General features: G+C 36.8%; 2 protein-coding genes across 2 annotated transcripts; one reads left to right on the top strand and one right to left on the bottom strand.

Moving 5' to 3' along the window:
• Positions 1 to 1484: 1484 nt before the first annotated feature.
• Positions 1485 to 35751, top strand: LOC149817810 (UPF0496 protein At1g20180-like). Its single transcript, XM_089986092.1, has 3 exons — positions 1485 to 1590; positions 9797 to 9922; positions 34628 to 35751. The coding sequence occupies exons 1-3, from the start codon at positions 1485 to 1487 to the stop codon at positions 35749 to 35751; spliced, it is 1356 nt and encodes a 451-aa protein (XP_089842218.1).
• A 25681-nt stretch (positions 35752 to 61432) lies between these two features.
• On the bottom strand, positions 61433 to 69226 carry LOC149817811 (uncharacterized). Its single transcript, XM_089986093.1, has 6 exons — positions 69097 to 69226; positions 68850 to 68860; positions 62562 to 63269; positions 61925 to 62227; positions 61614 to 61790; positions 61433 to 61525 (listed from the first exon to the last, which is right to left on the bottom strand). Exons 1-6 carry the CDS (start codon positions 69224 to 69226, stop codon positions 61433 to 61435), a joined length of 1422 nt encoding a protein of 473 aa, XP_089842219.1.
• Between the last annotated feature and the right edge of the window lie 2863 nt (positions 69227 to 72089).

Raw genomic sequence — 72089 nt, forward strand, 5'->3', positions numbered from 1 at the left:
TACTATAAGAAGATAAAACCAAAACCCTTCTCAAGCTGGCCCCCAGACATCAGCGTGTAGAAATTCTAGAGGCGACGAGATAGAAGAGCAAGATTTACCAAACAGGAGTTTATGAACTTTGCCAATAAGACAACTCCCACACTCTTTTATTTTGATATTCTTATTAACAGAACTATATTGTTTAGAATTAAAATAAGAAACAATCTTTTTATTTGCATAACTGAGGTGTTTGTGCCATATATCAAAGGATGTTGCTTTACCTGCATATGTTGCCACCTATATTGGACCATCAACTTTAATTGGATACAGTCTCGCACAGGATTTTGGTCTTCGTAGTTAAATCTTGCATGTCTGTAGGTCCTTAACACGAAGTTCAAAAGGAATGAATTCAAAAGTGCAATTATTATCTTCAATAAACTGGCCCACAGATAACAAGTTCTTCGAGATAGTAGGAACATGAAGAACATTGTTGAGATCAAAAGTAAAACCATGGGCGTTTAGAGTAAGATTACGAACATGTGACATAGGAAGCACCTTACCATTGTCAACCATGATCTGCTCACTCCCTTGATATTGCGACTTTTAAGAAAATTGATTATCTTCCATGGTGAAATGATTCGTAGCACTGGTGTTAGGATACCAAAAATTATTCATGTTTTGCTGGAGCGACAGTCGAAAAGGCTTGAGGAATATCTCATCACGTTTTGGCTACATGGCCACATTTTCCATAGAATTGGCAAATAATAACTCCGCGGCCACCCTGTGTTTGGGGTGCAGTGTTGTTGTTAGACATGTTTCTCCCTTGTCCTTTGCCACGATCGCGATAGTAACCACGCCCACGACATTTGCCTCTGAACGTAGAGAAGGCAATTTGCTGTTGTTCTTGAGTTTCAGAAGGTTTGGCGTGAGTAAGAAGCACACATCGTTCTTTATTAATGAACAGAGCATACAGATCTATGAAGGTATATGTGGTAGAGTTGGTAGTAATAGAAGTTGAGGCTTTCATATTCAAGGGAAAGCCATTTAAGGTTATTTATACCAGCTCATTGTCTCTTACAGGATGAGTGGCAAGGGAGTTGGCTAAAAATTTAATACGGTCCAGATAAGACAACATTTCCATGTTTTCTTTTTTAATAAAGGTGAGGTCTTTCTTCAAAAGCATGAGTCTCAAAGGAGATTGAGACCCATATGCTTTTTTCAAGAAAAGTCAGGCTTCCTGAACCGTTTCAGTTCTTATGATTTGCCCAAGGACCACTTCAGAGACCGTAGCTTTAATCCAACTGAGAGCCAACTAATCAGAACGAATCCGAATAGGGTAATTCATATTTTCAATCTTACCTCCATCTTCAGTAGAAAAGGGATCTGGTTGTGGGCAGGATCCATCAATAAACTTAAGGAGATCCTGACTAATCATGACAGATTCAAATTGTGATCTTTATAGCAAGTAATTGACTCGGTTCAATTTTATTGAGACTAAGCTGATGATGGCGTTCCATTGGGTCATAGAGGATGAAAGGGATGATGAGGCTGCCATGGATGACTCATTGGAAAAGAAAGGCTCTGATACTATGAAAGAATTGCAAGAGGATTGTGAACCTCAAATTTCTCAAAACCTTTTCCAGAGAGTTCAAGTAATCTATTTATAGAACAAAATTACCAGAGACATGTACACAATAGCTTACTATAATCTTGAATTATCGTTTTACCAGAAAAAATTAATCACTGATTATCATGTTCTGATAGATCTTATCAAAATCGATAGCAACCGTATGTTGGACTCTTCTGCTGACGAAACTTTATCAGACTGGTAGCAGCCGTATGATGGGCTCTTTAGTGTTATACTGTATCATGGATTCTGGAAGTCACATTTGATTTATCTAGAGGTAAGTCACAGGGATTTGAGAGTCTGCAATCTCTTGAAATTGCATTTGGGTTATCGAAATCCTGATTCTTATCATCTAGTTGAAAATTGGCATGTAATTAGAAGGCTCCTGGTAAGATCCTACAGTTCCTGCAACAGGTTGGTTGCATGTGTCTGGGTTTCGGCTGCACTGATTTGCTCTCTCCTCCTATTTCAAACATAGAAAGCATTCTTCTCCATTCAATCCAAGGAAAACGATGCTTTTTTTTTTTTATGACGAAGGAACCCTCACCGAGAACCAATGGTCCTGCCTTCTTGTGAGGTAAAACTCTGGGTTGAGGACACGACCACTCAGCCTTAAGTACCCTAACAGTGATAAAGCAACAGCAACCGCCATGTGCCGGTGGGATTTGATCAAGAAAAAGATGGTTTCGATTGGGCATGTCAGACATGTTCACGTTGCCACTAATATTTCAAACAAGCCACAAAATAGACAAAAGTTGTTAAGTTGAAAGGAAATATTTCTACAGGTAATCCATGAAAGGACCGGCAATCCAAACACCATCATTTTTTTCCTTAGTGTTTTTCGGCCGTTCATTTTTGGTGCAATACTGTCAGTGCAAATAGGTATCGCCAAAAAATTGATACAATACTAACCTGAATCAGATCATTTTTAATAAATGTCAAAAAAACTTAAAATTAATTTTTTAATAGTTTTAAAAGGTGTCACGTTTTGATTGACAAAAAAATAATTTTTTAATTGTTTTTAGCCGATTCAGAACGATTCACTTGAGAAGATAAGTATTTTGACAACATTGCTGTGGTAGTTGAAAACATAGTGACAAAAAATAAAAACGGCAAAATATCGGCAGTAAAAAACTTGGAAGATTTTTTTAATTTTTTTATAAATCTCACATTTTTTGGCAAAATCTCGGCAATAAAAAATATTTTCATGAGAAAATATAAATAAAATACATTTAAAAATAAAAAATTTGGGGTTTTTCACAATAAATATCTGTTAAAAATGTAAATCTCGTGATATTTGTCACACTTTGAAAATCTCATGATTAATTGTCATTTTAAACTTTCAAGCAATTTCTTGCCATATTATCGCAAGATTTTTATAAATCTCACGATACTTGTCACAGAGGTTGAAAATCCGTAATAAAATAGACAGTGATATGTTGATGGGACCTGTTCTCACATAAAGAACGTTATTATGTCTGGTTGTGAGTAGGGGTGTCCATTCTTGGTCAGGTTTACCCGGACCACACCCTATAGGTTAAAACCCGGGTTTGGACCCAAAGGTTCAATTAATACATGAACCTGTGTATAGTTTGTGAAATTTTATACCAGACCCAGGCTCGACCCGAGTTTCGATTAAGTCCCACAATTTTTCAATGTAAAAATGATAAAAATATTATTTTACCGAGTATGGTTCATGTAGTTCTTATCGGATCTGAGTACAGTTTCTCTTATAGTAGACCCGATTAGATCCGAGTCTAGACCCGATACCATACCCGATAATCTGGTCCAAGTTCGGTTCCACCTAAGTCAGAACCAAACCCGACCCCTTGACATCCCTAGTTGTGAGGCTGGGATGGATCCAGATGATGTGGATACACTAAGACAACCAACCTTTTTTTTCTTAGTAAGGCAAGCTGGGGTTAGGCTGACCTCTACCAGTTATACAATTATACCATTGGTTTTTGAACCTGCAACATCCCAGCACTTCTAGCTGCTCTTACCAGACAAGCGGTTTCATACACCTTACGACAAATAAAGAGATCCACAGACAAAATGAACAAGTCTCAAACACGAAAAAGATGAAAAATACTGCCGGAAGTTATTGAGATGGGATCAGGTCAGACTTCATGCACAATTGAATGCCGTTGATCTCAAGATGAATGACATTCAAACCTTTTCTTTTTCTTTTTTAAAACTCAAGTTGAGGTAGACTCTTAGAATTGAGAAGATTTTTTGCTATACATTTTTTCCATTAGAGAACCTATCAGGGGGTGGTTGGACACCCTCTTTATATAACTTAGCTTGTAATTTAGCTATAGAATTTGAATTACAAAAAATGGTTTACAGATTCTGAGGCGATCAAAACTATTCCACAGGTTCCTAACCTCACTTGGGATGGCCCATTTAGGATGTCTGCCTTCAAGATAACTGATGATGCCGGCTGTTAGATCAGTCCTGCCCGATTCCAGAAGCACTTTGGACCCTGGTTTGATCGCAGAATGTCTGGCCATCCTCGTCATTCCTTGAATAAAACAGGATTAGGTCAACCTGTACCAATGAGATGCCCATCACTTGGATGATCCCCACTCTTTATCCTGACGTTCTTGGTGTTTTTGAACGAACATCTAAATGGTTTAAAATGAACGGCTGACAATTAGCCTTGTCCAGTGTTTGATGGACGTGTTCATTTTTAAGATGAATGACATCCTAGACGCCCTTGAGGGTGTTACCATCTGAGTTGTCTGATCCTTTCTTGCCGTTATTCTGCTCTTCAAAACATGATATTAATTTTGAAAATGGATCAGATTTTCTAATGCATTAAAAACGATGTTTCACAAATTTGGTATCATATATCCACGCCAATGCTATCAGTGTGTTTCACTTTCTTTCTCTCTGTGCATGCGCTAGCACACAAATGCACTTTTTTTGTTCGATAGAGAAAGCTGATGGTTGAGCTTTAAAACAAAACTCTATATAACCTTAAGATTATTCTCGATGATAATAATATAATTGACATAAGCAAGTAAAATGATAATCATATTTTTTTTTACGATAAACAAGCATCGATGGATCAACAATACTACAATAAAACTCGTATCCTAATAAAAAGATACTAAGTTTATCAAACCATACTTGTTACGGGAGAAAAGTTTTCCAAAAATATGTGACTTCAACCTGTTGCAACTAATTGTGCCTTTAAACAATATAAAGTTTTAGCATAATTAAGTTTTGCTTTGTAGACCCATTTTGACCCCACAATATTTAACATAGGATATTTTGAAACAAGTTCTCAAGTATTATTAGCTTTTAAATCTCTCATCTCTTCATCCATAGCTGCTTTCTATCCTGGGTAAGCAAGCATAACCTTTATGCATTTTGGTTCTTTGTGAATACGATCTTTTTGTTCATGAATCATAGCATATTTCAGGTTTGACTTAAAGATATCTTGCATGTCTCATGCCACCATAGATCTATTTTGACCTTTGTCTTCATCTTGATTTCTAGAGTCATGTTCTTCGTTATGTGAATTGCTTGCATTAGTATGTCTCATGCATGTATTATGTTCAATCTGCATATTTTGAACAACACATTGTTGTTTATCCCTCATATTTCGTTGTAGCTGCATCATTGTCATTCTCAGTTTGCACGATTTCAAGAGATGCTTGTTGTCCTCCTTCATTTTTAGCACACTTTCCAGTACAGTAATATTTTTAATAATATTTTGTTGTTCATCCCTTGCACAAACATTTTCTTGTCTAACATCATTTATATAAGAAATATCATTATCAACATAATGTATTCTATAATCACCACTATTATTTTTCGCACAAATATTCTTATGAGAAAAAATATTTTTGCTAACTGCTTCCCAATTAGAGAAGGTGGCTGATTCAACTTCCACATTATTATTCTTAAATAAAAGTGTAGGGATTTATAAAAGGTAACATTTTCTCATAAAGAACATGACGTGAAAAATAGATTTTTCCAATAGGAGGATAGACACAGTTATAGCCTTTATGACTCATATTATAACCAAGAAACACACTGGGCAATTAATGACTTAGGATCAAATTTAGGTTTACTTTGATCTCGTAAAAATGAAAAACAATGACAACAAAAATCCTTAAGTATGAATAATCAAGATTTTTTTTGTAAAGCTTAAAATAAATTAAGAGATTTCATGTCAAAGATATATGTCGATGGTAGGCTATTGATTAAAAATACTCTAGTAGAGAAAACATCTACTCTTAATCTCTTAGGAATATTAGCATGAATCATCATTGTCAAGCCAAGTTCGGTAATGTTTCTATATTTTTTTTTTGGAGATCTCGTTTTGCTTTGGGATATAAGGACATGACACTTGATGTTTTATTCCTGAATTATTCAAAAATTAAAAAAAAAATCACTTGAATATTCTCCACCTTCATCACTTTTGAAAAATGTTTAAAAGCTTTAAAAAAATTAGATCTCCTTTTTGAAGGGTAAAACCACGTTAAATGTATGTGATCATCTATGAAGATAATACAAAACTTAAATTTTTTCTTTGCAAGATAGGAGTGAGTTCCTATAAATCAAAATGAATCTTGTAAAAAGGTTCACCTGAAATCTTGCTAGAAGAAATAAAAGGCAATCTACACACCTTCCCCATCTGACTAGCACAAATCAAATCTTTATTGTGACTAACAACCTTAATTAAATTGTTCTTATGCAAGAAGTCAATAGTTTTTTTTATTGTGAGTGGCCCAATCTAGCATGCCACTTATTTGCAGAATTTTTTCTAAATCGATTTAAAAAAAAAAGCAATTAATCCTTGATCCAAGTTATATAAGTCTCCTCTTCTAGCGCTTGTGGATACTGTCTTGCTTGTCTTCCTCTCCTTTATCACACAACAGAAAGATGAGTATTCAAAAATATATGAAAAAATCATATATTATTTGGCTAACCGATAACAAGTTTTTTTTTATATCTGGTACATATAAAACATTTTTTAAATATATAAGAAAGGGCTTTGTCTCAATTTTGGCTTTGCCAATATGAGAGATATGAAGTCGTTCTGCATTCCCAACCATAATAAAATCTTTTCCAAAATATAGTTTTAAGTTAGATAGTTTACCTTCATCACTAGTCATGTGAAAAGAAACTCCTATGTCAAGAAACCATTTTGAATTTTGCAAGTCAGCAATTGTCATAACGACTAAGGCTTGAGGAATATCTTTAACTTTGAATGAGTGATTGAAACGATTATAACAATTGAGGGCCAAATTATTATGTTTATTGCAGTTCTGACACACTACTACCTTGGTTTTTTCTTTGTTTCAATTTTGACTGACATTGTATTCCCGATTTTGAGTGTGTCCAGAGTTTTGAGCTTGACTAATATTTTGCTCTTTTTTGTTACAATTTTTTCCTTTATAGAACCCATGACCCCTTGAATTGATGCATTCACTCATTTCCTCTCTTTTTGTATTAGCCACGCCCACCCAAGTAGGCCACTTGATCAGTGTTGTTAAGGTTATTTCTTGCCTCAAAACTTTAAAGCAAAGGTATTATATCTTTGTAGGGAGGAATAAGTGGTTTTAACATAATAGTGACAGAAGATTCGTAACCATGGCCTAACCCTTGCAAAAGTGAAAAGGTTTTAACCCCGTCCTCAACAAGTTTTCCAATAACAGTGAGGTCATCACAGACTCCTTTAAATTTTCTCATATATTCAGTTAAGTTATTGGATCCTTTCTTGATCGTGGTTAATTATTGCATGAGATAGAATTCTCTTTCTTGAGAATCTTAGGCAAAAGTCTCAATAAGAGATGCCCAGATCTCTTTAGAAGTCTCTACACCAACAACCTAGCTAAGGACATTCTCAAATAGAATTCCTATTATCCAACCTTTTAAAAACTTATCAGATTTTTTTAGGCTTATACACAACTATGCACAACATCAGTGTCACTAATGTATTGGTGAATATCTGGAATGTGTAGAGAAATGAGGGTAACAAAAATTTCCGCAGAAGCAATATAGGATCTAACAAAGGCACAATTAAATCACAATATAAGGGTTTACATGGTTCAGTCAACACGACCTACATTCACGGGGCACAGAGAGAATAATTCACTATAATAAGAGTAGAGAGTACAATATAGAGAGTACAATGTCCAATAGCTTGCCTAAAGCTAAAGAGAATAACAACAAAGGAATCACAGAAAGAGAGAGATACAAGATTACCTCTCAGGTGAACAACCTAAGTCAAAACCCACACCATAACCAACACCTCTCTCTGAGGATCAATGCATGGTGACAAACCTTCTTTCTTCCTCTTCTTTTGTTCACTCTCTCTCTCTCTCTCTCTCTTACTTCTCTCTCTGCACGTTGCACACAACCACTCTACTCACAACACTCTGCTCTACTCACCCCATCACACATCCTCTGCACCCCTATTTATAGATGGCATAGAGCCTTCTAGACTCATTCTAGAAACTGAAGGGGTTTTGGCCCTTCAACTTCCTCTGCATTAATGGAAAGTAGTGGGTGGCTATTCCACTTCCCCACATCATTAATGAGGGATAGGGCTGGACCTAACAATCTTTCTCTCCAGCCCAAGGGGATACTCTAATTCAACTAATCAACTGGAGTCAATGTCGGTCAGTTGCCAACATGTATTTTGTTTCTCCATCGATAAGGCCTTTGTCAGCATATCTGCACCATTATCATTTATGGAGATCTTTGCAAGATGAAGTAAATTTTTCTTAAACACATCTCGGATCCAATGGTACATGATATTTATATGCTTTGACTTTGAGTGAAAACTCAGATTCTTGGTGAGATGAATGGCACTCTAACTGTCATAGTACACCAAGTACTTGTCTTGCTCTAAACCCAACTCCTTCAAGAATCTTTTCACCCATAGCATCTTTTTGCAAGCTTCTATAAGAGCAATGCACTTTGCCTCAGTAGTAGACAAAGCAATACACCTTTGCAATTCTAACTGTCATGATGTAGCTCCCCCTGCAAAAGTGAGTACAAAACCTGATGTGGACTTCCTTGTATCAATATCTCCAGCCATATTTGCATCTATGTAACCTGTCAAGATAGGTGGTCCACCCCCAAAGCTTAAAAAAACTTTGAAGCTCCTTCTGAGATATCTAAAGATCCACTTTATTGCTGCCCAATGTTTTTTTCCTGGATTTACAAGAAATCTGCTAGTAACACCTACTACATCTGCGATGTTTGGTCTTGTACATACCATTGCGTACATCAAGCTTCTGACTGCTGAAGAATAAGGAACTTTCTTCATTTTCTCCTTCTCCTCATCACTTGATGGTCTTTGCTTTGAGTTCAACTTAAAGTAACCTGCAAAAGGAGAACCAACTGGCTTTGTATTGTTCATACTGAACTTGTCTAATACCTTCTCGATGTACTTCTCTTGTGATAACCATATCTTCTTGGTTTTTCTATCACGAGAGATCTGCATGCCCAATATTTTCTTTGTTGACCCCATGTCCTTCATTGCAAAGGTCTTACTCAGTTCCTTCTTGAGCCTGTCAATTATAGACATATCTTTTCCAAGGATAAGCATATCATCAACATATAACAAGATAATAACAAAATTCTTACTGAACCATTTTATGTAGACATAATGATCTAAAGTCGATCTATTGTATCCATTTTCAGCCATAAATGAATCAAATTTCTTGTACCACTGTCTTGGAGCTTGCTTCAACCCATACAAGTTCTTTTTCAACCTGCAAACAAGATTTTTTTTACCTTTGACTTTGAAGCCTTCTGGTTGCTCTATGTATATCTCCTCCTCCAAATCACCATGGAGGAAAGCAGTCTTTACATCTAGCTGCTCAATCTTCAAGTCCAGGCTAGCAGCAATACCTAGAGCAAAACAAATAGAAGATATTTTAATAACAAGAGAGAAAATCTCTTCAAAGTGAATACCTTGCTTTTGACCAAAGCCTTTCACAACCAATCTGGCTTTGTACTTTGGTTGAGAACATTATTCTTGAGTCTTTAACTTAAAAATCCACTTGTTCTTCAAGGTCTTTCTGCCTTCTGGTAGTTCCATCAAGTCATAAGTGTGGTTCTTATGCAATGCATTCATCTCATCATGCATAGCTATTAGCCACTGCTCTTTCTGCTCACACTCTTGTGCTTCCTGGTAACTCTCTGGTTCACTTGCATCAGTAAGCATCACATACTCATATGGAGAATACCTTCTGGAAGGTTGTGACTCTCTAGAAGATCTTCTTAGCAGGGGTTCTGGAGGAGGTTGTTCTTCAATTACTTCTTCCTACTCAACATGGCCTACAGGTAAATCAACATCAATCTCTCCATCATCTTCCTGCACTGCTCTTCCTTCAACTTGTGCCACTGGAGGAATAATTGGATCCAAGTGGATAGATCCACCTGCAGAAGTCTAAATTGGCACCTCTTTCTTGATATCTTCAAGTGTTTGGTCTTTAAAGAATACCACATCTTTAGATCTAAATACCTTCTGCTTCTCTGGATCTCATAGCCTGTAGCCGAATTCAGCATCACCATATCCCAGAAAAATGCATTTTCTTATCTTATCATTAAGCTTGAACCTCTTCTCCTTGGGGATATGTGTAAATGTTCTATATCCAAATACCCTCAGGTGCTTGTAGGACACATCCTTTCCTGACCATACCCTATCTGCAACATTATTTGCTAAGGCATGAGCAAGAGACAAGTTGATCACATCAACTGTTGTCCTTAAAGCCTCACCCCAGAATTTTTTTGGTAGCTTGGACTACCCAAGCATACACCTGATTCTTTCTGCAATTGTATGGTTCATCCTTTCTGCAACTGCATTGTGCTGAGGGGTACCTGGAACTGTCAACTCATGACAAATTCCATGAATTTTATAATATTCATGGAATGGATTTGTGTACTCGCCACCATTATCTGACCTGATGCATTTCAGTTATTTTCTTGTTTCTCTCTCAACCATAGCATGGAATTGCTTGAATATATCAAGAACCTGATTCTTGGTTTTCAAAGGGTATGACCAAACTTTCCTAGATAAATCATTTATAAAAGTTACAAAATAAAGTGCACCATTGAAAGTTTTCACATCAGTAAAACCATTAACATTTTTTATTCTGAGAGGACCACAAACATCAGTATAAACTCGCTCTAGAATGTAAGATTTTCTATGAAAGGCATTTCTAACAAAAGATACTCTATGTTGCTTACCAGCTAAGCAATAAACACACAGGTTTAGATGTGTGCCTTTTAACTCTGGAAGTTGCTCCTCCTTAGCAAGAATCTGCAAGCAATTCTCACTCATGTGGCCTAATCGACTGTGCCACAAATCAATAGAAGAGTCCCTAGTTGTATTCAAATGTTCCTTGTATACCTTGCCTTGCATCTTATAAAGAGTATAACACCTCTTTTCTCTGGCCTGAACCAATGACCCACTGTTGAGTTTTCACTGTCCTTAGCTGAAAACACTGCTTCTGCCCTCTTCATCAAGCTTTCCTACTGAAAGCAAATTCAACCTTAAGTTTGGAACATGTCTGACATCCTTCAGCACCAACATGTACCCAAGGCTGGTCTGGAGATGAATATCTCTAATCCCTACAATTTCGGATGTTCCTGTGTTTTTCATTCGGACAACACCAAAATTATCAGTCATGTATGTACTGAAATACTCTCTCCGTGATGTGGCATGGTACGAGGCTCCTGTGTCTATGACCCAATCCGTATCCTGGCACACACAGATACATGAATCATTAGTAGTAGACAAAATCACAAGCTCACCTTCAACTGTGGTTGTGGTATCTTCTTTGGTTTCTGCTCTCTTTTTCTTTTTTCTGATTTTTTTTTTTGCTCTTTGCACTGATTCTGAAAGTGTCATTTTTTTTCACTATTGTAGCAAGTGATGTCCTTCCTTGATCTAGACTTGCTCCTATATCCGCGGTCATTTTTTTTTGTCCTTTGACCGACCCCTGCCTTTGGATGAATTCACCATTAATCCTTCACCAGAATCCTTATTTGGTGATGGTCTTCTCTTAATTTCATTTGAAATAAGTGTACCTGTAACCTCTTCCATATCCAATATTTCTTTTTCATAAATTATGGTTGTCACAATATGCTCATAGGACAGGGACAATGAGGTTAGTAACAATAAAGCTTTATCCTCATCTTCAAGTTTAACATCCAAACTAAACAGACCAGCAATAATTTTATTAGACACACTGAGATGGTCAAGAATGTGAGTACCTTCCTTTATACGAAGACTATAAAGTTGTTTCTTAAGGTGTAACTTATTGGACAAGTTATTGGTCATATAGAGGCTCTTTAGCCGCAATCACAATTCTGTCGATGTCCTCTCTTCCATCACGTTACACATGACTTCAGTTGATAGATACAACTCAATCACACCAGCGGCCCTCAAGTCAAGATCATCTCATTCATCATCGGTCATGGTCTCTGGCTTATTCGCCTTCCCGAAAAGGGCCTTGTGCAACCCTTGCTGTGCAAGTAGAGCCTTCACCATTCTTTGCCATAAAGAGAAGTTTTGTTTGTCATCAAACCTCTCCACCTCAAACTTGAAGCTAACTGACTTAGAAGACATGATTTTCTACGAACCAGCTCTGATACCATTTGTAGAGAAATGAGGGTAACAAAATTCGCATGGAAGCAATATAGGATCTAACAAAGGCATAATCAAATCACAACAGAAGGATTTACGTGGTTTGATCAATACGACCTACATCCATGGAGCACGGAGAGAATAATTTACTATAATAAGAGTAGAGAGTACAATGTAGAGAGTACAACATCCAATAGTTTGCCCAAAGCTAAAGAGAATAACAACAAAGGAATCACAGGAAGAGAAGGATACAAGATTACATCTCGGGTACACAACCCGAGTCAAAACCCACATCACAACCAACACCTCTCTCTAAGGATCAATGCGTGGTGACGAACCTTCTTTCTTCCTCTTCCTCTCTCAACTCTCTCTCTCTCTCTTACGTCTTTTCTCTCTGCATGCTGCACACAACTACTCTGCTCTACTCACCCCAACATACAACCTCTGCACCCCTATTTATAGATGGCATAGGAGCCTTCTAGACTCATTCCAGAAACTGAAGGGGTTTTGGCCCTTCAACTTTCTTTGCATTAATGAAAAGTAGTGGGTGACTATTCCACTTCCCCACATCATTAATGAGGGATAGGGATGGACCCAACAACATGAATGTCTCATTAGTGAGAAAGACCCGTAACTTTCTATCAGGGCCAACATTTGCATCTTTCGTAACAAAAAATTTGAGTGATTGAGTTTGATGGATACGAAGGTGAACACATTCATGGTCATAGGATAAGGATAAGATAATGTAGCATTACCTGCACGGGTCTATCCACTAGAGTTTAGTTTTGTAGAATCCATTGATGCCATGATGGATTACCACTGAAACAAGGCAAAGGCAACAGATCTCATGAATCATGAGGCCATAAAGAGAATCAATGCAAGAAAGGGAGAGAGAACAACAAGAAAAGAACTTATGTGTTTCGCTTCAATAATTGAACCTACATGCATGGAATAAAGAGCTCTACATGTTCTTTATTCAAAAGAAAGAAAAATATATAAGATACAATAGAGAGATGTTGAGAGAGGAGTGAAGAAAAGGAGAGGATCATTCTACAAGTAACAAAGGGATAAGAAGGAAAAATAAAAAGAAAGAAACAAAAGGAAAAATATTTTGAAATTTTTTAAAGAAGGCTTAGTTGACTTTTCTTTCTTGCTTCTTTCTTCTTTCCATATGCTGGTCATCCTCTTCACCTGTCCTCTTTTCATTTATTCTTACCATAGATTCAGTATTTCTTTGATTCTTACTTGCCATTGCTTGAGTCCTTTTTGGCTTGTGTTCTTAACATGGCTGATTTTGCATAGTTTGCTTGATTCCTTAACATAATTGATTTCAAATCCTCCTTGCTTTCCAAGTCATCCTTACCCAAGTCGTCCCTTGCTTGATTTCTTACCATTCTAATATCCAAAACCTCCTTATCTTGTATTTTAACACAGAGCTCAGCATTAAAATGGAAACATGTTTTCCTAAGCTGTGTAAACTTTTTCATATCTCTTAAATGTATCTTTTAAGACAATTTTTCTAGCAAGCTTCGGTTCATGCAAAATGATGGTGAGAAAAACAGGAAGTTGGAAACAATTTGTGCACCTAATGTCTTTCATAATGCTAGTGTCAGTAATGATGGCCTTAGTGTAGAATATTGTAGTGTGAAAAGGTATCTGCCTATTGTATGCTTTCATAGAGGTCTTAGCATAGGTGCTTATGATCTTGATCAAGTAAAGAAATTGGACTATTCAAAGCAGAAAACTTTCCTATATATGTGATGGGATCAACATGGTTTCTTCCTCTTCAATTCCAACTCTTTTGAATTTGGTATCCCAACTGGGTTACTGGTGCATGTCTGTGGATATGCTTAGATTATGTTGTTTCTTGTTGGTGTCATCATGTCTAAGGTATTGATTATCTTTTGGAATTGGTAATAACTTGCGGAATTAATGTGTACAGGATAGGCAGAAGAACGAATTTGTTTTACTAGAAGATGCCAAAAGGTGTTATGTTGTAAGCCGTGCTTAAATCTCACGACATTCACCATATTGGGTACACATTTATGCATCAAGAATATTGGGTTCTATGGTTGTTGGGATTGGATATCATGATATTTGTATAAAAAAGAAGAGGACGTGTAATCGTAAAAACTAGATCCAATTCTGCCTCTGGTGGTTCCATGTGTTACCAGATTGGAGAACTGAATCTTTATGTTTACTTTTCTTGCTCCATGGATCTTTTGATTGAATTCAAGCATATTCTTGCATTTATTGCAAATGGAGCTCCCGTTTGCCTAAAAAGGAAAGAAAAAGTGAAATTGTTCCTAATCAAGTGCTCAATCGTTTCCCATTTTCCTATCAGAAAAAAAAGTGCGCAATTGTTCTTACCATCTCATATGCATGCTACATTCTTCCCATCATCATCACACGGCCTGATCCATGAATTTTAGGCTTGCATTGACTCTTTTATTTCAGTGATCATTTGTATTAAATGCTAGATCCTTTGGTCATTTCATACTCTTCTGTCTGCTTTAATTCTTATTTGGCCATTCATTTCTATTAAATGATGTATCCCTTGTGTCACTTCATGCTTCTATTTCAACTTTCACTGAAACGGTAGGATGAAAGATTGGAACATGCCCTTTTACACGTAAAGAACACCAAAAAATTGGATTTGGTCCTGATTCAGGCACAAATCCGACAGAATGCATCAATTTATATTGAGAGAGAGAGAGAGAGAGATTACATCTTTATTTATTTTACAGTCTCGAAAAGAACCCACCTGCTGGTCTTCAGGTACATTCCACAAAAAGGGTGAGGTGATTCATTCATTTTCTTTCCAAATCTATAATTTTCATTAAGAAGGAAAACCGATGTGCAAATGGGGGTGGGGATACGGCTGCTAGCCTGGGAGTGCTATGAACGAGTACAATATGAAGAGGACGTGACACCAGTGAGATTCAGTTTCTCCCCTTGATAAAAGCTAAGTCTGTCTTGGTCCTACAAGCAAAACCTTTATTATATTCATTTATGTGAACAAGCGTGCACATCTAATTGGTCTGCATGCACTTGTGGCAGGATCTTGTGATGAGGGCATCATGCTTTTTTTCTCTTCCTCTCATTCCTCCATTCTTTGAAAAAGGAGGGAAGCTAGGGCTTGAACTGTCTGTGGGGCCTCTGAGAGTTTTGCTAGATACCCTTTCACTGTTACTCCATCATGCATTCCTTATGGTTTTATTATATGAGTCGCAGTATGATCAGGGTGCAGAATGTGGGCCATGAAGGGCCAGAGCCAGAGGGGTTGCTTTTCTGGCATTCCCTTTGCCTCTGCTTTTTGGGGTCTGTTTGTGAAGATGATGTAGGCTTTTGGGGTGAAATGAGCTTCTCTTGAAGCTGGTGTTTGCAAGCTTTCATGGGCTCCCTTCAGAATTTTCCAAAGATGTAGTACCTTAAAGACTTTGATCCTTACCTGTTATGGTTTGTTTCTCTGTGCTCTCAATCCAGCTTTCTTTTTTCTGTTGTAATAGAAACTTCAGTATGGATGTCAAGTGTTCTGTACCTTGTGATTTTGTTTCTTTATGCTTTCTGTTTTGTGGCATCAAGCTAAGGATTATCACGTGTTTATTACATTTGATTATCACGTGTTTATTACATTTGCAGAGATATGATTATTAACTTGTTACTGTTACTTGAGAGAGAGAGAGAGAGAGAGAGAGAGAGAGAGTTGCTCTTAGCCATTCTAGAGTTCGTGTGTATCTTTTGAGCAGCAAGAACAGGCTAGCAGACTTGTCCAGGACATAACCTAAATCTTCAAAATAAAATTGAAATCCGTTTTAGTTTTCTTTTGGATGATCAAGCTGGGGGATTAAAGCCCCCCTCCTTTCCAGTGGACAAGCCCTACTGGTGATTATACAACCACCCATACCAGTGGGGTTCGAACTTGCAACGTCCCATCACATGGTGACCTTTGCACAAACAGTTCCTAGCAAACAGATGGAAGCCCCCGCTTGAGAAGCCCCTTTGTTACTATACAAGATGTTTGAGTGCTAGTTTGAAGACCCTCCAATATCAAGTGTTTGTTGTGCACTGATTGTTATGTTCTAGAAGCATGTTTAAAGGGCACAGAAGGTATTTTCTCAGCTGTTCTTTGCCTCCTCTAGAAGTAGATGTTCATACACATTAGTTCCCAAGAAGGTTTTAAGAAGGATGAGGGGATCAGATAACACTTCCATGTCTGGTAGAAACATAGATTCTGAAAAAGAAAAAGAAATATTGACATAAGATGACCTGATATCAAGGCTTGTATTTCTAGGATATGGTTAGAGCCATGTAACAAAGATCAGTGATATTTTGAAAATGTCACAAATTTATCACCATGTTTTCTTACAAAGCATTGCAGATTTTGAAAATATGTTCTAAACCTTTTATGTCCTTATTTCTTATATTTTCAGAAAAGTGACACTTTAATTTATCAGGAGACTGAAAAAGAAGAGCCCAATAATAATATTTATGACAATGGAGAAGTGGATTATTCCTTATGAAAAGAAAATTAGTGAATAAGCATTGTTTATGTCTTTATTTGACAGAAAACTACATTAAATCTAGAGACCACTTGTGTGTGTGTGTTTTGTAGTCAACCTGTGCGGGCTAAAGGTAATAGCTGCTGATAAAAGCACCGTATGTGCAACCAAAGATTTTCTTCCTAACAGATGCATAATGTTTAATAAGTAGATGAAAACTTAGTCTAATCAAGTTTGGAAGACACCATTGAGGAAACGATGCATGGCTGCTATCTTAGACAAGCTAGTCGTGGCCAGGTAAGTCTTTCTTCTTATAAATGACTTCATACTTTCACAAGGCACAAGGTGTTCGCTGTGCCTTGATTTGAAATGCTTTATCTTTCTCCACAAAAAATGTAAAGCTCGATTTGCCAACTTTATCTGCCTTGTCAGACAAACCTTTAAGGATCATGAGTTCATGATTTTGTGATCATGAAGCCTAACGTTTTCAAGCATGCCTGTTTGCTTCTCAGTGACTTCTAAGTATGATATCTTGATCCTTAAGCTAAACCATGCATTATTAACCCCATCAAATCCCTTGAGCTGCACCTTGAACTCTGCGTAGAGCTCGATTCTTGACTATGAGACTCTGACATACCAATGTGAATATTTCAAGAGCTGCTCTGCTTAACCTGTATTTAAGTATAGGGACGATAAACGGTGACAGGTTCCTGCCTTTATTCACGTTAACTTAGATTTTGGTGATGTATATTCCTCATCCACATTCATAACTCCTGTCAAGACCGTTCTGTATATTAATTGGCACAGAAATCCATACAAGAATCCAAGTCCATGATATCCAAATGGGAACGATTTAATTTTTTGGTACAAAGAATTGTGGCCTCAAAAATAAAAAAAAAATCATGTTGATACAAATGTTTAGAGCATTGATGTCAGTATCGAATCGGCCTATTCGTATCCTATATGCTCAAAATCCATTCACGATGAGCTGATTCGGCTTTTTTTAATATTTTTTATAACAGTTTTTAAATAGTTTTAATATTTCTATTGACACTCATCATCTGCTGGTTAAAAATTGGCTCATTCAGCTCAGAATTTGAATCAACCGGTTCTCTGAATAACAACATAGGACAGCAATATACAATGCATACGAGAACGGTGAAAACATAGTTTGACCTTTTTAACAGTTTGTTCATCTTATAAATAAGATTGGTCATCCACCAAAAAAAAAGAACCAAAATGGTAGGTGTGCTAAAGAATACCCAAAACAACCAATATAAAGAGTTTTTTTTTCGACAGAGAAAGCTGGGGTTAGGCAGACCCCTACTAGTTATACAACCATACCATTTGGGGTTCGAACTTGCAACGTCCCAACACAAGGTGACGTGCACTAACTGCTCCTACCAGACAATCTGAGCCCCCGTTGGTAACATAAAGAGTTGATTTGACACACATTGAAATAAAATGGAGAAATACGTTAGGCTGATGGTATATGTTCATATTTTGGTTTGAATGTTTGTGTTGTGATACGACTTGCCAAGGGGATGCACTCATCTTTTACCATATTTGCAATGGGTTCAAGAATCCCATGGGCTGGAGATTATAAAGCATTGAGATTAGAGAAATTATATTGGCTGACCAACTTGGGAAGTTGGGAACAAAATGGGTTAAGATTTGGAATGGTAGTTGTTTCAAGGATGGTGGCATGTTTGGATGGAATAAAACTCTAGAAATAAAGAGTTTTTTCTTATGAAAAATCAGTCGAACATTTGGCTGGGCGTACTGGATGAAGATGTTTCTTAGATGAGAGTTCCTACAATGGGCTTTGTGAAGGATTTTAGCTGTATTATGGTGTCATTTGTTTTGATGGTTGGATACTTTTGGGCTGCCTTTTTTTTCAGTTTTTTTCCTTTCTTTTTTCTTCTTTTCCATATTTGATGAATTTATTTTCATTTTATTCTAACCCCAGCTCCCACCCCCTCCCCCCAAAAAAAATCACAGTTCTTCACACTGTGTATGTGATTGTTTGTCATTAGGTGCTAGTTTTAGCATCTTTTCCTATTTGGTTGTTTATGCACCACTCTTTCGCAAGCCAGATTGGTAGTATGTAGGTTCCCTAGCCTTAACATCAGCATTATTTTCTAAAAGTATAGTGGACGGCTAGGATTGGTCCACATTTTCATCTAGATGTGGATTAATCATATCCGTCCAGACGCTTCAGTTGGACTGCTATTACCAATAGGATGAAACCCATCCTAGGACTGGATCCTTTTTGCATTCAAGGGCCTTGTGGTAGCAATGCATCACACAGACATAGTGACAAAACAATTTTTATCGGCAAAATCTCGTTTTTCAAAAAACTCGCAAGAAATAAAAAAAAAATCATAAATCTCACATTTTTTTGGAAATATCTTGGCAATAAAAATTAAATAAAAAATATATAAATTAATTTTATAAGAAAATATTAATAAAATTTCTTTTAAAATAAAAATACATGGGATTTTTTTACGATAAATAGCCGTTTAAAATGTAAATATCATGTCTAAAGCATGGTATTTATGTTTTTTTTTCATAAATCTTGCCATATTTTGAAAATCTCGTGAGAAATTGTCATTTTAAGCTTTCAGGTAATTTCTCACAGTATTATAGCGAGATTTTCGTAAATCTCTCGATATTTGTCACTATGCACACAGACACCCTATTTAGGGTCCTGGGTATAAGGACACGTGGGCATATCATGTGACATACTCCAATAATGTCCATTTTTATTTTAATATACTTTACAGTTTCTAATAATAGTTTTCACAATGAATATTTTTATTTATTAGAATATCAACTGTATCTTTTTTTTTTTAATTTACACAGAGAAACCGCTCCTAGGATCAGAGACCTAGCCATGCTGGCTCATGCTTATTGATTCAGAGTTCGTGTCCATGCCATTGACATACGGCAGTAGCTTCTACATCCACCTTTATTTGTTCAGCGAGTAAAACCCATTTGCTAAAACTGCATAATTTCCCATGTCCAAGAACGAGGCTAAGGGAACTCCTTTGCCAAATACCTGATTTCATATTCAACTAAGAAGAAAAACTCAAGTGTTAAAAATATCACTACCTCTTAGTTGCTGTTAACTATTTCATCCCATTTAACTATTTGCACATGCTCGGTTTGGTTCGTCCATTTTTTTTTTTTTTTTTGAGAGAAAGTTCGTCCACCATCAGAAAATAGAGAAAAGAAATCATAATATATAAATTGGTCTTGCAAATATAATTTGTGGTGAAAGAAGTTAGTATACCATGTAAAAAAAAATTTAGCCAAAACCAAATAAGGCAAATACCAAAAAATTTAACATGTGCATGAGCGCGTGCATTGTGTACATATGAAAAATGTGTTAGGATCGCATTTTGGTTAAGACCCTCTTAGGCCCCTTCAAACAGTCAGGTGTTTCTTGCTTAATCTGAACATGTTGATGTGTTTATCATTGTTTATTACTAAAACTATGATTTCAATTGACTCTACCAAAAAAAAACTTGAATATTTTATCATTAAATTTTAGTGCGACACGAGTCATTGATTTTCCCCTCTTAAAGCACATGAACTTGAAAAAGGACCTAATTTAATATATGTTTTTTACCTAATAAACTATGATAATTACATATACATGTTTGGTTAAGCAAAAGCCCATGCAACTATGATCTTTCGAACAAACCCAACAGGGTTTTAGTGAAAATGAGATCCTAACCAAATGCACCTCTCTCTCTCTCTCTCTCTCTCTCTCTCTCTCTCTCTCTCTCTCTCTCTATATATATATATATATATATATATATATATATATATATATATATATATATATATATATATATATATATATATATATATATATATATATATATATATATGAATGAAAACCTCCCAAACCTCTCCAATAAAAAATTTTTGGTGTTTTTTTCAAAATTCTTACCATATACAGTCAGCATGATTGATTTACTATAAACTGACACTTGATCATGAATTTTGTATAGAAAAAATGGTATTTGGAGCCTTAAAATTTTTAGAAAATTATACACTGTCGATTTTGAAACTTATAAAAACCTATCCATGCATAGGAATCAAATACTCCAAGGAATTCCTTTTAAAATAAGCATATAGATCACATCTGTACGGTTAGAATTTTGAAAAAAAAAATACCAAAAATCTAATAAAATGTTCATTGAAAAGGTTTGAGAACAGGGGCGGCTCAAGAGAAGAGGCCCTAGGCATATTTTATTGGAGGCCCATATTTCTCTATATATTTTTTTTAATTGGAGGCCCTCAGCATGAGGCCTTCAGCCTGTGCCTTGTTTCATTGGAGGCCCTCAACATGTGAAATATAAGTGTTATATTTTTTTTCATTTGAGGCTCTAGGCAGTGGCCTCATATCTCGTAGAGGCTTGCCGGACCTGTTTGGGAGGGTTTTTCTTTTTAGGAGGTTTTCATTTTCTTATGTGTGCAATGACTAAGGGTTTTGCTTTAATATAGTCTGTGGATGTGGGAACGATGTTCCCTTAATGACGTTTTGCTGCGAGCATTTACTCAAATATGTTGGTTAGATGGACCGTTGCTTACGTTTTTAGACTTCCCACAGTCACATGCACAGATCTAGGTTGGCATGAAGTGCATGATTTGGATGCCTGAGATACTCCACACCACTCATTTTTTCTTGGGCTTTTGTATCTTGTGTCATTGAACATCTAGATTGTCATTTCTTTTACTTGCTTGTTAAGAGGAAGTTAGGCAGAACATGACATGTTATAAGAAAGAGCACTAGAATATTTAACGAGGGTTGCTGCTTTCATTGTTAAACATTAGCAAATCTTGTGGGATTAATAATGAGGGTTGGGGCACTTAAGGCTGGGTGGTCATGTCCTTAGCTCGGAGTTTTGCCTCTTGATGAGGTGAGCCAATTAAGTGATCCTGTTATCGGTGAGGGTTTTCTTTTATCATAAAAAAAAAACCCATAATGAGGTATTTTGTTGTAACAGTATTTGCAGAGGACAACTGCAGGTGATGGGAACAGCGGGGCTCAACTTGTCTGGCAGGAGCAGTTTGTGCACGTTACCGTGTCATAGTACGTTGCAAGTTCGAAACCCACAGGTGTATGGGTGGTTAAATAGCTGTTGTAAAAAGAGGGGCATTCACTCCCACAACTTTGCCTTTAAAAAAGAAAAAAGTCTGCAGGTGATGGGCCGTGACCCAATTTTTCCCCTATATGTAAAATGCGTTTACCAACGCTTGTTTGGCAGGAGCAGTTAGTGCACGTCACTTTGTGTTGGGACGTTGAAAGTTAGAACCCCAAATGATAGGGTTGTATAACTGGTTGGGGTCTGCCTAACCCCAGCTTGCTCTGTGGAGAAGAAAAAAAAAACACATGTTTAGTATTAATCAATAATTTTGTTCTCTTGTTGTTTCATTGCACGTAATGCTATCTAACTGATACAACTCTAATAAAACTTCTACGACAACTGAAAGAAATTGCCCAAAGTGTAAATCTATCATCATCAACTAAACTAATCGCCATCAATGTCATGAATCTCGGTATAGTAATTTCTTACATTCTACTAATAGACAAACATGTAGGTTTTGGTCAGTGGTGAGAATCTAGAGGCTTGAGAAAGTAGAAGCTTTGATTGTTGGTCACAAGGTCAGGAAAAAATAATCACAGCTGACAATCACAATCACAATCACAACTACTTTTTTATATTTTTACATTCAGTCACAAGATCCAAGAACGACTATTAGGCCCGCTTTACTATATGGTACGGAATGTTGGGCTGCCAAGAGACATCATATTCAAAAAATGAGTGTAGCTGAGATGCGTATGCTGAGATGGATGTGTGGAAATACAATAAAAGATAAGATTCAGAACGAGGAGATACGTAAGAAGGTAGGCGTTGCACCCATTGAAAATAAGATGAGAGAGAATCGTTTACGGTGGTTTGGACATATTCGGCGAAGGCCTAATGATGCTCCAATTAGAAGGATGGAGAAATGAAAAAATATATTAGTTAAAAGAGGTCGGGGGAGGTGATAGGAAAGGATATGAATGCTTTGAACCTCACCGAGGACATGGCATTGGATAGAAATGATTGAAGGAGAAGGATTCATGTGGAAGACCCAAAATGATTTTCTTTTTTGGTTCATATCGCCGACCCCAATTGTTTTGGGATGAAGGCGTAGTTGTTGTTGTTTGTTGTTGTAGTCACAAGATCCAAGAATCACATGGAATTGCAAACATCTATCACAACATTTGCAAAATAATACCAACGGGAGTGTTTGCTTGTCTGGCAGGAGCACGTCACCTTGTGTTGAGACGTGGAAAGTTTGAACCCCAAATGGTATTGTTGTATAACTAGTAGGGGTATGCCTAACCCCAACTTTCTTTGTTAAAAAAATAACTTTCACATGTTGGTATCTTAAACTAAATTGTTCTTTGTCATGAAGTATCCCATACATGTTGGTCTCTTAACAAAAATCCTGCACGAAGAAAAAAAAGTCACTCAATTTTATCCAACCTACCCTGAAATCTAAGTAAAAAATGTCATGAAAGAAAAGATAAAGGCCACATAGAAACAAAACTTGGACCCAGTCTACAACTTAATAGGTTGTAAGTGAATATATAAGATAAAACAACATGTAGATGGTTCCATTGTCAGGTACGATGCATAACTAGTTGCCAAGAAGTACAATCAGAAAGGAGTAGATTATTTTGAGACTTTTGGCTCAATTGTCAAGCTCACATCTATCAAAAAAGTTGTCTCTATTGTTATCTTTTGTAGTTGGTAGATTCATCAACTAGATGTTAGTAATGTCTTCCTGAGTGGGCTCCTAAAAGAAAAGGTTTATATGATACAACCTCCAGGATTTGTAGATAGGAGTCATCCTTATTATGTATGCAAGATTGATCGAGACCTGTATGGCTTAAAGCAGGCTCCTTGTGCATGGTTCGAGAGGTTAAAGGTGTATTTGAAAATTTTAAACTTTGTAAAGTCTAAATGAGACTCCTCTTTGTTCATCCATATTGAAAAAGAATCATCAAGAAGTCAGAAATATTGTTAAAGTTCTTAGTTAGAATTCTCTATAAAAGACTTGGAAGACCTTCACTATTTCTTAGGTATTGAAGTTTTTCAAGGCATAACAGGTGTTATAATAACCTCGAGGAAATACATTACATATCTTCTACTCAAGTCATGCATGATAGATTGTAAAAGTATGGTCACAACTGCAACTCCTAATGTTTCTCTTTCAAAATATTCAGACGAGCTATTGAAAAACCCTATTTAGTATAGAAGCATTGTTATACACTACTTTCACACACTCAAATGTTGCATTTGCAGTAAATAAGGCATGTCATTTTACGCATAAGCCTACTCAAGAACATTGGACTCATGTAAAACACAATCTAAGATATCTGAATGAAACTGTTAATTAAGGATTATACCTTAAAAGGTCCATAGATCTTAAGTTGGTTGCATTTTCATATGCAGGTTGCCCTAATGACAGAAAATCGACCAGTGACTTTCGCTTTCTTGGGGCCCAACTTATTGTCATGAACTTCTTCTAAACAACATACAATTGTCAGAATATAAAGCTATTGTTGAAGCAGCTTCTAAATTAATGTAGCTTAAGCATCTTTTGAAGGATTTGAGTGTCAATTCTATTAATGTTTCAATTTTGTGGTGTAATAGTATAGGCGCTATATATCTCACGACCATTCTAGTATTTCATGCTAGAACAAAATATATCAAAATTGATTATCATTTTATCATAGAGAAAACTGCAGTGGGTGATATTGAAGTGTGTTTTGTTCTATATGAAGAATAGGTAGCTATCGTCCTCACTAAAGCCCTATCGAGACCAAAATTTTATTATTTTAGAGACAAGCTCAGTCTCTGAGAAATTAGCTTGAGGGGGAGGTGAAGACAGATGCAGATTCAAATCGAGACCCAGATGTTGTTGAATTGAGTTCCTCTCAAATGGATCCACACATTAGAATGGATGTAGAGTTTAATAAGAAAGAAAGATTCATTTAAGACCCCTATCTCAGTAGTTGTTCAAAGCAAGAACCCATTCTCACACATTGTAAAGAGGACTCCTAAATCCATGCTTGTTTGTAATCAAATGGACTTTGTATGCCAATGAGACTCCTTGTATTTGGAGAATTTCTCACACATTATAACTCATAAAAATCTATATAAACAAGGCGGGGGTCTCCACTCAGGTGTGTAAATCCTAGAGAGAGGTTCTACAGTGAATGTAAGTCACGTTAGACCGAACCACTATATTTTGTGTGTCCTTGTGTGTGCATGTTGCAAGCACTGAGCTTTCACACATTCAACCTCTCAACATGCCTTAATTCCTCAACTTTTTTTTTTATATATTTATATGGAGAAACCACCCTCATGATCAAATATCTAGTCGGTGCTAGCTTTACCTATCGTGCTTATGATCATTGTCCTAGCAGTGTAAAACTTTATGGGCTTAACCCTTGTCCCCAGCGAATCGCATTGCTTCGGATTGCGCAAGAGGTGGTACCCATGGGATTTGAACCTATACCACTTGCCCAGTGGCCTAGGTCCCATCCCACTGCACCAAACCTCTTTGGAGCCCTTAATCCCCCAGCTTAATAATAATAATAATTAAAAAAAAAAGGCCTCCCAAACATGCCACAAATCTAACGTGTTTGCACCACCAAATACCTATCATGCATTCATTTGAATAATGAACGATGGAAATTCTTTCAGGTTGTGAAGGGCCCCAAGATGACTCAAGATTTGTGGATCCCACACCACATATTAGGCACCAGATAAGTTTGTCTACAAGCTTGCTTTGCACTCAAAGATATATGTGATTGAGCATAGAGGACACTTGATTAATAATACGTGGGGGGCGCCCATGTCATGTCTTTGGAAATGGGCCTCGAATTGCAAACAAGGAGGAGGAGGAAGGATAGCTTCTTATTAGATTTTGGTGCACCAATGCGTGCACGCATAGGATTGGGCTATCTATAGGAGAAAAGGCAAGGGCCTTCAGCACGATTTCTTTTGAACTCATTCAATTCAAGCTTGTTGGGAACATCTCCAAATCATCATTATTATCCAAACCCAACATAATTCCTTTTCATCTCTTAACGAAACTCTTTGCATTCAATCAATGTATTAAGTACTGATATTGCATACCTGTATGTATGATCAAGATTCTATTATTAAGCAGACAAAACCTCCACCAACAAAATTGGTTTCAACGCTTGATCTAGTGGATGACATTTATCAGACTGTCCCTGTCATGACGTGCCAATCTCCATTACAATTTTTTTGATGATGTCATGGATAACAGATTAGGTTTGATCGATATGAAATTCAGGAGACACCCGCATGTTTCGGATATATATATATATATATATATATATATATATATATATATATATATATATATATATATATATATATATAGCTGCTCACACGTTAGGTGCAAAATGAACTGGCTAAATGGGTTTTTCAGCCTTTTTATTTTATTTTAAAATTCTGACCATCCAGATGTGATCAATGTACTTGATTTTATAGGGATCTTATAAGGTTCAAAAAATCAACTGTTCAAAATCTTTGTAAATTTTTTATTCTCCAAATATATTTTTTTCATCGAAAACACTTGATCTAGGTGTTGATTCCTTGTAAATCGACCATGCCCAACACATTTATAGGGTCGGAACTGCGAAAAAAAACTCCGAAAGGGCAGAAAAAACTATTTAGCAAATATTATTTTGCACTTAACGTGTGAGCAGCTACCAATTTCTCTCTCTATATATATAGAGAGAGAGAAAGATTATAAGATGGGCACGGTGCTAAATGAGACATGTTAATGGATTTTTGGTGTGTGTTTTTTCTTTTTTAATTCAAACACACAGATGTGTTCAACATGATTGATTTACTAGAAAGTGGCACTCTGATCATGCACTTTGGATTAAAAAAATGGCATTTGGAGCCTCAAAAATTTATGAAAATATAGGTTGTTGATTTTTAAAACCTTATAAAAACATATCCATGCATCGGAATCAAATGCTCCAAAAAGTGATTACTATAAAAACATGCATATAGATCACATTTGTATAGACAAAAATTCAAAAAAGCACTAAAAATCTAATAGCATGTTTCATTTTGCACCGTGCCATATATATATATATATATATATATATATATATATATATATATATATATATATATATATATATATATATATATAGAGAGAGAGAGAGAGAGAGAGAGAGACTAAAACATGTAAACCATCAAGATATGTAAATTAGTATGAACCAAGATTTTCATAGTCTTTTTGTAAATCTAACCATGGGCATGGTCCATTTACTTGAAATTGACTATTGAATCATCATATTCAGATCATTAAATGTGATTTTGTGTGCTTGAATATTTACAAAAAAAATTAGTCTTTAATTTTAAGCATTAAAAGATCCTTCTTATACATCATAATCGGATTATCTAAGAATCTGTTTGTATAGAACTAATCATCTCGGTCCGTACCAATTTAAAAAACAAAAAAACAACTATGAAAATCTTGGTGCATGGCAGTTTACATATTTTGTTGGTTTACATATTCCTGTTTACATCTAGATTTGCTACAATCAATTGTATATGCAAACTACCTAGCAAATGTGGGGAACCCCCTTGGTTTTTTTCCCTCACATCTAACACTATAGATGTGATCTACTGGTCTTGTTTAGTGTGAACTGACTTTTGGATAGCGATCCAAGAGGGCATCAATTTTTTTACTCATAAAAACATGCTATTTCATCGAAAAAACATAATCCAAGAGTCTATTCCTACTAAATCAAGCATGTTGAACACATCTATGAGGTTAGATTGTATCAAAACAACTTATACCTTGAGATTCATACTAGATTGTCTGTACACCATATATATATATATATATATATATATATATATATATATATATATATATATATATATATATTAGGTGGTAGCTGCCTACCACGAACTCACTAGGATTTTGAATGGTTTTTTCATGTTTTCCTGAAATCTGACCATATAGATATCTTTTACATGCTTGATTTTATAACTTGAAACGTCTTATTCTGACATGTACGTAGGTTTTTATTAGGTTTTAAAAAAAATCAACTGGCTAAGATTTTTATAAATATTAAAAGCTTAAAAACCATTGGTACCACACACACACACACACACACACACACACACACACACACACACACACACACACACACACACACATATATATATATATATATATATATATATATATATATATTAGGCCCACTTTTTCTTGTTCTGCCCCATTAGTACAATCATGCTAGACACATCTAAACGGTTCAGATTTATCATAAAACACTTCAAACTATAGGCATAAAGAGAAAATGGGGCCTAATATATTCACTTCTCATATATATATATATATATATATATATATATCTGTGTGTGTGTGTGTGTGCAAAACTATTGAGTTCAAAATCATAGGTTTAAGCTTTATTGACTCAATATAATTATATACATGGCTTGTGTGCTAAAGATCAAACCTTGGATCATGTTATTTCAATCTTAAAAATATGATGAATTGAGTCATGAAATTTTAATGCATTTGTGTGACATTGAATTTTGAGGCTCTTAAAAACCTGCTTAAATTTCTAAATCACATTCTTTAAAATTCATTTTCTGCCAAACAAACTTTTGTAGATCACATTCATTATAAGGTTTGATTTATAAAAAAAAGTTTTTTTTTTAAAGAAGGCTATTTGTATGCAATATTTCCATGCCTTCAATAACACCGAATATCAACCCATCCACCCTGGTAGGCTGAATGTCCTGGGTCCATTGCCAACCCTAAATCCTGACGCAAATTGGTTGAAGTGTGGCATGGTTTTAGATCGTCAGTGTGAGCCATCGTCAAGAATTGTATCAGACCAAGACAAACCAAATTTAATTGTATTGGATTCAAACTACTGTTGGACATCAGGTTTGTTGGGTGAGCAGTGCATCGCTTGGACCCACAAGATCTGATGAAAGCTTGGGAAACGAGGCCACCCACAAGACCTTACGGGCTCAGGCCAGATCAGGTTCAATCACATTGCTCGCTTTGAGTGCGCCGCTGCGCCTAGCACCCTCCATCTTTGGCTGATATCCTGTCAGTTGTGGGGAAGATGAAGGGCAGTGGGTGCAGTTTAGGGGTGTCAATGGGTCGGGTTTGGTTCAGACCCAGGTAGAACCAGACTTGGTACTAATTTTCGAGTATAGTATTGGGTCTGGACTCAAGTCTAATCGGGTCCAATATAAGAGAAATCATACCCAGACCTGATAAGAACTACATGAACCATACCCCGTAAAATAATATTTTTTATCATTTTTACATTGAAAATTTGTGGGTCTTAATCGGAACTCAGGTCGGACCCGGGTCTGGTATAGAATTTCACAAACTATACCTGTATCCATGTATTAATCGGACCTTCAGGTCAAAACCCGAGTCTTAAGCGGGTATTATTATTTACCATACCCGAACCCTATAGGGTTTGGTCTAGGTCTGGGTCGGGTCCGGTAAACCCGACCGTTGAGTGTGCAATGTGATTACACCTGATCTGCCATCTATGAAGCTCGGGAAATTAACAACCCTTGGGCCCAAAGCCCAAACTGACAGAGAATTGGGCCAAGCCATGTACCATCCAGTTGGCCTCTAGACTTTAGGATGGATCTTAGCATGTATGAAATTGGGGCCAGGGCGCCTGCTAAAAACCCACACATTAAGCACAAGCCTATCAGGTCTACTAATCTTCCTCTTTCGGCGCTTCACTTTATTTATTTATCGTTATATATTGAGTGCTTCATGGAATGAACCTCATAAAATTGCAATCTAGCTTTTTTATGTTGAAAAATTGTAAATTAAAATATTTTGACATTTAAATAGAGCCTCGAATGGGAGGTGTGGTGCAGTTTCGTCAGTTTTCTCGTGCTCTCTTCTATTTGGGAGTTGCGGTATTGTCAAAACAATAGTTACCAGGAAATAAAATGGATACGGGTAGTGATGAGTGAAGCAGAAGTGGGATTCATGTTGGAAGTGATTGTCGAAGCGTATAAGAAATGAAAAAGGAAACGAGTGGGAAGCGATCGAGAAGCGAAAAAAAAATAAAATATTAACATAAAAAAACACAAAAAGCAAGAGAAGCAAAGGAGAAAGTGAGTGAGAAACAAAAGAAAAGCTAGTTCCGGTAACTGTGCTCAAAACATACTGCATTGGAAATGGATTTAGCAGCCCTAGGGCCACATTTTGACGCCATTCCAAGAGAATGTTTTGGCAACTCCATCCTCAACTCCAGATTTTGGCAAAACCATATTTTTCACAACACATGAAAATGGACAAATGGTGTTTCCATTTCAATGCTAGCTCCCAAACGTACCCTAAAAGTCAATGGCTCACAATATTCCAAAATTTTATTACACAGAAGATTAGGTTTTTATGTCAAAAAAAAAATGTATTCCAAAATGAAATGATAAATACATCCCTACAGTGAAATTAAGTAGATAATATATAGCGGCAGTTATGTTTATATGTCAGTACGTTTGTCTGTTTTTTCTTCAATGACAAGGAAACCTTCCAAGGTGCCATACTGCTCGCGAGCATCATCAAGTTGAAAGGGTGTCATAAGTTCAAAACCCATGGGTGTGCATGCCCTGCCATGAGGCAAAAGCTAGGTGTACTCTTTAAAATGGGCAAGACCAATGTTGTCAGTATCGGTATCGGCCCTGTATCTTTTAGCCAACGATTCAGGTGAATCGGCCAATTCCAATTCTCAAGCGAATCGTTCTAAATCAGCCAAAAAATAATTAAAAAATATTACGTGTCAATCAGAACGTGACATAATCGTGTTAAAGCCATTAAAATAATATTACAATAATTTTAAGTATTTTTTTATATTTATTAAAAATAGACGATTCAGTGGTGAAGCGTATCGATTTTCTGCTGAATACTGACAACATTGGGCAAGACCGACCTAGGGTTTTTACACCAATGAGCTTGTGAGTGGATAAAGTGGTTTTTCTGGGGTTATCCAGAAAAAAAAGAAAAAACAAGAGCAGGCTACCCTCATCCAAACCGAGTCCAGTCCATTCCCATCCCATACCCTAGTCCGTGAGTACCTTGTTTGAGCCAAAAATATTGTGTTTCACCTTTTCTTTTCTTTCTTATCAAGATGGAGTCAGGCTTCTCCTACAAGCTCAGTAAAGGGTAGTCATACATAGAACACTTACATTTATATTTTCTGTGAAACTCTTTCGTGCCATATTGAAAATGTGATTCTTATTACACAGTTGGAGTTGGATTGGTAATATTTAAGCTTTGTGACCCATTTAAAACTACATGAAAACTTAAGTGTGCATATATTCATGCATGCACATGTGCACTTACATACATGAGCCGATCGATAATGTTGACGGCCAATTGTGAACCATAACACATATGCCTCATAACAAATTGAAAAATGATAGTTATTTAATGCATTAATTGTAACACACACACAGGGTAAAAAAATAATCTGAAAAACAGTTCGTACTCAGCAAACCATGTAGATTACATTTGTAGGGTTAGATGAAACCGAAAAAATATTTGTTTTGAAAAACAAAAAGTGAATATTATTAACAGAGAATCAGCATGGACGAGTCATAAATACAAAGAATATGCAATTCTTAGGTGGAGGAAACAGTCTCCTCATTTCTGAATTCGATGCAATTGTATTAACATGACCAGTCACTAGATCCCAAGCAAAAACATGAGCCCGAGGAGAGGGTCCCTTGATCCTACAGGAAAAATAAAAAAACTATGTGCAACACTTTCTTTCATCAATTAACATGCAATTGACCAAAGCAAATCCATATCCAAATAGCATGCATGTTAGCAACGATTAATCCAGTTAGAAAATTGCAGTTGTAAGCTATTTCAATTCAATCTAACTTCATAGATGTGTTCAGCATTATTTGTTTGCTAAGAACTGCAGCTTGGATTATGTTTTTATGACACAAAAATCTGATTTTTTTTTAAGTCATGAAAATTTGATGCATTGTATGCCATCAATTTTTTAAGCTCTTGAAAATTTTGCTTGTACGTCATATACACAAGATCTAAAAATGGATTCTAATTAAACTAACAAATGTAGATCACGTACGTGTTAGGTTAGATCTATAAAAAAAGACATGGAAAAAAATTGGTTGAAGATCATTGTAGTGTGCACACACACATATAACCATTTGTATGCACAATCTAATTGAGATTTCATGGTTCAAGTCCTTTTGACTCAATCTCACATCGTAGATGTGTTTTAATTTCTTGATTTTGTATGAACTAACCCTTGGATTGTGTTTGTTTAACGAAAAACAAAAGTTTTTATCAGTTGAGAAATTTTGAAGTGTTTATGGCTATCGATTTTTGGATTGCCCGAAAACCCACCCACAAGTTGGAATCCAATGATCCAAATGTTAATCCTTAAAAAATCGACCATGATGATCACAACATATACAAGTTCAAATTTACCAAAAATTAACACAAAAAAATAAGGTTTTGCTAAGTTGTTTGCATATATATATATATATATATATATATATATATATATATATATATATATATATATATATATATATATATATATATATATATATATATATATATAGGAAAATGAAAACCTACTAAATGAAACATGATAGTAGATTTTCGGTATTTGTTCGAAATATGACCCCATAGATGTGTTCAATATCATTGATTTACTAGAACTCAACACTTGGATCATGCATTTTGGATAGAAAAAATAGTATTTTGAGCCTCAAAAATTTATGAAAATTGTAGTATGTTGATTTTTGAAACCTTATAAAAACCTATCCATGCATGAGAATCATATGTCCCAAGAAGTGATTCCTATAAAAGCAAGCATATAGATCACATCTCTACGGTCAGGATTTCAAAAAAGCCCCAATAATTCATGAAAATAGAATAGCATGTTTCATTTAGTATGTTTTGTATTTTATAGGATTTTATTTTCATATATATATATATATATATATATATATATATATATATATATATATATATAGAGAGAGAGAGAGAGAGAGAGAGAGTAATGTGTCACTTAGGCCCCTTTTTTTGTTAGGTCTCGTTAGGCCCCTTTCAAAATCGTAGTTTTAAGTATTTTTTGTCACATCTAATACCCTAGATGTCATCTATAGGATTTGTTTAGTGAGAACCAGCTTTTAGATCGTCAGAATCTGACCTGGTACCAGTTTTTACCGGCTCATAAAATCATGTTTTTTCAAGAGTCGATTTCCACTAAATTGATCATCCTAAACACATCTAACGGTTCAGATCTATCATAAAACACTTAAAACCTGTAGGGCAGAACGGGGTAGAAAGAGAAAAGGAGCCTATTATATATATATATATATATATATATATATATATATATATATATATATATATATATATATATATATATATATATACTAGAAGCAACCTGCAGTTTCATCATATTTTCTTGATCCTTTTGTAGAACAAACTCTGAGATCTGTGTTTTTTTTTTGTTCAAAACATGTTTTAGAACGTTCGATCGCATCGTATATTCAGATTTGTTAAAGGTTTTAAAATTCAAAGTTCACAATGTTTAAAAATTTCACGATTGACAAACTCGTGTTTTTATGTCGAAGCTACTCGATCAAAAATGCATTGCCTAGCAAATGGACAATGTGGAATGGATCATTAGGGTCTAATTAATGAAATCTGCACCTATGAATTTTAGCTGGAGACTACGGCATTCTAGAGTGTAGTCAATATTTTTCATATATATATATATATATATATATATATATATATATATATATATATATATATATATATATATATATATATATATATATATATATATATACTTATATTTATATAAGCTGTGTGGTTAATGAAACCCCTAGTTTAAACATGATATTTTTATTTTATTTTTTGTTTTGTACATCTGACCCTTCAAATATGATCTACATGATTGGTTTAGTTGAGATTGGCCCGTGGATCATGCTTTTTTGACATGTATGTCAGATTTTTCGATGGTTAAAAAAAATCAACGGCATACAATGTACTGAATTTTCAAGGTGGTTCCTTACCCATGAGGGTAGCAGTAGACAACTCAAACGAATCGTAATGGGACGACTCGGCGAACCGGCAGCATGACGTAACTCAGATTTAGATTTAGAAGTGCAGTTAGGGATCGATGAGAGAGAGATGATTTCTTAATGAATTTGTTGTTTCTTTCTTTGAGAGAGAGAGAGAGAGAGAGAGAGAGAGAGAGAGCTGAGCATTCGTGTAAGCAACGGGAGTGAAGTTTACGCAAGACGGGTGGGACTTATGTAGCGTCCTACCACAAGTAACATCCCAAGCAAGACGCGGAGAACCAGAGAGACAAGTCCGCGTGTCCAGCGATAGCCCTCCCTTCCCATCCCATCTGCTTTAAATCCCCATCCCCTACCTCTCTCCCTACTCTTCCATTCTTTCCGCCCACCTTCTTCCTCCATCAACCCACAGTACACCACAATTAAAGTGAAAAAAGGAAGCAGAACAAGGCAAGAAAGACCATGAAAGTCACATGATCATGTGGCCTAGATTGAAGAAACACCCCACAGGGGCTCCCTCCCACCTCTCAACAGGTAAACTAACTTCCCTTTTTAACACCATCATTACAATCCATCCCTGCAATCGAAGAATGGGCATTCACCAATTCATTCAAAAGATTCGTCTCATGGGCATTCATTCATTCAACCCCCTATTCATTAATGTTTTCATTCATTGGTAATGTTTTGGTAGGTGAGGAAAGGGGACAGGCTAACTTGTTGCCCAAGTTAAGCGTTAACGAGGAGTACTTGAGAGCTTTCAGAACCAAATCATACATTGAGATATTGAGCAAAGTTCATTGTCAGATTGGGCACCCCAAAGAAGAACCAATCTCACTTTCATCTTCATCATCAGTATCAGTACCAGTACCACCACCACCACCACCATCATCATCATCATCATCATTATACAATCATCTCCCGGAGTCTCTTCTAGAGCCCAGACAAGAGGCCGTAGATTCTCTCCTGCAGCATCAAATGTCTGCCTCCAACTCCGACCTTCGTGATCTCGTTCACGACTACTTTGACAACAGTGCAGAGGCATGCAAGACCTGTGGGATTCTTCTCCAATGCATCAACCAAGCCAGGACAAATTACAGGAAGATACAGAAGGTCCTGAGATTAACACAAAAGTCCAAGGATTTAACAGATGAAGAATTCAATCTGGTGATTGGAGAACTCTCATCCTTCTCCAAACTAGAGAACCCATTGTCCTTCTCATCCCCAACCCACTTCCAAAACATCCATGACCTCTACAGCTCAATGCAGAAGAAGCTCACAGCGAGAAGGAAGAAGATAATGAGAAGGGTGAAGGTGATAGGGCTCATCAAGAAGGTTTCAGCTGCTGGCCTCATACTAGCGTGCAGTGCAATCACCATAGTGGGTGTCATCCTAGCTTTGCATGGTTTTGCTGGGGTTTTGGTGGCTCCAATGGTGCTGCCTGGCTTCTACCCCCGCGCAGCGAAGAAATTAAAGAGATTGAAGGCGTTCAGGACCGGTTTTTTGAAAGGGTTGAGTGAGCAATTGGATGCTGCGGCTAAAGGGGCATACATTTTGAATCGGGACTTCGATACCATGAGCAGGTTGGTGACTCGATTGCATGATGAGATAGAGCACAGCAGGGCGGTCATAAGGATCTGCTTGAGGAACAAGGAGAGGCATCTGCTGCAGGAGGTCCTCAAGGAGTTCAGGATGAGCGAGGGAGGGTTTGTAGAGCAGCTGGATGAGTTGGAAGAGCACGTCTACTTGTGTTTCCTGACCATCAATAAGGCAAGGAGGCTGGTCATTCAGGAGATCACAGACCAACGACGCCATTAATGATTGCACTAAGAATGTGATATGCAGTTTGTTGTTTAGGATTATTTTTTGTTCTTTGTTATATTCATTTATTTATTTTTCTTTTGGTTAGGACTTCTTTCTATATTCGTTAAATAGATTTTGTTAGCTTGGCTCATAGACAAGGGCATTCCCACCATGCACGCTTTATGAGATAACCTCGCTTTGAATGTATATTTTAGGAAAGAGTTTGAGTACATATCTGAATAAAAGCAACAGAATTATGTGAAGTAATAAAACACCCTTTGTTTTCTTTCTCTTTTTTTTGTATCACCCGAGAAAACCTCCTCACAAGCTCGAAGATTATTAGTGTAAAAACGGGACGCCACACTTTTCTTTGAATTTATAACCCAAAGAAACCGCACCTAGCACCAAGACCTGATTGTGCTGCATGCCTCAGCCTTTCATACCTATTGTCGTCGTGCCGGCAGCGTAAAACTCCGAGGCTAGGACTCCTTTCTCCGGGGAGCTATGCTACGAGTTGGCTTACAATGAAGGGTGACGCCCATGAGAATCGAACCTTAACTACCCGTCTAGCATTCAAGGCCCCACCCCTTAGGGAGTCCCCCATTATTCGCTAAAAAGTACACCCAACTTCGACCTCACAGCAAAGGACGCTCACCCATGGCCCCCGTGGGTTATGAATTGGTGATGTCTCTGTCAGCTTGGTGACGTTCAAGAGTCGCGCCCTACTTAGTGCTGGTAAACCAACTGAGCAGCTTGTTTTTGGCTCAGTTCGGCTGGTGCAAAGCACATCCAAACTCGTCAAATGAGCTCAGTAACTCGAGCTACGAGCTGCTTGTATAGTCCAAGTGAGTCGGGTATGAGCAATGGGCGTTCGTCTCGTCTTGACTCTTACATATAGTTTGTGTTAGGTTCATGTATCATACATGTCAGTCACAAGATTGATTCGTGCTGCAGTCTCATGTTGAAAAAAAAAGACCCTTTTTTTTCGCTTCAATGACCCAGCTCAAGTTCATCTTGTTTGGCTCAAGCTCTTAAGAGGTCATGCTCAGCTCAGCTCAGCTCGTTTGAGGCTTGGCTGTAAATGAATTGCTGAATTCGTTCAGCTCATTTGTCAGCCTTACTGGCCCTACCAGGTGAGTGGAGCCCTCATGGTCAGACACTTGTCTATGCGCCTTGTGTTCCTTTTTTTCTTCCTTTTTCCGGAATGGGGCTGGGTGGTTTTACAAGCTTATATATAGAGTGAGGGAAACATGCTCTAAATGGGGTTTTCTGGTTTTTCAGTGCTTCTTTGGCTATTTCGACCCATACATGTGTTGGGCATGGTTGATTTATTAGGAATCAATGCCTGAATCATATATTTTTTATGAAAAAGTTATTTGAAGCCTCAAATATTTACAAAGATTTTAGACCATTGATTTTTCGAACCTTATAAAAAAATCACCCATGCAACGGAGTCAAACACTCCAACAGCTGATCGGTATACATAGTGTACAGTTAAAATTTAAAAAAAAAAAGCAAAAAGCCCCAAAAACCTATTTGACATGTTTGATTTAGCATATGTTATATATATATCTGTGTGTGCTTTTAAAACTAGAATATACTCACGCACATTTGAAGAAAGTCGGTTTATTCTTCTATTTTTTGACTTGCCTATAACTAAGAAAGGGTAATTTTCACTTTAAAGTTAGGGTTTTGGATCAAATGTTATTGAAAATCACCATCATTTAGCATGTTTTATATATGTCTGTGTGTGTTTTTAAAGCTAGAATATACTCACGCTTATTTGAAGAAAGTCGGTTTATTATTCTATATTTTTTTGACTTGTCTATAACTAAGAAAGGGTAATTTTCACTTTAAAGTTAGGGTTTTGGATCAAATGTTATTGAAAATCACCATCATTTAGCATGTTTTATATATGTCTGTGTGTGTTTTTAAAGCTAGAATATACTCACGCTTATTTGAAGAAAGTCGGTTTATTATTCTATATTTTTTTGACTTGTCTATAACTAAGAAAGGGTAATTTTCACTTTAAAGTTAGGGTTTTGGATCAAATGTTATTGAAAATCACCATCATTTAGCATGTTTTATATATGTCTGTGTGTGTTTTTAAAACTAGATTATACTCACTCACATTTGAAGAAAGTCGGTATATTATTCTATTTTTTGACTTGTCTATAACTAAGAAAGGGTAATTTTCACTTTAAAGTTAGGGTTTTGGATCAAATGTTATTGAAAATCACCATCATTTAGCATGTTTTATATATGTCTGTGTGTGTTTTTAAAGCTAGAATATACTCACGCTCATTTGAAGAAAGTCGGTTTATTATTCTATTTTTTGACTTTTCTATAACTAAGAAAGGGTAATTTTCACTTTAAAGTTAGGGTTTTGGATCAAATGTTATTGAAAATCACCATCATTTATCATTCTCAATTGTTTTGCACCGGACGCAAAATTATCCTCCAAGATCTTTTTGGATGGGACCGGCTTTTGATCCTCTGGGGCGGGCGGTGGATATTGAAAATCACCATCAAAGGTGATTTTTAATATCACCAGATCGTATCTCATTCCATGGCTGCTTACACTACAAGAAAAACTGTAATTTGCGACAGATTTTTTTCGTCACCAATTTGCGATGGATTAGCTAGAGAAAACTATATGTCACTAATTAGCGACGACATTTGTCTGTCGATAAATTACGAAGGATTAGCGACGACAAAAAAATCATCTAAGAATTTGTCGCAACTTAGCAACGGATTAGCGACAAAAGGCATATGTCGCTACAAAAGTCATTACTTAGCGATGGAGTTGGCGACGAAACAAGTCTATCGCTATTTTTTGATATAAGCCCCTCTAAGCTATGACATTCTCTCTCCTCTCTCTCTGATTTTTCCCAAAACCAAACCCTAGTCTGCCGCATTCAGCTCCAGCCAGCAAACCCCAGCGCCGCCGTCTCCCTCTTCGTTAGTCACTGACGGCGTGCTACCCGCGACCACTGTCCCCCTTCTCAGCAGGCACTGCCGACCGAAGTTGCGGGTGCCCCCAAGTACTCCCCTCTGCTCCCGTTTGGCAAACCCTATACGAGCAAAGCCACTGCCTCTGTCGTTGACACACCGGCAACCTCTCGGTCACGGTCTTCGTGCTCCCCCCTTTTTGGTGTCATCGTTGCAGTCCCCAGCGCGCCTCACAATCGATGTTTCCTCTGTTTCCCATCTACGAGCTCCTACAAGTCGGTCCCCTGTGCCAACCCTGTCGTCGTTGTCTTTCCCGGCGTCTCCCAGGTAAACCTTGCGACCCCCTCTCGCCTTTTCCCCCTTTCTTTCAGAATCGTCGGAGGACCGACAGAGGACCAGTGTCCTCTATCGAAGCCTCCCCTTTCCATGGGATTGTCGGGGTCCGACAAGGGATCGATGGCCTCTATCGAACCCTCCCTCTTTCTTTCGATAGTTGCCTGAGGGCCGGTAGAGGCCTGAATGCCCCTGTGAGGGCCCTCCCCATCCATCAGGGGTCGGTGGAGGAGGTATCCATCCCTGTCCTAGTGATTCCGCCGGCCCCCCTATTTTCCCCTGGTTTTTGGTCTTTTTTTCAAATCATTTTGGTTTCTTGACCGCATTTGTTTGATTCGAGTTGTTTTGTGTTTCCCCGCTCGGATGATAGTGTTTTCCCTTGTTTGTAGTTGTTTCTGCTTAAAAGAGATCTTTGAGCTGGGTTCTCTGAGTCAATGAGTAGAGGATGTGAAGAATTGATGCTTGTAATTGCGCCTTTGGAGCATTTTGTGTGGTGCAAGGTCTTGGATAGTTTGTATATTGTTGATTCGTGCAATATTTTTTGCTTTCCTGGATGTTTCATAGTGAAATTAGTGATGATAGATTTAGTAGTTGAGATTGCAAATGATTTTGCTTGCATTGCATTGATGAAGTAAAATTACTGCAATGATGATAGAGAGTCGAGCCTCTATTTCTAATAGCATATTTGTTGGAGTTCTATTACGTATATCTTTGTTATAGATTTTCAATTTTGATTTGAAATGCTCTTTTTTTAGTGAACATTGTCCCTTGCTCCTTGAGATGGATGGTTCGTTACAAGACTGCTGTGAGTACTGCATAAAAGATGATCTCTTTACTAAATAATCTGCTTAAGTTGTGTTTAGGACTTGGATAGTTTGCAGCAAACTGTACCTCCAAAAGTCTATCAAAGACCTCACTACGTTCAGAGATCCAGTCCATTCAGAGATCCTAGTTTCAAGTAGAATAGTATGTACCAACAAAGAATCATGAACTTTTTGCATTATTTTGAATGCATCAATAAATTTGGGGGACTCGTTGTCCTTCATGTCTATCATCTTTAGCTTTGCAATTGCTACAGATTTATGATTATGATGAGAATCAACTTTTCAAGCTACAATCAGGATGCGTGGGATTATGTTCTTTCTGAAGATGCATCATATTTCTGACAAGCAATTCTGTGAAATAAGTTTGTTAGGTGGTGAAAATTTTGTGCAATGGTTGTGATATTTGTTGCTTAATATAATATTGATAACTCACCCAGATGCAGCCTGTTTAGAGAATTTATCTTCTTTGTAATGACTTGGTAGAGATGAGAACACTTGCAGATTTGACCTGTCAGATGATACTTAAACGTAAGACTTTCACCATCATCTTCAAAATGGATTTATACCGAGTTGTGCATACATGACAATACAATACATTTTTTGCGCTTGCATGGGCGTTTTATTACAGAAGCTACTTCTGTTAACTTTAATGCTATTTTTTTACTGAATATTTATTTTTAATTTGTTTGGATAGTCTAGCCGAGGGTATGCTTTTGGTAAGTCTCTAGTGATCTTTACCAAGATTTCCCCCTGCTCCAGGCGTATCTTTAGTTTGAAAAATGATATTAGGTTTTTATGTTCTGCATTTTTTCTGTATCATGATCACACGGTCTTGTAAAATGTTTTATGTTCCTGCCTGTGTGACATCTCTGCTATTTTCCTCTATTTTTTCAAATATTCGGACGAATTGTGATTATTTATATATCCATCGAGATTCTTGAGCTAATATTAATTTCACTAGTGCCTTTCTGATATGGATTCCATTTTGTGGTGTTTCATGAATGAGGCTGAGGAATATGTATTGTGATCCATTGATGGCTGCTAGCCATAAAATAATCACGAGATAACATTGGACACCAAGACAGATGCAGCTTCAAGTACTTGAGAATATCTTTGAACATGGAAATGGAACACCTAGCAAGCAAAAGATAAAAGAGATAACCTCTAAACTGTTGCAACATGGACCAATTTCAGAAACCAATGTGTATAATTGGTTCCAGAATAGGAGGGCCTGGTCAAACCAATGTGTCATTGGTGATTTTCTCTTCAGGTTTTTTCTTCTTCCCTCTTGAAAGAAAGGAAATATTAAGAGTTCTATCTTTTGTTTTCTTTTCTAGTTCTGCTAAATATTTTCTCAGCCTCTGCAGATTCCACATTCTTAACCTTGCATCTAACTTTTGGTGTGTGAATGCAGGGATTGAGCATCTTATGGGGAAAATGGAAGGCCAAGACTTCAGTTCATTCCGCAAGAATTTTTTTTTTGAGGCGAGCCTCACCTCGAGGTGTGCGCCTCAAGGCGTATGAGGTGCACGCCTCGGGGCTATTTTTTAATTTTTTTTTAAAATTTGGCGACGGATTAGAGATGGATAATATCCATCGCTAATATGAATTTTGGATGTTTTGCGACGGATTATATTTCGTCGCTATTGTAGCGACGGACAAGCGACGAAATATGATTCGTCGCATAACTAAATTCGTCTCGGATTAGCGACGGATCATGTTTGTCGCTAATCCATCACTAATTAGTGATGAATTAGCGACAGTTAAAATCTATCACAGTTTAGCGACTAGAACTATGTGATGGATGTGATCCATCGTGAATCTGTAGCTAAACACGTTAGCGACGGATGTTGTGAGGGATTAGCGACGAATAGCATATGTCGCTAATACGCATTTTTCTTGTAGTGTTAGTTGTTGGTCGTTCAGATATGCTCTATCAACAGGTGTTGAATTTCAAAGTCATATTGCTATTTAGGATAGTATTTATGGTTCTACCTTTTCCTTATATATAGATACTGTTTTTTTGAACATATATGATTTTGGTGTTTTTAAGATCGGCCATTGAAGTGTGGAAAGGAGAAGATGCTAAACAGATGCATTTGGCAAAACAACAGTCGCAAAAACAACAAATCTTTATTAGACACACAAAAGTTGCAACATGGTCGAAACCACGGTCGCAAAAATCATTGATATTATGAAAATTTCACAACTTTTTTTATGATAAATTCAAATTATTACCATTTTTAATATATTATGAGTTAATTGGGTTTCTTATACATTCATTTTTCTCTTTGTTTCATATATATATATATATATATATATATATATATATATATATATATATATATATATATATATATATATATATATATATATATATACATATATATAAGAGAGAGAGAGAGAGAAAAGTGATAGCCAAGTAACCGTGCACATTTGCGTTGGCCGTCCAGCACGGGGCTTGATGGACGGCCAACGCAAAAAATGCTACAACGCACTATTTGCATGTTTTAGCATTTAGCAGCAGTTTTTTACTGTTGAAGGTTTAGTTTTTCATTGTGACCTTCAGCAATGGTCAAAAACCGTCGCTAAAGGACAAAATATGCAAATAATGCATTTTTGCCCCTTTTTGCATTTTTTGTGACTGACCATCATGCCTTGTGATGGACGGCCATCACAATTGCGCAGATAATTGTGCACCTCTCTCTCTCTCTCTCTCTCTCTCTCTCTCTCTCTCTCTCTCTCTCTATCTATCTATCTATCTATCTATCTATATATATATATATATATATATATATATTCAAATATTTTTGGAAATTTTTCAGAATCAAGCCTAACTTTCTGGCATAATACAAACTTTTTAAAAATTAACCATAGTTACTAATAAGTAATTTTGGAAATATAATCTGCAACTTATATGCTAACTTGGGTTTGCAATGGAGGTATATTTTTACTCAATTTTTATGTTATTCTTTTTTGTTTCTTCTTAAAGGGCATGTTTGGCTACTCCTTTAAAAAAACATGATTAAGAATAATTTTCTAATTTGCTTGAGATTCAGAATCGCATGAGGTCTCATATGATTTTGAATCTCAAGCAAATTATAAATGAGATTCACTTTCTCACTGCTTAACTTTTTATGGATGGCAACTTATACAAATCAGATTCACTTTCTCATTCAAATAAGAGAGTAAATCAAAATGATCCAACCAAATGTAACCAAAATGTCTTAACAATGTTTTTAATTTTAGAGGAATTGGTTCCCCCTAACCATCCATAAAGTGGATGGTACTGAATTTTCAATGTTTCAAGCTATGTTTGATAAATCTGACCCTACAACATGATCTATTTGCTAGGAATTAATTGTTGGACCAAATTTTTTTTATGAAATATATGATTTCATGAGCTTTAAATTTTTTAAAAAAATATAAGCCATTGATTTTGAATCCTTATGAAAACCTATTTGCATGTTGTAATTAGACTATTCAAAAGTTGATTCCAACTTATTAAACTCTGTAGATCACATCTACAAGTTTAGATTCTAAAAAGCTACCAAAAATGAAAAATTTAGATTGTCCACAGCCTCCTACCATTAGCCACACCACAACAGATTGTTTAATTTACAGAAAGGAGAGTTGGATGTTGGGAGGAAATGTACAACAAAAATGATATTTTTTCAAAAAAAAACTTACAATTTGCCAAAATCCACTCGATGCCCAAAGCCACAAATGTTGGGTGTTAAAATGATCATTTTAATCTTCGCTTGTATGGACTTCTTGAGGATATGAAAATTTTCTCTGTGACAAACTTTACTACTAATTTTCTACGCAAAAATTTGAGAATTTCGAAGAAGCACAGAAAAAAATAAAAAAGCTAGACAGAAATATTTTCCCAATGTTATCTAAATCGCTGAAAGATTATAAATTGGCACTGAAAAACAGCCCTGATAGCATTCTGAAAAAAAAAAGATAAATAGATGTGGTTGCACCAATTCCAATTATTCTATGCTATTTTTTGGCCACCTTTACTGAAAATTCAAAAAAACAATAAAAGAGATAAATATATCGACACGTTGGCTTTTCAACAGCATCGAGATCCTGTTGATCTGATAAGTGATTTGAGAAAAACATCCTCTGAAAGATAGACTTTCCAAATATATCACACCCTATAACTAAAAGATATATTCGAATAATTTTGTTTGCAGGCCTCACGAAATCCACATAAAGTATAGGTGAAAATGACTAATATTTGCGAGGATAAAGAAGTTTGCATATATTTTATAGGAGAATAAGAAAGTCTGCATATATTTTATGTGGATTTCATGATGTCTTCACCATAAAATATATGCAAACTTTCTCATCCTCATAAAAAATATATGCAGACGTCCATATCCTCACAAAAAATATATATGACTTTCTCATCCTCACACAAAATATATGTGAACATCTTTATGCACAAAATATAAGTGGACTTTCTCATCCTCACAAAAAATATATGTGGATTTTCTCATCCTCGCAGAAAATATATAAGGACTTCATCATCTTCACACAAAACATATGTGGACTTCCTTATCCTCGCAAAAAATATACTTGGCCTTCTTTATTCTCGCATAAAATATATATGAACTTTCTCATCCTTACAAATATTGTTCAATTTTTTCTTATATTTTATGCAAACTTTCTCATTTTTGCCTATATTTTATGCGAACTTTATGAGGTCCACAAAAAATATTTTGTGGATCGACCATTTAGTTACATGGTGTGATACATCCCAAAAGTCTACATTTCAGAGAACTAATCTCCCAAACTACTTATTAGATCAAAGTGATCATAATGGTGTAGGAAAGTTAACGTGTCAATCTATTTGTTCTCTTTATTGTTTAAATTAGTATTGAATAATTGGAATTGGTGTGCACCTATTTATCCTCTTTTTTTGAAAAACTGTTAGGGTTGCATCTTAATGCTCGTTCATCATTTTTCAGTGATTTAGATGTCGTTCGAAAGATAATTTTGTCTATTTTTTTGTTTTTCCGGTGTCTTTCTAGAATCCTTAAATGTTTAAGTTGAAAATCAATAGTAAAGTCTGTCACTGAGAAAATTTATGTATCCAGGAGGTCCGCACATGTAAAGGTTAAAATAGTTAATTTAACACCCAACATTTACAGTTTTGTCTAGCGATCAATTTTGGCAAATTGTGGAGTTTTTTGGAAAATACAACATTTTTGTTGTACGGTACGGTTAATTTCTGAAAATAGAAAGTGTGATGCATAAATTTTTAATGTCATATCTATAACGCCTCAATTTTTAAACCAAAAAAATTTAAGAATTTTTTTTTGACACATCGCTTTTAACATACAGTGAAAGACAAATTCAAATTAAATAAATTCTTGGTGCGAATATAGAATCTACTACAAAGCCCTAAGAAAATCTATGAATACGCAGCCTCGAGCCTCTCATCCTCATAAGCCAGCCTCACTGGTTACTTGCGGGTAATATGTGTCAAACCATTAAATGGCATTAGGGTTATTCTAACTCATAAACATAAGGAGAAATCAACCACATAAGTCTTGCATTTTTTTACAAGAAATCAAAGCATTCATAACACAGATTATTGTATAGCATAAGAACGTACAAATCAAGATTACAATATCTAAAATCATAATAAACATACAGGCATTCACAAACATCTCTTACTCACTGGTAAGGAATTAGTAATCAAGATCACAGAAATCAATTATGCAAAATAAGATAATCAATGTATGCAGACTCAACAGATATGCATGGAATTCATATTAATACCAAACGAAAACATAAAGTTGTAAACCATTCAAACACATTATTACATTGTTCTTCTTTCTTTATCCTGTGGTTCACTCTCAGGACTTTACTTCAACTCATCTATCATAAGGAGTGCATATTTATTTGTGTATCTTATTTTTTAAAGGATACGAAGAGTCTAAACTATCCAGTGGAGCGACCTGAGACCATGAGAACCTCACAGTGGTTCATGTAGAATCTTGATTCCTACTCTACAAACCGAAGGACTACCTACCTAGGTTGCTCTAGTAATCAGGTTTCCTACAACCGACGATTGAAAACCAGAAGATGAATTTACTCTCCAAAATAAACAATGTGGTCAGTCGGTCGTGTGTACCCCTACTCTCTCCAAGGTAGGACTAGATTCAAATGGGCTATAAGGTGTTTATGACACTAGGTTAATTACTAAACTCGGTGCATTAAGCACTAGACTCCTAAGCCTTAGGTTTAACTCGGGGTAACCCATTATGATGTCTTACTAGGCTTGAGCCCAATACCTTCGCATCTGCTCCAAAGCACCATTAGCTCACTAAGATAGCTTATTTGAATATCTCATAAGTCACACCCCCGCATCTGCTTCAGGGAGACCCTAAGCTCTGCCTCTTTAAGGCTTATATGTGTGTAATAAGTATGTTTAACATTTTTAATTACCAGATGCACCTGGCACCTGACCTAGCTCAGTTGTGTGCCTGTGTATGCATGCATTTCATGGCTTACTACACTAACACACTCTCAAATTCATATATCATATTGTATGTAATCTAACTCACATAACATGAACTATACACTCATGTAACCAACCTATTTATGCATTACACCCACACAGTTCATTTATGTGCCTAAACTCCACCGGCTATCATATGGACCAACATGCATTCAAGCATAATTAAAAGAGTTCACACAAGCCAAGCAAAAATTCAGAACATAATGGGGGATGTCAATTTTCATCTTCAAGTGAAAACTTAGAAAAATTTCATCCCAACTGTTTGTAGAATTTTCTGGCCTACAGTGTATTTTTATGTCCTAAACATACAGGTTAGAACTCAGTTTTTAAAATAATTATTGAACAAATCATAATCCTGTAAATAGAATATGTCAAACAAATTTTTCTATGATAGCCCGACAAAACAGCTTTCCAACGAATCAAATTTTGTTAAAAAAAATTTACTTTTGATTTTCTAGATTTTTTGCACTGAACCATGTTCAGGCACAATGCGCAGATTACAAATTTCTATAAAATCTATAAATTCACCTGATTTGGGCTAGCTTTTAGGCTTCACAGGTAAGGCATAAAATTTTTATTTTATTTTTCTATGATCAATTGTCTAAAATTTTTATTCAAGGAGACCTTGTCTAAAAAATTAGACTCATTTGAGTTAAAATTAAGTTTTCATATTTTCCTCCAACAAGTCTGCCCAAAACAGGTTTTGCATACAAGACAACAAATATGTTGTCTATTATAGCATCTATTTGGGATACTTTCATATACCAAGTGAATTAGAATTTTTTTTTTATCTTTACTATGTATATGGGAAGTCCTTATAAATTTTTATGGCTATCAGATACAATTTTTAATTTTTGTGATTTTTCTACTAACTCGGTTCGGATAGAAAAATTCACAATTATATAAGATAGCAAACAAGCACATTGCAAAATTAACACATTTTTTGCTCAACATCATAAAATACATAAAAAAAAACATTACGAAACCTACACTCTAACATCAAATATTCATGGTTTTAATATGATCAACATGCTTATGAGGTATGACAATAAAAATCAACTGTAAGCATGATTCTATATGCTCTTTCGTATTGAGATCATGGTAAAACATTCTTTCAAGACAAAATGCGAGCACACATGAAACCTAATCATGTAAATAAACATAAAAATATATTAACCTGTTTCGGATCATCATATGAATCATAGGATGTGCTAAAACATAAACCAAGTAGTGTAAGTTTAATGAAGAATAATAGGTTTTGACACAACTCATAGGTTTTTTGTTAAACCTTAAAAGAAACCATATCTGAATACCAAAACCTGTTTTTTTATAAAAATTAGATTTCAATCCTTGTGAGTTATTTTTTTATATATATGAGAAAAATGCATGATCTATGCATTCAATCCCATCTATATCTATAAGTAGGAAGAATCTTACTTCGTGTGTATGTGTATAGGTTCTCATACTTTGTCACCCATTGCAAAACTTTAAATTGCGCAGCTCTAATGGCTGCACACCTACTCTATGTTGGATAAGAGAGAGAGAGAGAAGGAAAAATGTCCAGTGGATTTTTCTTCATAAAAGAAGATAAGAGAGGGAAAAGAGGAAAAGAATCCTCTTTTTGAGGAGCGGCAGTTTTCCAACCACCTTTCTCTTTCTAATGTGGGCCCTACCAAGGAGGGACGTGCATCCCAATCCCTAAAAATAAGGGAGAGGTGGTTTCATCTCTATCCTTGTATGCCCCACTATGGGTTGCCCTACATTTTTTCTCTTTTTTTTAATCCCCACTAACAAAATAATTAGGTAACTAACCTAAGTTACAATGTGGGGTCCACTAGCGGGCATCCCACCCTCTTCTGAAATCCTTTATTTAAATGAATTAATTAATTTATTTGAATTTTATTTACCTATTCAGTAAAAGAGAGAGTTACCAAACTCTGGTAACTTTCCTATTTTACTAAATCTCTTAGTTAACTTTATTTAAATAATCATTCTAAATTTTAAATGTTATAAGACATATATGAAAGATCTCTATGCATTATGAACTCACCACTTGGCATAGAAAGTATAAAATATCACTTTACCCCTAGCCACCTTCACACCCTCTGTGAGCTCTCACATTGACACATGGCATCCCACTGGGCTAAGAGTGATCCACGGAGCCCCACATGTAGCATGTGGCATCCTAGAAGGACTCTAGGTTGGGTTCAAAATACGGTCAGGTTATTTTTTTTTCAAATACATTTTTAGGTTTAATCAAAGTTTTAATTGAAAAATATGTTTTCTAATCTAACCCAAAATCTAGAATTTCTAATTTGGATCTCCTACCCATTCCACGACTCATTTCAAATCTAACTAGGGTCAAGATTCAATTTAACCTCTTGATTTTTGTTTGAATTTAATTTGATGTTAACCTAAATTTTGCTTGAATTTAAAAGTTAATTTAAACAAATTTTGCAGGTATTACAATATCTTAGATTTCACTATAAATTTAAAGCAAAACTGCCCTATTTTTTTTAATTAGCCTTAGGAAAGGTTAGGTGCAGCTTTGAAATTTTTAGAAATGTAGGTGCATTTTTTAATTTTGCTGAAAATTTAGGTGTCATTTGGAAATTACCCTTAAATTTCATGAAGATTTTGCCTGTCCAAGATAACTAATTTATTTCAAGATTTTTTCTTCTTATTCTAGCAAGTCATTTGTCATTATCCCAACCTGTTGTAGCCCTAGCCTAACTTAACCTTAGGTAACCATGTTGTTGGTTTGGATTTGGGTTGGATATCCACCCAAACAGTGATCATGTACACAACCCAATTGGCTAAGAATCCAAAACCTATAATCAATTGGGAAAGTCAGATCGTAAGGGAGGAAAGTTAATCGGATGCTTAGGTCAGATTATGCTATATTTGATTATGTAGATTCCAACTATAAGGTTTATAAAGCCCGAAAGGGCGTCATTCATAGAGGCGTAGTTCAGTGTTCGAGGGCGAACACTTTATTAGTGTTCGCCTCTTTTAATAGGGCGGCAGTATGCTGGGCCCCTTTTAATAGAGGGTGCCCCTTTTTTTTAATAGGTGGCTCTCCATGGTTGGGGAGAACACCTTGTCTGAATCTAAATACATGCAAAATGCATATCTCACTAGCTGTTTAAGCTAATTGGATTCGTATTCAATCACAACGCTTTTTTTCTCATCCAAATCCGGTTAGTCCATATGCCAATAATGTCCACATTTGAGACAAATCCGACCATTCTAGCCCATAGTCCAGACAGTATGGTGGATCAGTTCTCATACCTTTTTTATATAGGACTTTTTTTTTTGTTGAAGTCTAGCTGGGTTAGGCATCCCTACCAGTTATACAACTATACCATTGAGTTTTGAACCTCCGACGTTCAAAAACAAGGTGACCTGCACTAGCTGTGCATACCAAACAACTATACCAATGAATTTTAAAGCCTTGTTTACATAGGACTAAATTGCCTATATGGGCTCCGCTCATCTGGTAGGGGTGACTTGTGAATGTTAAATAGTTTGGCCAATGATTTAGGTAAATCGGCCTATACCAATTTTTAAGTGAATTGGCAAATTTTTTGCGAGATTTTTAAATCATGACAAATATCGTGATATTTATGTTTTTAGTAGATATTTATCGTGAGAACCCTTGAAGTTTTTATTTTTAAATGTATTTGATTTATATTTTCTTATAAACTTATTTTTTATTTTTTATTTATTTTTTATTGCCGAGATTTTGCTGAAAAAAATTTAAGATTTATGAAAAATTTCAAAATATCCTGAGTTTTTTACTGCCGATATTTTTGCCGTTTTAAACTTTTGTCACTATGCATGTGTCCCATTGAGGCCAAAAATGAGAAATGGAAAGGTCAAGTCTCACTGTTGAGCAATGCAAATAAATTGGATATTCAATTCTTTGCAAAGCTCAACAACGAGTAGAGCCCCTCTTAGGGGTGCCAACGAGTTGGATTTGGTTCGGAATCAGTTAAAATAAGACCCAAACCTGATTTGAGATCCACCATATAAGAAACCATAGCCGAACCCTATAAGGGTTACATGAACTAGACTCATACCATAACAGGTAAAATAATATATTTTTTAACATTAAAAATTTACGGATCTTAGTTAAAATGCGGGTGGGGCTCAGGTTTGGTATGAAATTTCACAAACCATACTCGGCTTCATATATTAATCAGATCCTTTGGGTCAGACCTAGATTCCAAGCTAACATTCTTATTGATCACCAAACCCTGACCCTATAGGGTTTGGTAACGACCCATTGACACCCCTAGCCTATCTCAAGAAGAGTGGCTCAACTCTTCAAGTCTCGGCTGGATTAGGCCCCCTCGTTCCTTCAGATCATGAGCCAAGCTTGAGCCTAGATGGGCACTCTAAATACTTCCCTCTTCCCCAGGGAGATCAAGGATCAGGTTGGGTGGGATGCACCACGTATGAAATCTCGGTCCCATGTACAGTTGGGTAAAGTATCCGATGTCCTTGCCCTAAGGAAGGCAACAGGTTGGGCCAGGTTTGGGCTGAAGAATGCCCAACTGCCTTTGTGACAAGGGCACGCCATTTGGGACTCGTGTCTTTAGAGACACAACCAGACATGTTATAACCTGTGACACGTGCTGACACGGGGAGGGACTCAATATGGACATTTTCCTTTAAAAAATTTGAATAATCTTTTATACTTTTTAATAATACCTCAGTAAAAAAATATTTATATATATTAAAATATCGATAAAATAGTTTTTATTGATTAAAAATTCCATATCCTCTTCTCTTTATTGATTAAAAAAAATCCTGATAAAGAAATCCTGCCAAGACCAATGCAGCCAGGTCCCCAATCCCGAGTTAGGTTTTTCCACTTGGCACTGGAAAAGAAAAACAGAAAAAAAAAAAAAAACTGTGTTATGTTGACATCTATGTGTTTTAGTATGTTAAGGTGTTTTGGAAATCAACAAGAAGATAAAGAGGGTTGTAAAATAGTTTATTGACCCAATTGCCAGTTCAATAAAAACTCCCGAATTTGATTTGAAAGTTTTCTTTCAAAATTTTCACTCAAGTTCTATCACAAACATCTTTTCACCAATGTTGTCCGTATCATTGTTTGGCCAATTTGTATTGTATCGGCATAAAATCGATACAAAACTGGCCTGAATCAACTACTTTTCAAATAATTTAAAATATTTTAATTTTTTTTAATATTAAAAGTAGCTTCATTCTATTAATTCAGCTGCGAATTGGTATCGCCCAATTCACCTGAATCGTTTGGAAAACTTTCATATCTCGTTTTTTTTTTTTAAAGAAGAAAGTTAGATAGCCAATCACATCTTAATCCTTGACAATTACAAAGCATGCGCTAGATGCTTTACAAAAATAAAATATCAGTTATTGTGACTCCCCTTGACTTCCTCATAAAAATCCAAAGCGTTTAGTCTCCGTTTGGCAGCTAGAGACAAGAGGGGAGATGGTCTTTAACAGGGGTGTAATTAATACCACCGACTGATTCAAGTGTTTGGGGGAACCGAGTTTTGGAAGATGATAATGGTGTTGAGAGTGGAGACGAGCTATTTTCAACTGCATCTTCACAAGGATATTGTTGATAACTCCAAGCTCATCTCTCATTTTCATCACCACTTTCATCTTTTCTCAAACAGGGGATGCCACCAAACGGAGCCTTAGAAAATGAAGGAAAACCTCAACTGAAAAAGATGATTACTACTGAGATCCCTTCTTTTGCATGATGCACTACAAAAGAATGGTTATAAAATGAGCTTCGTCTCTGGGAAAGAGGGAGTTAGGTGATCTGAAGTGAGTTGTGGTGCAGAAAAGAAGGGAACTCTTAACTACTTTGTATGAAATATTTGCAGTCTCAATTTTAATGAAGATTTTATCACTCCAAGTTAATATCAAGATCCCAATTCACCCCACAGTTTTTTTTTGGATTTATAACCCGAAGACCTGGTCGTGCTGGCTCAGCCTACCATATTTATGATAAAACTTCGAGAGCTAGGACCCATGTCTCTGAACATATGGTACCCGTTGGCTTATGCACAGGGGCCAACCGGCACCCCACTAAGCCAACCCACCTTAGGGCGATCCCACACAAAGTTGAATGCAGTTTTATCAAAATGTTGCCTTATGTCACGCCTATGTCAGGGGCCACGCTACATAGGTGTTTGTGTCCAAGGGGAGTGACACATGAACACCCTACCCTAAGTGACAATGCGTCTGACATTATTTCATGATCTTTTTAATAGTTTTTAATAATAATAATAATAATAGTACTGATATATTTTTATTTATTAAAATAGTGAAAGTATATCATTGTCAATTAAATGATAAAAAAATCCATGTATTTAGTCCTTGTTAAAGAGAAAAAAACTTGTCATTAGTAGGGGAGGGGATCAGAAGCACAGAGGGTGTGACTAATTCAAAACACTTTGCACAATCCACCAAACCTTAGAAGATGGAGGATGCTAAAGACGGTGCGCGACCAATTCAAAGCCCTTTAGCAAGTTATCTTTGAGGTTCCAGATTTATAAAGTTTGGCCACTGTGCTTGCATCCCCTGCTTTCAAAGCTATCGACCCATCTCTGTATCTTGTTATGTCTAAGACCTAATCTTCACCCAGGCCTACAAGGTCCAACTCGATCTGATAAAACGATCCTTTTCATTTTGATCTTGGTTCCATCGATAGTGTCATGACACTTTCTGTAAACCGTTTGAGGCTACTTTAATGAGAAATTGTTATACTTGCACTCCCTTCGCACCATGCTTAAAACAAACACTCAAAAGACAAGTACAGAAACACCATTTTCGTGGCATGTCCTTGGTACGCTTGGACACTGAAATGTACACACAATATTTTGATATTATTGTATTATTTTTAATGTTTTAAGATTGTATTTCAATAAAAATGTATTTTTAACGTTAAAGTATCAAAAGATTAGTTTCTATTGCCAAAAAAAATTAACTTGTGAGCCGAACCGGCACCAGTAAAGGTGGAATTTCTTCTAGTATACAGTTTCTCATCACCTCCCTCTTCTTTTCAACCCCATTCATACATCTTCCATGGAAGGTACTTCATGGGAAAGACAATGAGGTAAAGAGTTTCTAGAAACTCATGCCAGTGACATGAAACTTTGTTCCCTTACATGAGAACAAAGCAAACGGGCCCTAAATGAAAGAGGAAAAAAAAATGACCATGTAAAAGAGAATTAAAACATATATATATATATAGGTGTCGACCTTCGAGCAGAGATTCACAGGGCAGCTAAGTGACATGTCTATTTAACACAGCAAATCACATAACATTTCATGTGGGGGCCTGCACTATATAGCTGTAGGCCCAATACAATGCTGTCATGTGATTAGTTAGTGTCACGTAGCCGTGGCCATTGGTCCCTCCTTCGATCTCAACTCGCCGACCTTCTAGTACCCCACCCCTAACAATTCAAAAGGGAGAATACTATAGCCCTTTTCTAAGCAAAAGGTCTCTCACAAAGGGTTGTTATAAAAGTAAAAATGACAATTATTCAAAAAAAAAAATAGTAACGTTGACCTAAAAACAAGTAACAATGACATCAGACAAAGAAACACAAGCATTGAATATTTTTCCTTAATTTATTAAAGAGAAGCTTCAAGATAATATGATCCCATAGTTTATTTCATTATCTAGAAGCCTTACATCTTTCTTCCATCTGACCCCATGAACATGGCAATTGGTGCTCTCTGTAATCATGGCTTTTTAATCATCTTTTATCTCAGCCTTCTATATGTCATGCACATAGAAGCTAACGTTTACGATGTGGGAGACAAAGAAGGATGGACAGAAGGGGTGAACTATCTTCAGTGGACACAAAAGTACAATTTCACCGTTGGAGACACTCTAGGTTGGTTTTCTTTCTCTGTATTTTTTGTCAATAACAAAAAGAAACCACCGTTGTGGTTCAGACGTCCCATTAAAAGGTGTTACATTTAACTGTGGTCACGATATGGTGTTTACAGTATAAAACTCCCCGAATACTCTCCCCTTTTGCCCATCAGGGGATAGTTTTTCTTTGGCTTAATGTAACCTTAAGAAAGAACATGCACCCCGGTACCAGTCTCGCCATGTCTTTCAACTTGATGAAGGCCTAAAGCTAGCCCCACCTAGCCAGGTATATGGAGACCTTGTGGGCCTTAGTCCTCCTTCTTTGCTTAGTGGTGTGAAGCTTGAATGTGGGATATATAGCACATATTTTGCAACTTTGTTGTAAAATATTTCATGAGAAAGCTGTTGCCAATCTGCTAATTTTGAAAATTTTTTTATTTAAAAATACATATAAAACACTCGAGTCAGGTGGCAAAAAAGATGGGTCGGGTCAGGTACCTGGTAAAAATCACCACCCAAACCTGATCGTGATTTGCTCGAGTCGAGTATTTTTCATCCCCATACTTGAAAATTCGGGTTGTGTACCCGATACAATCCAAACCCATTGACAGCACTAGCAGCCACCCAAATGGTTTAGTCTCAATTAACTTGAAGAATCGGGACAAGGCAACTTAATTTGCCTCAGTTGTCAACTTGTTTACAAAGAACCAGGCTCATGGCAACTTCCTTTAACCTTTAGTAACTTGCATCTTATCTTCTGGTCTTCACTAGAAGCACGAGTGCCCCCAGCTGCTTCCAAGAAGTTGGCAGAGAGCCACGAAGACAGTCTTCACTAAAAGTATGTTTGTTTCATGTGAGTTCTCCCTAAAGGGATTTGGTGTAATGGGATGGGATCCGACCCACACCGCTAGTCAGGTGGTTTAATTAGGCTCAAATCTCATGAGTGTCACCCCTTGTGCAATCCAAGTACAAAAGTAATAAGCCCACCCAGTTTTATTCTGTCAGAACAGTGATAAGTACGGCAGGAAGAGCCACTGCAGCTATAGGTCTATGATTCTGAGGGTGGTTCTCTGTGTAAATATATATATATATATATATATATATGAGTTCTAAAATATGTAAACCTTGAAAGAAGAGGCAGTGCAGCTATAGGTCCATATGATTATGGGGGCGGTTTCTCTGTGTAAATCTCACAAAAAAATTTTATGGGGTTCTAAAATATGTAAACCTAGAAGGAGGAAACTTAATATGCTCAATGTGAATTCAAAGCTAATTTACTAATGTATACAATTATTGTAGTATGTCATTGCCATCCCGTTTCACTCATCCCTTACATCATCCTTATCATCACACCCCATCTGTGGGGTCACATTGGTGCAAGTTGTTTTTATCAAATCTGTGACACTACTACATATGGATTGAGAGTATGGTCATTTTGACAAGAATCAACTTGTGTATTGTGTTTTTTAGTGTATATATATAATTTTAAATTAAAAAAATAGCATTACCACCATTCATTTTTTAATCACGGAAATTTTCTGCACATCGTACATGTCAGATTCTGGCTATTTATGGGTCCATGTTCGCTAAATAGACCATGTGGATGACATCTATGACATTGGATTTGATCAAAACATATTGCAGCAATAAGATCCCAAGATAGGGTATGATGATAAGATAAGGATGACATTAAGGGTTGCAGACAGGAATTTGATGTCACTGTCATCATTTTATTTTTTGATAAATTCTCTCTCAAAAAAAATCCACACCTTTAATTATGAGGTCTTAATCAGACGTCCTAAATTGCAACTTGGTGGAGTCACGTTGTGACAGGCTCTCTCTCTCTCTCTCTCTCTCTCTCTCTCTCTCTCTCTCTATATATATATATATATATATATATATATATATATATATATATATATATATATAGTTATAGTTATAGTTATAGTTATTTATTTTTAAATTTTGAAGGAAGTGCATTTATATTGAATTTTGGCAGTGTTTAATTATGTCAAAACCCAGTATAATGTGTACATGGTGAGAGAGAGAACATTTCGGACATGCAATACCAGTAGAGGTGTGCTAAGGATGTTCACGAGTGGAAATGATCGAATTGTGCTTAGAGAAAGAAAGCACTGGTTCATTTGTGGTGTGCCTGATGAATGCCTTGGAAGCATGAAATTTGGGATAAATTTGCTTGGAGCCAATAGAACAACAAACCAGACAACGGGAGCCACAGGTGCGGCACCCTCTCCAGCGCCATCCTGTGCCACCAACCACAGGGTTGGTCAGCCAACTACTTCTCTTATATTAATTCTTTTCATCTTGATCAATCTTATAGGTTGATTGAATTGATTTGGCTGTTAAAGAACCATACCACACTTTTTGTTTGTGAAGAAGTTTGTGTGCATGTGAAGAAATTTTTCTTTCAATAAAAATCAACCACTTGGATTGGAGTAGGTGAGGCCAAACAGGACATGTAGAGGTAAAGCACTGTTTCGATGCGGATCGTATGAGTGGTACCAAATTGTGACAAACTCTGAATACTAGATATCACCGCAAAACAAAAATAATAGTGATCAAATTTAGCTAATGGGATAAATGGTGATAAATTTCAGTGGAACAGCCACACCCCTAACCCCCAAAAAGGAAAAACAAACGGAGCTTCAATTGTTGCCTACACAGCTAAAAAGTAATAGTTTGACATATTGGCTACCCTGGTTGAAATTCATATTGGTATGTATCCAGCATGGTCAAAATTCTAGGAATCAACCCTTGCATTGTATTTTTTTCTAAGTAAAAATACAAGTTTTTACAACAACAACAAACTACTCCTTCATCCCAAAACAATTGGGGTTGGAGATATGAACCAAAAAAAAAAAATCATTCTGGGTCTTCCACATGAATCCTTTTCCTCCAATCATTTCTATCCAATGCCATGTCCTCGGTGAGGTTCAAATCATTTGTATCCTTTCTTATCATCTCCATCCAAGTTTTCCTAAGCCTACCCAACCTTTTTTAACTAATATATTTTTCCATTTCTTCAAAACAATTGTATTTTTTTAGGTAGAAATACAAGTTTTTGAATAGTGAAAATTCAGTACATTTTTAAGTAACCCCTCGAAAATTCCATTTACACCTTGTTAAAACATGATTCAGCTTGGTTCTATTAAACCAAATATGCAGGTCACATTTGAAGAGTAGGATGTGCAAAAAAATTAAAAAATAAAATTTATTACCAAACAACCTATCGCCTGAATTCTAGCATCATCATGACCTCAAAAACTAAAAAGTCATGTTGGTGAAGCCAATTAGTAGTTGCGTAAAAAGCCGGTTGAAACTTTAGAATGGGTCATGTAGCCTAGTGTTTCAGTTGAATCATTTTTTTTTTAAAGGCAAGCTCAGGTTAGTCAGACCCCTTACCAGAACAACAGCCGCCTGACGTGACAGAGGGATTCGATCCTGGGCCCCGCTAATTACCACATGAGATACCACCTGAGTGGTCATTCTGTTTTATTTAGTTACACAAAGAAACCCAAGGCCTGGGAACAGGTAGATCAAAGATCAACCTCTCAGGAGAAAACTTCGTGGCTAGGACCCTCTCACCCAGGACTTATGCCGGGGCGCCAGCTTGTGCAGGGAAGTTATGCCCATAGAGATTGAACTTTAACCAGCCCGTATGATAGCCAAAGCTTGATCCCAACCAAGGTTGTTAAATGTGATGAGGCGAAGCGAGGCGTTGAGCCTGTGCTTCGCCTCTCACAACTGGTATGGAAGTGAAGCGGTGGGAGGGGAGGCAGGGAGCGGCGGAGGAGCAGTTGGCCGGCATGTAGAGGTGGATCCACCGGCACGTGGCGGTGGATCCACCGGCACTTGGGGTTAGCACAGCCGGCGAATCGGGCGGAGGAGGAAGACTTGGGGATGAAGGAGGGGATTCTGGAGGTTGATGAGGGGCAATTTGCGCATCACAGCACGCCTCAGTACCTTAAGCGTGCGCCTCAGTACCTTGAGCGTGCGCCTCGCCTCTGAGGCGTGCGCTTCAGGTACTGAGGAGTACGCCTCTCACAACACTGATCCCAACTACGCCAACCCCCCTTTGGGCTTGTATTCCAGTTGAATCTTGTCTTAACTCTTCCGTAGGTCCCACCTGTCCAAAGTGTTTTAATTCATGGCACAAAGGTTCAAGCTCTTTTTTTTTTTTTTTTTGGATTTGTAACCCGTTGAAATTGCACCGATGCTAAGACCTGGTTGTTATGGCTCAGTCTGCCATACCTACTGTCATCATTCCGGCAGCGAAAAATTCTGAAACTAGGCTCCTGCCCCTAGGGCCTATGCTAGGTGTTGGCTTGCGCCGAAGGGCGACGCTCATGGGAATTGAACCTTGACTGGCTTAGCAGCCAAGGCCTCACCCCCACTGCCGCAGGTTCACGCTCGCTTGTTTCTTTTTCCATTTGGAACCTTGTCTTTTTTTCTTTGTTTCTCAGTTTACTACAGATTCTTCAAAGCACCAGGTGAAATTTTAAAAACTAACAAATTTTAATTCTCCATTGAGTGAAAAAGAACAGAAAAGAAATTAACCAAATTTAATCTAGGTGGATTAGTCAGATTTGTTACAGCATGCAAGTTAGATTGATTAATTTGTTACCCGGGATGGGCTGGGTTTGGACCGACTGGTCGGGCCCGAAGCCCGAGAACATTTCCAAATTGCCTCGTTTAGATTAACAAATCTAGTAAATCCAGCTGTGGATATCAATAAACAAAAACTCCCAAATTGGGTCCAGCGAGCTCTTGAAAACAAGGAAGCCCGGGAGAACAAGGGAAAATTGCGAGATATTTGAGATATAACTCCAAGACAAGAAAAAACCAGGCCCCTTATTTATGGAACTTTTTTTCTAATGACCAGGAAGCCTCGACGAAGCGAGGAAAGCAAGGTGAGGGCCCCACGACCACCCTGTCTTACGTGGCCCACCTCTGAAAAATTATGAGACATATTTTGTCTTTTTTTCCTCTCCCTTTCTTTTTCATCGATCCGTGACGACACAATTAGAGCCTGGAAAAGAGATGAGTTGCTCGTTGCTCGGCTTATATTCGGCTAGTAAAGAGCTCCTTTGAACTCATGAACTAAGCTCGACGTCTTGGCTTGTCTGGTCTTGTATATATAGACTCATTTATTAATAATAAAATTATTTTAGATTATAGAATGAAGATGGTAAGAAGTGTTTGACTTTGCAAGTGATAAGTTTAAAGTTCAAATCTAATTGCTTTTAAGTTTTGTTTTGTAAATGAGTTAGTTTGAGCTTGACTTAGTAAGTTTAAGGTCTAAATTTTATTGTTTTTAACTTTTAAAAAATATTTTTTGTATATAAATGAGCTTGCTCATGTTCATCTTGTTTAGCTCGGGCTTTTCATGAGCTCAAGCTTGGCTCAGCTCAACAGAAGAAATGAGCCAAGAGTGAACACCCTCTATTTGGTTCGATCAGGCTGGTTTACCAGCCCTAAACACAATCGGACACACAGGGTTTCGCTCGCAGGGGATGGGCCCATTAAGCTGCCTGGTTCTCAGTGAGGGTTCTTCATCATCAAAGAAAAAAAAAAAGACAGACACATGCGGACATATATACAAACACAGCCACTGAGACGTACAACCATTATTTTAATTATAGTTAATAATTTTTAATAAAAACTTTAAATTTTTCACAAATTTTAAGCTTTTTTTGTTGATCAGACCTTATAGATACGATCTATAAGCATTATTTAGAAGAAAACAATTTAAGACCTTTAAAAATCAAGGGCTCACAATGTATCAAAATTTTCATGACTTAAAAAAAATTATTTTTATGTAAAAAAACATTATCCAAAGCATAATTTTTATCAAATAAACTATGTTGAGTACATCTATGAGGTTTAATCAAGAAGATACAACCTGTCATCAAGATTTCTAGTATGTGGGACCCGCGCACCATAGCATTACTCCTTAAATAAATGTTCAATCTTATAGCCCCACGCCCTCGAAAAGAAAAAGAGGGAATTTACATTTATAGGTGTCTAACATATTGTGTATTTACATTTAGTCACCTCTGGTTTCAAATATTTATTAAAAACGCCTCATGTTTTAGAATTGCTTAAATGACCTCCTGAGCTGATTTTTTATCAACTTACTCTTGAAAATGACAGTTGTAACCTTTTCTTGTCTAAAATGCTCCAATCATTCTCTCTTCACTTAAAAATGTAAGGAACCGTAAGACTCTCTTAACTACATGCCTAGCTGATTTATTCAGATTCCGTATAAGAGCATCAGATTTATAGAAGTTTTACACCCAAATCCAAATCCAAATCCAACTCTAAACGGAATCCAAATTCAATGTGTATCCAAATCCCATTATGTGTGAAAGTGTATCCAATCAACTATTTTATGCTAGTCGGATCCAGATTCAGTATTACAATTTTCCATCCAAACGCAATTCTGATTACCTAGGATCCAATTATAATACTGAATCGAAATCTGATCCGTTTACATATTCATGCTGCACAGAGGCTGACATGGTGGCTCTAGACTGGGTCAGATTCGGTCATCACCTATGCTTTAGTAAATCCAAAAAAGTTTCTGAATCCGAATATAATCCTCAGTCTTTGGTCCAAGGTCCTTAGTTTCTGAATGTAATGTTGAGAGAGAGAGAGAGGGAGCCGAAAGAAATTCAACATTATCGCTCATATTTTGTTGAACCCATGAACTGAGCAAGAGCAAAGTCAAAACAAATAAAGAAAGCAGAAGAGAAAAAGAACATCAGACAGATAAAACGGGCTCACGCCAGAGCCGCTTTCCCAAATTGCGGCAAAAAAGAGGTAGAGTCAGCAGGAGGGAGCGAAAGATCACTAAGATGCATACCCAAGATCGCATAAACATCTACCAAGATTTAAGAGAGAGAGAGAGGTGATCTCCATTGGTGATAATGAAAGCCATTTTAGTTAAGACACGGATGCTACTGGATTTGGTCTCTTGAGCACCATCATTTCCATTGCTCACTGTCACCACACACAAGCAAGACTACTATCTGTATTTATATAACATCATAAAACTATCAGGGTAGTTCAAACTTTAAGACTCATAAAATACTTGGTTTTCCATATACTCTCGCTATGGTTAAGCACTGCATCTGCTCACACTAACTCAGGCCACCCATTTGGAATTCTAGTCAGCTCCAATAATGAGTCCCTCACCTGGTCTGCGTGAATTACTTCATTATCCCTCATCTGAAATTCAAGATAACAAATTATATTCATGTTACCATGGTTTATTCTCAGGAAAAAAAAGGACATAAAGATCCCCTAATAAACTCACCTCCACCTTGAAGAGATTCAAAACAAGGCCTCTAAACGTAATTATGTTGACAGTGACGACTTCAAGCCCAAGAGCATCCATTGCTTCCATTAACCTTGAAAAACCACCTGCCCTATTCTCACAGAATATCTTGAGACTGAACTCATGTGCACCAACTTGACTTACCTCCACCTGCACCTATATAAAATAGAGTGCAACTTTGAAATTATAAAAAAATAAAAACTAGAAAAACCCAGTTTACCCTCACTTTTGAGAGAGACCCATGTGACCAATCTGAGTAAGCAAAACAGAAAAAAGGATAAGGATAGTACTTCCATCTGCTGTCCTTTGTCATTCTCAGTACCAGAGTCTTTGTTTGCTTTCAGGTGCTCTGTGTTTTTGGTACTGGAAGATAGTGGTGGCCCGGTTCCCTGTTCTGCCATTCTTAGCCCATTTGAAGATTCCTCATACTCCCCTGCTCGGTATACTCCATTTTGGTTCTCTGGTGGAACAGAGTTCTTTTGTCCTCCATCTCCATCTGGGATGTCCTCCAACTCATCTTGGAGGTCTTTCACCTGCTTCTGTAATTCCTTCACATACTCTATTGCATCTCCAAGTATTGAAGCTCTATCCATCTACATATTTCAAGTCATAATGTTATGTTAAGTCTAAGTTTCCATGGAAGCTCTGAAATTTCTTAAACCAGAATTTGGTACCAAAACAAAAAAGAAGAAATAACAAAACCGTTCTTAAATTAAAGAAACATGACATTACAGCCTTTTACTCGATTTTGAAAAGAGAAAAAAAAAACATGATAAAAGAAAATGTTCAAATGATATTCATGAGATTCTTTGCCAGAAATAATTGTATTTCAAATTTACAGATCTATAATACCTCCTACAAGGAACTCGCTTAGAATCATAAGCATGCCATTTAAAGTAATAGAAGTATTTGCTTCCCTTTACTTGCCTTTGTGATTTTGGGTACAATTGAACGTAGGGTGTAGAGCCTGTCATTGAGTTTCTTCCTTCTCTTCCTCTCAGCCACCAAGTTCTTGGACTGATGCCTTCTTCCTCCCCTCTCCATTGCCTTCTGATCATCATCATCTTCATTCTGATCACTGCAGTCTGAGATGGAGTCTATCCTACCCATCTCTTGCTTAATGAATTCCTTGTCCTCAAACATGCTATCGATCATGTTTGACGACGATTTACCGGTCGATTCTTCAAGGAAGCTACCACATTTAGGCCTTGTTTGGTTGCCTTCTGAGATCCCAAACACCTGGCATTGTTCCTCAAGGAAACTGAGAGGTGAATTTCTAGACAGCCTGACTTCGTCTGGTGTGGCGTCCCAGGGCAAGTTCTCTGGCACCCATTGTTGGGCCTTAGAAGCCAATGGGTTGTCTACATAGTGATCTGAATGCTGCTGATTGGCTGGGTTGTCATACATGGGCATTTCCCTAGCTAACCTTTGGGCTAATTCAGGGTCCTGCTCAGTGGACTGTACTTGGATGGATGGATCTTGAGGATAGAAATGGAAGCCTTGAGGTGGGGTGTTGTCCTCAAACATGATCATAGTCTGCCCTTCATGTAACTGTGGGGATGAAGCGCAATTTGTTGCCCAACCATCATTGAATTGTGCCATAACAAACTCAATCACGTGAGAATCTTCAGGAACCTCCCAACAAAATCACACGAAAATCATTCTCTTGATTTCTACCAAAAAAAATAAATAAAAAGGACAAATATAATCATTCTTTTGATCAAGAAAACAAAGAGGAAGATGGTTCTGTGACAGCCTTTTGGCAATCAGGTTCCAGTGTTGCGGCTGGATCAGGTCCAATCACATTGCACACTCTTTATGTGCTCTCCCTCCATCTTTCCCATACAGCCTGTCAGCTGTGGGGCCCAACAGCAAATGGTAGAGTGCAGCAGAACATTTGAAATGTGCATGTGATTGCACCCGATATTTTTCCCCTGGTATTCGTGCTGCTACACCAAGTAGGGAGTAGTCTCTCTCTCTTTACCCAATTCCTTTTAGTGGGGAGCGTTACTCTTGGTCGAATAGGCGAATTCGCCCATGCTGCAGAGTTCTTGACAGGGTTTTTGTCACTCCAAATTTGTTGGATCTCATTCCAGATGTCAAATGTGTTTTGCTGACTCCTTCTATCTCGGACCATGGTCAGTTAATCACTACTTGGGTACTTGGGGGGGTGGTTTTAATTCCGCCAGGAGTTTTGTGTTTGAACAATGGTGGCTCCAGGAGCCAGATTTTCATACTATTATTTCAGACTCTTGGAACAAGCCCTCCAATGAGCAGTGGACAGCTATCCGGTGTCATGAGAAGCTGTCTCGTCTCGCTAAGGATATCAAAGCTTGGCTTCATAATCGAGACGTGGTTAAATTTCAGCAAATGACTGCTTGGGAGCAAGAGATTTCAGCATTGTATCAAACTATGTCTTCCCCGGAGTCTCTATCTGATTCACACTTGCAAAGTTTGCAGGCCAGATCTATTGAGTTATCAACGCTTTTGAAGAACTGGAGGGTCAAAGAGGAAATTAGATGGAAGCAACGAGCAAGGGTGAAATGGCTTGCGGCCGGAGACGGTAATACTAAATTTTTTCACTCATATGCTTCTCATCGTCATAGGAGGAATGTCATCCCATCAATCACCATTGGGAATGTTTCGTTCCTTAATCAACACGTTATTCCAGCTGTCACTCAGTATTTCAAAGATTTATATTCTGTTTCACTTACTGCGAATGGTGTCATTGGTCCTGTTTCTGTTGGTTCGATTCGGCAAGATCAAGCTAGAATTATGCAAATGAAGTTCTCTGAAGATGAGATTTTTAGGGCAATCAAAGGTTTGTCAGGGTGGAAAGCTCCAGGTTATGATGGGTTTCATGTGGATTTCTTCAGAATTTTTTGGCCTTGTGTGAAGCTTGATGTTATTAACTTGTTTGATGAGTTCTATCGCAACTCCAGATTGCCTATTCAAACCCACTTGGCAATTATTTCTTTAATTCCGAAAGATGATGCTGCAACTGATATCTCTAGGTTTCGCCCGATTTCTGTTATGAGTGCCCTTTATCGGATGATTGCCAAGGTGTTGGCTAATAGGTTGAAGGTCGTGGTTCACCAAATTTTTTCGAACTCTCAGTTCGCCTTTATCCACAACAAGAGGATTCAACATTCATTCATCTTGGCCTCTGAAGTCATTCACTCCTTACATCTTAGTGGTCAGGCCTATTTTTCTCTTAAATTAGATTTTCATAAAGCCTTTGATTTTGTGCATTGGCCCTTCTTATTTCAAATGTTATCCAATTTTGGCATTGGTCGTCGTTTTTCTGGGTGGGTGAGGGAATTCGTCTCTAATGCTCAGGTCATGATTAAGATTAACGGCACTAGAGGTGGTCAGATCAGATTGGGGGGGGGATTAAGGCAAGGCTACCCTCTATCGCCTTTGTTGTTCAATGTCATTGCTGAGGGTCTCGTGGTATTGCTCAAGCATGCTGCGGAGAATCGCCTGATAGATCCTCTAGATCTTCTGGATTTTTTGGACCATATTCTTATTTATGTTGATGATATGATTATTTTTGGGTGAGCAAACGTGCAACAAATGCTTAGATTCAAGCTTATTCTCCAGTTCTTTCTTTCTCTTTCTGGGCTTTCCCTAAATGATAGCAAATGCTCTATTACTATGTTCAATGTTCAGTATCCTATGCTTGCAGCGGGTCAACGGATTTTCAATTGTGCAATCTCTGAGTTGTCGATGACGTATTTGAGCCTGCCGTTACAAGTGAAGCGCCTCTCTTCCGTTGCTTGGGCTCCAACTATTCAAAAAGTGAAAAACAAGCTTTTTTCGTGGCAGGCGTCTTATCTCTCCATTGCTGGTCGTCTGACTTTAATCAGACATGTTCTTTCTTCTATCCCTGAATTCTTCATGTCAATGTTCGTGATGCCTGTGGGCGTGGAGAAGCAGATTTGTCGTTTAATGACGGATTTTCTTTGGTCTGGGTGTCAGCTTAAGAGTAAGCGCCATTTGGTTGGTTGGCGAACGTTGGTGTTACCTAAGCGTATGGCTGGCTTAGGTGTTTTTGCTCCAAGACAGAGGAGTATTGCTCTTGTGGCCAAGCAATGTTGGATGCCCCATCAACCAGGTTCTCCTTGTGCTCGTTTGCTTCATGCTAAATATGGTGCTCTTGATTTATCTAACTTTCGTCATGGAACCCGAGGGCTGGCGATCTCGCACTTGCGAAGCATGTGGCTGAGAGTCTTATCGTCCTTCAGAGATCAAATTGGGGATGCAGGTAATTATGATCAGTGGTTGCATTGGGCTATTGCACCAAATGGTGCGTTCCACACCCATAAAGTGTATAGATCGTTGCTCCCCCCAGGGGCAGATTGGTTCCCTGAGTGTGCGTTATGGGGTAAGGGCCCTACCCCAAGATCTCAGGTCTTGGCTTGGTTAATTTTGCATGATAGGGTTCAGACTCACAGTTATTTAAAGAAGTTGGGCTTTCAGTTCCCAAGTTGGTGTGTGTTGTGTCAAGCTGCTGAAGAAACTACTTTTCATTTATTCTGGTCCTGCCCAATCTTCGTGGCCCTATTTAATAGCACGTGGAGATCTCCGAACGTAATTGTTAAAGAGGAGTCTTTTGCGCTTGATCTGCTCCTAGGCCCTATTGAAATTAGAAGTTGCAAGCGGTGGAGACTGATATGGAAGACATGGTTGCTTACTACTTGGTGGTTTGTTTGGATGGCACGCAATGATGCTACTTTCCGTCAAATTCCGGTCATCCTTAACAATCTTGTCCATAAAATCTTGGTTGATGTATACGCGATTCTACGTATGCATCTTAGAGACCACTCCTTCCGTCTGAACAACGTTCACTCATCGGTGGTTCCTTCTTATCCAGAGTATCCTGGTTGAGCTTGGCTTTGTTGTTTGTTGCTAGCTGGCTGTAGTTTCTTTTTCTTTTCCTTTTGCTTTTGTTTTTCTATATTTTAGTTTTGTTTTCTATTTTGTTGGGTTCATGGGTTCAACATTTTATTGATCTTCATGAGTGATAATGTTGATCCTCTCTCTCTCTCTCTCTCTCTCTCTCTCTCTCTCTCTCTCATCAATTTCTATATCTTTCTAAATGCTTGTCATACTTTATAGGAGGGTACGATTCCTTTGGTGGCCTGTCATACTTTATAGGTACTCAGTATCACCAATTACTTGAGACCAACTATCTATGTTAGTTTTCTGTGTTTGTTGTAAGAGAGAGTACATGTTTTGATATAAATAACTCACTAAGCCACCAGGTACAGGAATCAAGACCTTAGTTGTAGCCTATAAACCAATGGCTAGGCAATCTAGCCATACCATACACCAAGCAAGAACAATTAATAAATGTATTCATTTTCAGGTAAAAGCATGAGAAAACCCTAAAAAATAAAAAACAAAAGGTCACCTCAGCATTCACTGTAGAATCTTCAATGGGGAAATTATCCACTGGGGTTGGTTGTACAAGAAAGTTTGTCGATGAATCCTTTAAAATTGATCGTCAATGGAAATAATTAGTTTGCATCTTCCTTGCTATAAATAAAGGAAAGGATGGTAATTTATGAATTACCCAGATTCCAATGGAATTGAGATGGGCAACTGGAGACCCAATTTCAGAAAAAATCTAACCAATTATCTAAGAAAAGCAAGAAATAATGAGAAATATTTAGAAATTCAAGAAAATTGCTGAAAATAATTAGAAATTTCAAGAAATTAATGAAAACAGAAAATAAAACAAAAAACTGAAAATTAAATAATTTCAATATCTCCATAAATTGTTCTATTACAAATATACCTCATCTATGAATAGATGAAATTTTTCTAATTTCAAATTAAACAAACTACATATTTTGATAAATTCCTAAAAAGATAAAACTTATCCTACAATTTTGAATCAGATACAAGATCCAATACAAAAGAATTCAAATTAACAAATAAAGATTCAAAATATAAAATGAATCTAAATGGACCCGAGTCTTCTACTCCGCTACTGCATCTGTAACCCAGAGAGACTGTTACATGTTTGTGTTCTAAGGTGTTGTAATAACGTATCCGTACAAGGAGGCTAAAGAGTAACTATCCGTGAATGAAGAAATAGGATAAAGACGTTCTCTATTCTCATCATTTTCTGCACCCCCACAACAACAGCCCATCCATTCTAAGCAAATAGAAGGCAAAACAAGTCCAAAAGATATAAAGGAAGAAAACTGCCAGTTCTAGCAAATATAGAAAGAAATAGAGGGAGGGAAAGGGACTAAAGGTGCCAAATATTCTATATGGGCATGTCTTTGATCATCAACCAATTTCCAGTAGACACAATATATAGTGATAATATGGGTGCTACTCATATGTTCGCAAATCCTGTTTTTTATAACAGAAGTAAACATATTGAGATCGTTTGTCATTTCCTAGAAGATCATGTTTCTAAAAAGCACTTTCAGGTGGATATATTCCTACAGCTGATCAAATTGCTGATGCCTTGATCAAAGCTCTCGGTTTCAGCAGGTTTTCTATTATGAGAAGAAATCTTCATGTTCTTCTTAAATGGTTCAGCTTGAGGGGGGATCTTAAGGATATGACACATATTCAAGCCCAAGCATAGAATAACCAATCCAAGTGTCATAGATCAAGCTCAACTAGGATAAAACAAGCAAGGCTGGCAACATCCAATCCAACAGTCAAGAATTTGGCTCAAGACTGGATAGAGATCACAAGACTGGCAGCATCAAGGATGAATCCAGAAAGAGATCTAATGGGAAAGATCAAAATGATACTAAATCAAAAGAGAGAAAAGAGGCAAGAGAATGTGAAACAAATCTTGTAAAGATTGTGCATTATAAAATAAGAAATGAAACCTCCTCTAATCAAGTGTTGAGAGAGGAGAGAACCTTTTTACTGTGGACGTAGGTACCCTTGTGGACCGAACCACCTTACACAGTACCCTCCTGTGTGTCCTCTGATTTCACCATACTCGTTTAAAGGGAACCGCCAAACATATCTATGGGATCAGAATCATGAAAAAAAGGCACAAAAAAACTGGAAAACTCATTTAACATGTTTGCATCACTCATGATGGTACATATATATTTGTGTGTGCGTCGTTCTTAGATGTAAGCGTTCAAAGCGTTCACACCATGATGGTTTGAATGGTGGCTGAACTGCATCAGAGGGACCCTGACGGATTAACCTTGAGGGGGAATCCCTCACCTGTTCCGTCTCTGAAATTATGAAGAACGAAAGATGGCAAGAATAAACAAGAAAAGGTGTTTGTGTGATTGCAAATGCAGCCATCTTCCAAAGAGTTACATAAATTTATATCTGATAAGTGGGGACATGGTTTCAGAATATATAGGAATGGTAAGGAAGGCATCTGTCAGAGGAATTCTGGACCAGATTAGCAGTGTACTTCCTATTTGATGCCCTCACTGTCAACCACTCTGAGAAAAAAACCAACCTGTGGCACACTCTGGTAGCACGCACTTCCTCTTCTTTGACCCAACTCCCGCACCCTTTTGCAGTATGCTCAACGAACCATACAAACATGAAAGACGGCCACTGTTAACGGCACCATCATTGATGCCCATTTGGACGTCATTCCGCTCCCCTCCATCGCCTTGGCCTTCATTCTTATTTTTCAGCGTTACTTTTCTTGTTAGTTTTGCTTTCATCCGTCACTTATATATATATATATATATATATATATATATATATATATATATATATATATATATATGGAGAGAGAGAGAGAGAGAAAGAAGAGAGCAAAGTGATTTGGCATCCTCACCATCCACAACCATGAGGTCCTTAGGGATGAAGCAATGGACGGTGAAGATGTCAAATCATTTTCTTAAAGTGATTTGACAGATTGCCTGATCTGCTCTTTGGTGAAGGACGCTCAGCGCTTAAAAAGATTAAAAAAAAAAAAGGACTTTTAGTGGCGCTTTGAAGCACAGCTAAAATCCCTTTTTTATTTGCATTTTTAAGTGTTGATAGAGCGTTCACCACGCGTGATGGATGCTCAACGCGAGTGCATTTCATTTGTTTTTTAAAAAGTGGTAGCTGCCTACTGCAAGTGAACAAGTGTTTTAGGATTGTTTTTACAAATCTGATCCTACATACGTACGTGTTCAACATTGTTGATTTTTTTTAGGAAAGAACACTTTGATCATGTTTTTTTTTAATATTTTTTATATTTTTTTAAGCCTTGAATATTTATGTAAATCTGATTTTTAAACCTTGTAAAAACCTACCTACCTATTTCTCAAAATCAAATAATCCAAGAATTGATTCCTATGAAATAAAGCATGTAAATTACATCTATATAGTTAGATTTAACGAAAACATGAAAAAAACCTTCAAAAATCAGTAGGCTGGCAGTAGTCTAGAAAAGAGGTAAGCAGCTATCACCTACTGTGTTGTTGTTTTGGCGGGGCTGGGGTTAATATTTAGTAACTATTAAGTATAATCACAGATTTTTTATATTTTTAAAAAATTTTGATAGATGACCATATAGATGCAATCTACAAGGTTTGTTTAGTAGAGAATGAACTTTGAATCATGTGACTGTGAGATATAAGTAGGTTTTTACAAAGACTTTAAAAATCAACGGTTCACAATTTTCTAAAATTTTGTGACTTAAAATACATATATATATCAAAGTAATACAACCCAAGATTTGATTGCTAGCCAACAATCCATGCTCAATACATCTATATATTCTGATTTACTTGATAAAGTCTGAACTAATAATTTTCAGCTCAATAGTTTTGTGCCTTCAATAACACCAAAATATTAACCATATATATATATATATATATATATTGATGCATTATCATGAAGTGGAAGAGTATCTCCCAGCCTTTTTATGATTGAGAATTAAATGTTCCAATTTGTCATTCTAGAGCTGAAAGCATAGTGAAAGGCATATATCAATTTGGCAATTCTATTGAAGACATTTTTCAATTCAACTAAATGTTGTTCGGTTATGGGTTGGTAGCGCATAGTCATGGTGTGAAAGGCCTTTGTATTACTTTTCATGTTTCTTGACGATATATGAACTCTTGGGTGAGTGTGTGCGCGCGCGCCGGGGCGGCTCAAGAGAAGTTGAGGATTAGGCATATTTTATTGGAGGCCCATATTTCTCTCTATTTTATGGAAGTTGTCATGTTTCATTGATGCCCTCAGCATGTGAAATATAAGCATTATATTTTCTATAATCTCAAAGAGGACAGCCGGCCCGGGTGCACGCACGTGTGTGCACACTTATATGCATGTGTGCATATGTATGTAGGGGGTTAGGGTTAAATGCAGAAAATCCGAAAAGATGAAACTTTTTTATGAAGGAAAAGGAGGAAAGGAAAAAAATAATAATAATAATAAACACACCTAAACTTTGAGCAATTAAGTGAAAATGCGCTTAAGTTTTAAATATTGTTAAAAAATACAACTAATTAAAGTTTATCATGTTTTTTGTTTTTGGATTTATAACCCAAAAAAACTGCACCTGGCACGAAGACGTGGTCGTGCTCAACCTGCCATACCTACGGTCCTTGTGCCGGCAGCATAAAACTTTGAGGCTAGGACTACATGTTGGCTTGCACAGAGGGGAGATGCCCACGGGAATCGAACTTTGACTGGTTAATTAGAAAACTAGGGGTTTACCACAAAAGTTGTCATTAAACGTGAGCTATGTGATTTTGAGAAGAAACCCATCAGACCAAGCCTTGCAGCAGTGGTTCGCGTTGATGAGAGCGGACCTATCAGTTTCAGACCCCTACCAGTTATACAACTATACCATTGGGTTTTGAACCTGCAAAGTTCCAACACAAGGTGACGTGCACTAGCAGATCCTACCAGACAAGCGGAGCTCCCGTTGGTGGTCCTTTTCACTTACTGATTCGATACATAACGTTTCTTTAGCAAATACAATTGTCAAAAAGTAGGTGTGTTTATTTCATTAGCCAAAAGTTTGTCTATTTTTTGAAAATCTTAAACAAAAAAATATTTCTTTGAGGGTAAATTACCAACTTTATCCTATTAACTCAACTTGGATTAAGGATAACCCAAGTTAAATTGATTTGTTTTTATGATGAAGAACCCTCGCCGAAAGCCCGGAGTGGGGCCCCATGGCCACCCTGCCTTACATGCAAAGTTAAATTGATGGAAGTGTGTTCTTGATTAACAGAACCTAAAACTAGGTGTCTATTTTATTATCACCAAAAATTTAGGTGTAATTTGAAATTTTCCAAAAAAAATAAGGTATCATTTTGCACCAAGTCACCAACAATAATAGAAGGGTGTTCTGGACTGTTGGATACTTAACGAGGGTTTAATTTTTCATAGGGTTGAACAGACTCACTTGACCTGCACCTGGTCAATTGATATATGGCCAAGCCAATTTAAGCTAGAACCTGGTCAAACCAAGTTTTTGATAAGAAGATTTTGAAT

Source organism: Nuphar pumila, chromosome 13 (assembly GCF_984573655.1).
Source record: "Nuphar pumila chromosome 13, dmNupPumi1.hap1.1, whole genome shotgun sequence".
NCBI classification, from domain to species: Eukaryota; Viridiplantae; Streptophyta; class Magnoliopsida; order Nymphaeales; family Nymphaeaceae; genus Nuphar; species Nuphar pumila.

What these genes read in the sequence shown, in the direction of transcription:
- LOC149817811 (XM_089986093.1), bottom strand. Translation starts at nt 69,226, where the DNA reads ATGGGCATCAATGATGGTGCCGTTAACAGTGGCCGTCTTTCATGTTTG. An exon ending in TTGTACCCAAAATCACAAAG is followed by an intron (nt 62,228 to 62,561) that starts GCAAGTAAAGGG and finishes TGAAATATGTAG; the next exon opens with ATGGATAGAGCTTCAATACT. An exon ending in TGAATCTCTTCAAGGTGGAG is followed by an intron (nt 61,526 to 61,613) that starts GTGAGTTTATTA and finishes CTTGAATTTCAG; the next exon opens with ATGAGGGATAATGAAGTAAT.
- LOC149817810 (XM_089986092.1), top strand. Translation starts at nt 1,485, where the DNA reads ATGGCGTTCCATTGGGTCATAGAGGATGAAAGGGATGATGAGGCTGCC. An exon ending in GAAAGAATTGCAAGAGGATT is followed by an intron (nt 1,591 to 9,796) that starts GTGAACCTCAAA and finishes CACTTGCATCAG; the next exon opens with TAAGCATCACATACTCATAT. An exon ending in CTACTCAACATGGCCTACAG is followed by an intron (nt 9,923 to 34,627) that starts GTAAATCAACAT and finishes ATGTTTTGGTAG; the next exon opens with GTGAGGAAAGGGGACAGGCT.